At 36.8% G+C, this 72,089-nt stretch overlaps 1 protein-coding gene and 2 long non-coding RNA genes across 3 annotated transcripts; 1 reads left to right on the top strand and 2 right to left on the bottom strand.

Moving 5' to 3' along the window:
* Positions 1–12,414: 12,414 nt before the first annotated feature.
* On the bottom strand, positions 12,415–17,589 carry LOC139149893 (uncharacterized). Its single transcript, XM_070721914.1, has 6 exons — positions 17,532–17,589; positions 16,771–17,040; positions 14,164–14,775; positions 13,630–13,698; positions 12,855–13,193; positions 12,415–12,534 (listed from the first exon to the last, which is right to left on the bottom strand). Exons 1-6 carry the CDS (start codon positions 17,587–17,589, stop codon positions 12,431–12,433), a joined length of 1,452 nt encoding a protein of 483 aa, XP_070578015.1. The 3' UTR covers positions 12,415–12,430.
* Positions 17,590–17,847: 258 nt separating this feature from the next.
* On the bottom strand, positions 17,848–43,050 carry LOC139148094 (uncharacterized). Its single transcript, XR_011555869.1, has 3 exons — positions 42,856–43,050; positions 19,624–19,761; positions 17,848–18,050 (listed from the first exon to the last, which is right to left on the bottom strand). It is a non-coding gene; the product is annotated as an uncharacterized lncRNA (long non-coding RNA).
* A 22,742-nt stretch (positions 43,051–65,792) lies between these two features.
* Positions 65,793–70,897, top strand: LOC139148088 (uncharacterized). The gene is made up of 5 exons (XR_011555868.1): positions 65,793–65,896; positions 68,024–68,100; positions 68,322–68,443; positions 68,960–69,059; positions 70,405–70,897. It is a non-coding gene; the product is annotated as an uncharacterized lncRNA (long non-coding RNA).
* The last annotated feature ends 1,192 nt before the right edge of the window (positions 70,898–72,089 follow it).

Raw genomic sequence — 72,089 nt, 5'->3', positions numbered from 1 at the left:
CATCATGCCAAATAAATTCTTATTGAGAAGTGAGACATTGGGCAGTATCATGTTAATAACAAGCTAATTTGCATATTTAATCAATTTAACAAATTAGCACTGTAAATCAGGAACTTGTACTCTAAACTCCACGAAACTTGCTGGTGCTATTGTTTGTGTACATTTCATAGTTTATAATTAACCTCAAGCTAATTTTCATATTTAATGGGATTATGTAATTAGCACTCAAAATCAAAACCTCTGAACTCCATGAAGTTTGTTAGAGATATTATTTGTGTAAATATTAAACTGTAGCTAGAGACTTTGTTACAGGTTTTTATCAACTACAAGCTAATTTGCATATTAAATGGGTTTAAGCAATTACCACTTAAAACCAAGAACCTTTACTCCGAACTCCATTTAACTTGTTTGAGATATTATTTGTGTACTTATTAAACTGTATCAATAGACTTTTCACAGTTTTAATCAAAACCCTTGCTTCTGACGCCATGAACTTCCTGTCGATATTGTTTGTGTACATAGTTAACTATATGAGAGACCTTTCACATTGCAAATCAAGAAAACGCCAGAATATTGTTTGTACCTATCTAAAACTGTATGAAGAGACTCTCCAAAGTTTCCTATCAACAAATTTGATATTTTGTATTTGTGATCAAACGTGAGCATTTTCAGTTCATATCTGGTTGAAAGATGTCAAGGATGAAACACCTTTTTTTCTGCCAAAGATAACATATCAACTGATATCAAAAATAAGACCAACAAATCATTCATCATGTGTGTAGTTGGTTGCTGTCTAAGGTTGAAGTTACATTTTATTCTTAATCTGGTATGTTCTTGTTAAAACACACAACAAGATCTTACTTTGTACTATAAATACCATGAGTGTATAAATGGCCCCACCTTTCCTCTTACAGATACACACACATGGTCTTACTGTGTACTATAAATACCATGAGTGTATAAATGGCCCCACCTTTCCTCTTACAGATACACACACATGGTCTTACTGTGTACTATAAATACCATGAGTGTATAAATGGCCCCACCTTTCCTCTTACAGATACACACACATGGTCTTACTGTGTACTATAAATACCATGAGTGTATAAATGGCCCCACCTTTCCTCTTACAGATACACACACATGGTCTTACTGTGTACTATAAATACCATGAGTGTATAAATGGCCCTACTTTTCCTCTTCCAATACACACATATGGTCTTACTGCGTACTATAAATACCATGAGTGTATAAATGTCCCCACTTTTCCTCTTAAATTCGTTGCATATCACATTCAATTTTGAAATTATAAACTTTTCCTTTTTGTCAACCAATATACCATCATCTCCAGCTTATGATATATATATTTCATAACATCTTAGATACAGTAGAGCATTCAATGCATATGAAGACTTTTGAGTGAGACACGGACTGTTAGCACAAAAGTTAGTGAGGCAAGGATTCTCAGAAAGTAGATTGGTGAAATTGGTGATGTACATTGACTAGTCATTGCTGCAGTGCTTTCTTTTCATCTACGTCCCTATGTTCACTCTTCTGACTATATATAGAGAAAGGCGGTACTAAGAGACTCCAGGAAAATGATAAAGTAAGAGAGTGGATGACCACCAATCAAGTTCCTAAATATTTTGCCAAGGAAATAGCAACAACAATGGAAGTTGATGTGGTTCTTGTCAAATTTGACATATGCAGAAAAATAACTCTCAAAGGCCTTACTATGTACTATATTGTAAATGGCCACACTTTTACTGCTTATGGGGTGCATATAAATCACACCCATCGGATCCATAATTCAGGTCAGCCCAGGATGGCTTCATAAGTCTACACTGCTACAGAAATGTCATTTATGCTTATTTCTAAAAACTTTTATGATTTATGTGTAGTCTGACTGGAATACTTTAGAATTATTTTGTTTTTGTGGTTGTAACACTAAAGCAACATAGGGTCCCATAGGTGTCATTATAACTGGCGTCTCACAAGTCATAGTACACGTGTATGTGTGTGTGTGTGTGTGTGTGTGTGTGTGTGTGTGTGTGTTCAGAAATAGCGATGATATCTCATCATGCTACTTCCGGGTTGCAATTAGGATTACCCAGTTAAAATATTCGAAATCGCCAATGTATCAGTGAATTTGAGCATAGATACACACACCTCTATATTTACCGGTATCACATTAGCAGGCACTAATAATAGCGGTTTAACGGCTTATTTCGACTTCAAGAACCTAATTGTTCCTGTGCTAGATTCCAATGTTAATTGCTAGTATGTAAGAGGATCTCACCATGTATGTGACTGTGACCTTCACATGGACATGACATTGAAGATAAACGTGATACGTATATTACTGTATGGTTTGTAATGCATTTCTAGTAATGGATCATTTACATACTATGTAATTTTTTTTTATTTTGCATTCAAAGTAATTTTTGACAGCTATCAAACTTCAGTTCGTTTCCCAATAGATAAACATAAATGTTGTTTTGCACATACGTAGCTAAGGAGAGATACAATGACAACTTGTAGTTGAAAAATGTTTCCCCAAATAGTTCTCCAAAAGTGTCAACCAAGGCAACAGTGGTCTCGTTATTTTGCGATTTGGAGAGAGCAAGGTACAGTTAGTGCAGCAAAATTAACTTCGGGATAACAGTATAATTCCTGTAATGGAATTAATTGCGCAAAAAAAGTACAAAAGTACAAAAGTATTCCTCGGGAGAATTCTGCAGTGATTGGTGGTCAAATTTTGGAATGTCGAACAAGCCGAGAAAGGGTCACATTTTAGACAAGAGGATGGGTGAAGGGTCACAGTTTACAGTACACGTAAGCACGAAATTCCACCTGCCCACCCCCTCGTAATGACTGGAGGCTCCTTCATGTTTTGATTGGCGTAAAGCAGTGTTTCGGCCCTGTGAGCACCGCTCAGTAAACATGATTGCGACAGGCAACCAGTGATACCAATGACTTGTCAAAATCACAATCACGATTTAATAGATCGGTTTTGTTCCCTCTTTGCCCCGAGGTAAATTCTAGGCACATCTGGTGTTTGTTTTCTTGCAAGTCAAAAATGTTTTATTAACGTCTGAAAATAAAAGTAATCATTCTTTTCTGTCGGCATGACATAAGTTCCCAGTTCGTCTACAACTTGATATCTACAACTTCTCATTGCTTTCTTCCGAAAGGACAGATCAATATCACTGTAAAAGCTACTGTCTGAAAGTTCGTCAATTTCGAGTTCATCTTCAAGCTCGTTACGAAAAAAAGGAGGCCTTGCTGACTGACGCACTCATCTGTGTTTGTTTGTGTTTGTAACAAAATAGGGTTGTGGGAAATCTCGTCCTACTTTTCGCATAATCCCATGTAATTATCAATGATGCACGAAGTCTCGAAATAGTCTAACACTTGTGAATCTCATTTTAATATGAAAAGGCCATATGTAGGTTTATCTAGACGATCATGCCATCAAACGTTTCTTGTAGGTTTTTACTTCTTATCTGTGTTCTGGATGGCGAGATCAACTAGCTCCGGTGAAGATTACAGACTACATAACGAACCCTACTAATACAGGGTTATTGATAAGAAAGTAGCTTATACTTACAGTACATGCAAATGATTGTGCAAACGGAAAAGAGCTTTGGCCAATATAACTGATGGACCGTATGCAAGCGCATTTTTGTATAATTATAACAATTGGAATTATGTCCCTCTTCCATTCACTTCAACCGGATGGCTTGCGTTTACAGAAATTGTGACAGAATCTTTCCTTCCTTGACGCTTCAAACTCTGAATCTGCACATCACTCTTTCCTTAGTCCATATCATTTTGCCATCGTATTTATTTGCAAATTCTGTAATATGCTTGAAGTATGCTTAATGAGTTTAATATTATATAGGGCTCAGCCCTTGGTGTCGCGCCAGGGTTAACACTGGGAATGTTTTTGTATTGATTCATGATAAAATAGATATTGTTACTTCATATACGTTTATATGACAACTATGCCAGTTCCCCTCTGATGAAAGCAGTTAACGTACGTACACGACGTCAAACCCTGCAGCATCATGCAGGTATAGATTTTCTGTAATGCGTAAAAATGTTGGACAAAAATTGACAATTTTTACCATGATAACAGCCTATTGTGTCAAACAAGGGACGTACAATATGCCGTCATTATCATAGCAATGGTAGCGGCACTGCCCACCTTCCACTTGCAAGCTGAAAACTATAGCGTTCTGTCTAAAACCTGGCAATTTTTGAATCTAGTTATTGACACAGGGGCGCTTTTCTAAAATTCAATCCAAGCATTCTTTGTGTATGCCTCGTTCATATGCACAAGTTTTCTCCCTTTTTCTACTTTTATGCGTGATATTAACGATATTTTGCATCAGTGACAAGGTGGATAATAATACTCACTGGCTAATAAGAGATATTTATTTTATAAATGGCATGTTATAAGAATAATTTGCACGTTTCGTATTTGTTTGTTTACGAGTATTCAAAAAAACCATGGCGGCGCCCATGAAAGTAGCGTACACTTCCGGTTACTCGCATAGTATATTATGAATATGCGCATGCGTAGTCAGTAAGCCGCTGGCGCGACTATTAAAAGTATGTGTAGGTAATGTTATGTAAATGTACAAGCTACGAGGAACCAGAATAAGCATATTCTGTTTAATAACTATTCGTCTACAGGACGATAAGATTTATTGAAGTAAACCTTACTCGAAAGTCGAAATTTATCTAACATTTAGACATCTAAAATATCATGTTACGAAGTTCTATCTATTAGTGCCATAGCCAAACTGAATCATGAAGCATAGCAAAGTTGTGAAGGTTTGTTTAATAAGGAAGCGAAGAACTGTTGTTAACTCTTAAATCAACAGAAAATGGACGTTCACCAGTTACAGACGGTATTCCCGTTGATTTCTATAAAGTGTTTTGGGATTCGACAAATGCCGATTATAAACTTGCTTCGAATTAATTTCTTTCCGTACTCGTAAGGTCGTTCCGTCTGTTATCAATACTGATCAAACTTGTTTTGTAAACTCTCGGTATATTGGAGAGAATATCCGCAATCCATGGCAATAATTAACTTTGCGGACAAGGAAAAAATTCCGGGATTAGTATTTTCTGTTGATTACGAGAAAGCCTCTGATTCTCTTGACTGGTCTTTCATTTCTTACACTCTTGAATATTTCAACTTCGGCGATTCTTTAATTTACATGATAAAACTTTTATATTGTAACCCAATGTCATCTGTAATCAACAATGGATGGATTTCCGATTTTTTTCTTATTGAAAGAGGAGTTCGCCAGGGCTGTCCCCTATCCCCATACTTGTTTATTATTTGTGTTGAATTTTTTGCTGCAAAAATAAGGTCAAACTTGTCAATTCAGGGTATTGTGATAGGTGATCGCGAACATAAGATTTCACAGTATGCAAATGATACAATTCTTTACTTGAATGGCACTGAACAGTTTCTTAATGAAGCGTTATTAATTTGAATAAGTTTGAAAAGATGTCTGGCTTGAAAGTCAATTTGACAAGTCTAAAGTTTATAAAATTGGTACCTTGCGTCAAAAAAATCAAACAAACAAAACTATCAATTACAAGACAACATACCCTGCCACTTGGTCACATGGCCCTATCGAATGTTTAGGTGTCCTTATTCCTCTTAGTGTAAAAGAAAATATCTTTGCCTTGAATTTTGAACAAAAAATCCAGTAAATGAAGATTCTCCTAAACATATGGTCAGCAAGAAAACTTTCTTTGAATGGCAAAATTACAATTTGAAAAGTCTTGCATTGTCAAAACTTACCTATCTTGCTTCGGTGTTACACAATCCTCCAGGCAATATTGTTTAAGATTTAGATCGTATTATTTTCAGATTGATTTGGAATAAAACGTTATGAAGTTCTATCCATCATTTCATCGTGTTCCTGTAAATGTCTTAATACCAGGCAAACATTAGCATGGAGCGACGACACTTTATGTTTTACTTTCAGGTAAATGCAATGAAGTAAATTTTTGCCTACATATGAAGAAATTTACAAACGAAGTTCATAGAACAAATGACACATTAAATGTCTAGCGTTAATCCTTGATATAAGACGAAATCAAGCGATAACATAAGCTGATGATCCTTCAATTCGTCATCATGGCGACGAAAATGTTATATATTTTAATTTCTTCAAAACGTCCTCTTAATCACCACATTATTTTAAATGAGGAATAGAGCCAATGGACATTTATGAATCGTCGCTTGACAGGCCCTTCTAAATGGCGATTACTGATCTACCCTTGTCCACTCTTGATTGTTAGGAATTGCTCAGCAGGAAACACATTAAATCGGTGTTTGTAGTCCAACTAACCACGTGGGAGCCATATCCGTCACTTGTTTAATTTGGTACGCTGTGAAAATAACATGAACTCCCTGATTTCAAAGAGTATTCCCTTGCAATATTCGAACACGAAATTGTCATATCTTAACCAACGTTAAATTTGGTATATATACCCAAGAGTTGGTCAAGTTCTGCTCACCGTAATTTTCGCTTTATCGGTTTTCACAGACTATTAGTTGAAATAGTTTATCTATAAGGGGCTGGTTGCTCAATTCCTAACACTGGCAACTCACTTTTTATTAGAGCAAAATAAACTCTGTCTACCTTTGTTTGTGTCTTATTAATTTCTTAGCCCACTGCATTGAAGGATTCACATTTCATTAAAAATCCATCGTGCTTTCATAATCATAATCATAATCTTTATTTCTTATACAGTGCATTACATATTTAAGTATCTCAATGCGCTTTACATAACAAAAAAGTGACAAATGATAACAGTAATTTTAAAATGTTCAATAAAGTAACAGCTTTTAAAACTAAAAAAATGGTTAAAATAGATCAACAAATAAACTCAGGTATAAAATGACTTAAAAGGGTAAAAAGTCATGTATAAAATGTCTTTGAAAGGTAAGTTTAAACCTGACTTTATAATTATCAATGATTGAACTGCACAAAGGTGCGACGGCAAAGAATTCCACAAACGAGGTGCACATATTGAAAACACCCTATCACCATAGTACGCCGTGCGACCAATGGGTTGATGTAACTTCATTTCCCCATTTGAAAATCAACGCAAAGTATGACTCGTACTACGTCTAATCAAAAGCTCATCAAGGTAAGATGGTAAATGGCAGAGAAGTTTGAAAGTAATGGAAAGAATTTTGAATTGGATAAAATAATGAACAGGGAGCCAATGAAGGTCACGAAGAATGGAGTAATGTGATCACTTTTTCTCTTCTCGGCAACAAGTCGAGCTGCCGAATTTTGAATTGTTTGTTGTTTGCGTATTTCAAATGAAGGGAGGCCATAAAGTAAACTGTTGCAATAACCAAGCGAGATGTAATAAACGCATGATAAGTTTCTCAGTTGAAGGCTGATCAAGTATATTACGGATTTTACCAATCTTCCAAAGAGCATGAGAGGCCGATTTACACACACTGACAACATGTGCTGACATACTACCACTAGAATCCATCGTTACACTAAGATTGCGAATAGTGTCAGATGGGTGACCAATGACATCACCTTTTCTTATATCACATCGAGAAACCGGGCCTGCGCCTTTAAATTTAGAAGGAAAATGAATGACCTCGGTTTTACCATCATTTAGAGCGAGCATATTGTCTCGCATCTATCCCCTGATTTCATGAACACATAGCTCAATTGAAGTTGTCGAAACTTGATCTGCCTCGCAAGTGATAAACGATTTTGTGTCATCGTCATACATCATGTAATCTAACTTATGCTTGAAAATGATATCCTCAAAGGGTGCTGTGTACAGATTTAATAAGATTGGTCCGAGAACGGAAGCTTCAGGTACACCACAATCGAGAGATTGTGCCTCAGACACGACTGACCCAACGCACACTGACCGCGTTCGCCCCCGCAGGGAGGATTTTAACCAATCCAACACTGTTCCCGTGATACCAAATCTGTGACACACCCTGTGTAATAAAATATAGTGGTCAATCGTGTTGAAGGCAGCAGATAAATCGAGTAAAATCAATATAACATCTTTGTGTCTATCAAGAGCACGTAGTATATCGTTCTGGACTCTAAAAAGATCTGTTTCTGTACTATAGCCTGTTCGATATGCTGATTGACATTTTGCAAACTAATTGTGATGGCATAAATACGCATTCAATTGACAGATTACAATGCGGTCAATAAGTTTTGAAAGGAAAGGCAAAGTCGACGCAGGGCGATAGTTTTTTAGAACGTTGGAGTCTAAGTTAGATTTCTTGAGAAGAGGACGAACAATGGCAGATTTACAAGACTGTGGGAACTCTCCAGAAAAAAGAGACTTTCATCAAACGCCAATACTACAAATTCAAAAACAAGGAAGACGATACAGAAATTACTTCATTGTCACGGCTTTATTTACTCCACGATCGCATTTGTATAAGATTAAACAACATTGAAAAAAGGCAATATTCAACAGCATCGCATTTGCAGTATTTATTGTTGATATTGATGCATGGTCGACCTGGTTTTTCTGCCAGTAAAATATAAGGATTGAAAAGAAGCAAACAGAACCGGCAAGGTGAACTAACAAACAGTCCATCGAAAAAACACTCAGCTGATATTGAACTTGCTTGCATGATTTCATCTTATTATAACAAGATAATCTGTTAAAACTGACGGCATAAAATAGTCATAATTGTTGCACTCAATTTCAATAAACCAAGTATTACTGACAATACTTAGTCTAAGGTCCAGTGACACAGAGAGTTTGCTTAGCAAACTATGCTATCATGAGCTCCGTTAGATTAAGAAAAAAATAAAATTAACTGTATATGAAGGATATGGCGTTATGCCATTTCGAGAATAATTGAGGCGATACCAAAGGATTCAAAGCGCGTGTTGGTTGCTATCACTGGCAACGTTCCAAACGCGCACTTGTGCACAGCAAAATTTTACCGTTCCGTTGTTTTCTGTGGATTTTCGACTCCTGGTATTTTGAAAATGCTAAATATTTTTCAACTTTCTCAATTGTAAACCAATTTAGCTGATTTTTGGTAGGATTATTGAAGTCATAGATGAGAATATAGATAAGCATGCGTTTCTAAAATTCCGGACCGTTTATGAGATATTGCCGTAAAACCCTTCAAAATTTCACAAAATGACACAGTAGATATTTTCCTGCTCAAAAATCGTTTGTACTAAAACAAATAACCTAATCCATGCTAAGGGCTCTGAACAGGTATCTCATGTGTTACATTCTGGAATTTTGAAAGATTTGGTGCAAATTTGTAGGAGCTGAAACGTTTAAAATAGAGCTGTGAAAATGTGTATATGTGTGACGTCACTGACCAATCGCGACAAACCTGCGTCTTTTGGAATTGCATGGTTCTGTAAATCTTTACTATGCAAAAATCCATGAAAACTTTTTGATTCATTTAGGAAATTACCCTTAACAACGGTTGCTTAGCAATTTGAATCCTTCGGTATCGCCTTAAACACTTCTGAAAACTACTTCATGCGATAGGTCACATGCAATGGTATTCTAAGAATGTACATAAAATAAATTACTAAATAACTTTACAATATGTCCCAGAATGTTTTGAAAGTTGCAATGTGACATAAAGTACCATCGTCTGGTATCATTCGACTACCTTGAACTGCAGCCACACATTTGCAATGAAGCTTTATCATCATAGTAAAACGCCCATTACATTGATTCACTGATTACTGAACCATTTAAAATTATAATAGTATAGATCACATAAAAAAGAGTAAGTGTACTTTTCATTTGGTTACGTTTGTAATTTTGATAGTGATATGCTATGCTTAATTGTAAGAGATTTGCCAATCATGCCTCCTTACGTTTATTGTACTTGTACCTTAGAAAAATGTAACAATAGCTTTGTAAGGGTTTTATGAAGCTTATATTTCTGCTACTTTTAGGATAAAAATGACAGTACGACTGCAATCAACGGTAGGTGGAGCCCAGACTGGCAGGGGACTTTTTACCGTGAACCCATTCCTGATGAGAGCCAGTCTCTCCAGCCACTGGCATTAAGTCGGCTCCCTTAACATTAGCAGCCTGGCGCAACCATTCAGATGAATGAGAGAGAGAGAGAGAGAGAGAGAGAGAGAGAGAGAGAGAGAGAGAGAGAGAGAGAGAGAGAGAGAGAGAGAGAGAGAGAGAGAGAGAGAGAGGGAGGGAGAGAGAGGGAGGGAGAGAGAGAGAGAGATCAGCTCAGTATGTTAGTGTAAAGTTGTACTAGCATATGTTAATTTTGGAACATATCAATTCTTCAAGAAACAAGACCCAGGAGAACAAATATCAACAAAGGAGAAAGGTATATCACAAAAGTTTGAACATGATTTACTGAGTTTTATTGTGCAGGGTAGTGACGAAACTTTCGAAAAATTGATTTGCTTGTTACTGGTACGCCAAGGAGATCGCTGTTTCAATTTTCAGCAACATGTCACATGACTAGACATGAACGTAGCGAGAACGATTGCTAGATACATCTCTGTCGAATTGATCTGGATAAGGTCTATGCAATCATCAATGAAACGTGTGGAGGGTGTCAGGAAAAAAAACCTAGTCGTAGAGGAATGGCAAGTGCCTGTCCCATACTGAAACCCCTGCTGGTCAAACGGAAGTGTTCGCAAAGTACACATTAAACAAGTGGACGGTACATTCGCGTCACTACGTGTTTAAAACTGCTGTAGATGTCGGCGTTCATATTTGAACTAGTGTTCATATTGCTAACACCCTATTAAATATTATAAACATTCGTGTTCTAAACCTGAACACGGTGTGTTAACAGCCATCTCCTTCAAGATAACAAAATGATGCAGAGAATCATTTGTATTTCCAAGAATCTTTTTTGAATACTGAATGTGCTTTTTTGGCGGGATGGATATTTATGAAAATCAAGTGACCCCACCTCGCCTCTTTGCTGTTTGAAAAATACATGACCCACCCCTTTGCAGTTTAAAGTATGGATCAACCATCGAGAACAATAAACTTTTGTGTGCGCTAAATAGGTCATATGAAGCGCCCAATCCCTAACATTTTACCCTTTCTGTGCATCTCCAAAGCATCATGCGGCTGCCTGTGTGGACTATTGAGAGAATATGTACTACATGTAATTGACAAGCCATCCAGGATAAATGCATGATGATATATTTTAAGCTGATGTTTTCAAACTTAAACAAAACACCTAAAATACTATGTCTGTAACCTGTGAATGATCATAGGGGATCACTAATGTAGCAGTGTAATATTGTATGCTTTGGTTCTTCGCGTTTTGTACAAGAAGTACAGTGGGTGATGAATAAACACATTACTAGATCTTATTGATTTCATTGACAAACATATACATCTAATTTTCTCGAACGACATTCAGGTAAATTATAAGCATTCCTATGGGCTCAAACTGTGCGTGTTTTTGCATTGGTAATCGTGAAGCTGAGTTGACACATTCTCTTCACGTTTCTGGATGTAAAAGGGTTGCTTAATGTTTCAATATCAATCATAGGTATATTGATGATCTCGAAAGTTTATACAATCCGAACACCAAATATCACTTACCACATCTATTAATTGAAAGAAAAAAGAATGTATGAGCTCAGCATAATGTCTCATAACCCTATGTATTTCTAAAAATCAGAGCAAATACATACTATACCAAAGCTGTAGGACAAAAGGGACAATTTCAATTTTGGCTTCAAAAACTTTCAAGTACTATATATACCATCAGTCCAAGCTTGCGGTGTATACATTTTACATCGGAAACACGGGCGGTAGAGTGTCACCAGTCTATGTTGGAGGTAACATAAATTAACATCACAATGCCAGGTATATGTTGTGTAAGGACTATCTCAGGAGGCAAGATAGCTTGTTTGAGAAAACTTCGATCGAGATATTATTAGCGTGCTAATGGACCTTTGATTACAAAAAGTTCATATACATCAAGCCTGCCAGACTCTAGCTAAGGAGCACACTTTCCATTAAAAGTCCTGAAATACGGTAGTGAGATACAGCTTACTATCACTAAAGTGTTTTCCCTTTAGTAAGACAGGGTTTTTCAGAAATTAGATTTACTCGACCTTTCAAGGCGTTTTAAGGTAGATACGGAGATGTACAGAGATATGATATGTATGTTTCTCAAATGATAAGTGACAGTATAACTGGTAATAACAGTAATTTTGTTGATTCACCTAATTTCACTACATTTGTCACTTTGGGTCAATCTTGACAGAATGTGCGATGCTAAAAAGAGAATGCATACCCATTCCGGACACGTTAAATCACCACTAAGCAGTTCTTAAAGATTACACTAAGGGTTTTGTCATAATCTGTTTATTAGACCCGTTTAATTACTTACTTTGCATAATCTGTTTTAAGTCTGGTTACCACCGTTACTACCATTTTCCACTTTGTTATCAGGTTCGGTTTTCACAGGGTCTCTGACAGAACCATTACCATTGTTGCCATTGTTACCTCCTCGAAAGCAATAAAACAATATAAGTGAACATCGTGCTTGAAACCACAGGGATCACTTTAATACAGAAGAAATGCCAATCATAAATATAATGAGGCCTTCTTTCCATAAATATGTTTGATGACAGGCGCCGCCAATTTAGAAAGTATTTTTTGCCAATCTGTTGATTACTTTAGCCCAAGTCAAAATGTCTAGCCACTGATAGGTGACGATTTGTGAAACACATCTCTAGATACGACATGTTGAGTAGCTTGGTCCAGATTACTTAAACATGTCACGCATTCAGAATTACATATCTATTGTTATATATCTCTAAAATTACCTTCATACAGATAATTCAATTCTAGTTTTGCTTTCTTATATCGCCAACTCTCGATAATTACTTTGTCGCAGATACCATCTCGATCTTTCGGTAAAACATCCAAGCAGATAACTTGGAGGAGAAAATCACTTTTGTAGCTATCCCAGAGGCCCTCGACCGATTGCATTGTCGGGCAAGACACACTTATTGCCAGTGGGCTGTTCCGCTTTACACGCTGACATCTACTTCCAATAGCTTCCAAGAATTTATTAAGGCTTCGTAGGTTTTCACAAGATTCAAGCATTGGTAGAGTGTCTATTTTTGCTGGTTTAGTAACTTTCACGTCGATCTGAATAAGAACTGAAAACAAATAAAGAAACGTATTCGGCTTTATCAATGCCTTTAATTTATCAGATTTATTGATTCGTTAAAGATAACGCCACATAATACAAGACACTGTTTCAAGATTTGTTAGAAACGAATAAATGAAATAGTCAAATTTCATCGATCATTTGGACAATAGGATTTTTTTCTGCCAATAAACCTGTACAATCCGTCTCATCTTTGTACGTAAACAAGCCTTGCAAGATCGATATTATGAGAACATATCATGCACTCTTTCATTGACGTAACAAACACAGAACATAGTCTATCTTCATCGAGCCTTTATCTATTAGAAGCAAACAGATTTTCATTTTGTACGAGTACATACATGCTGTTTATGATATTGTGTTTAGTTCTCATTAGGTAATACAAAGTAATGTAGAAAATATTCCCTTAAAGACTTTCTGCTCACCTCCTGTAAATGCATTGGTTGAATTGTGATTGTTTTCCCTTTCGGTTGGTTCCTTTGTAGGTGAATTGCCTGAAGGATAAATGCATAAGAGTCAGAGATGAACTTTGTGGAGGAAATTTAACATTATACGCATTTGCTTAGCCCGCGGTCACTTGTTCAGTATTTCGCTCACCCTATGCCTTTTACCCACTTACCAGTTTAAATTTGTCTTCCTTTTGTCAGCATGTCTTCGTTTTTGCGCTGACTAAATGACACAACACATCAAATCTCAAGGTTTAAAAGGTATACAGCATTACATAACTAAAATGAGTCCGACGTTCACCTGTTCATTTATCGCCAACCCTAAGCCTTTGATCCTCATGTCTATCAGTCTGTAAACCATCCTATTTCTAGCTTTGCATCCCTTTGTCAGTCTGTTTGTATGATCCGTTTCCCCTCTTACTCCGTCTCTGTAATTCGGATTTTTAATGTCTGTTCCACAAGTTATGTACTATTTTCTTCAAGGTGTCATACCTCTCTGGTCTAGTTTCTTACCTTGTTTACTCTTTGAGATGACTTCGTCAAACACGTGTAACAATGTGTTGTACGATTTATTAATAGCTCCATTTTCTATACTCTTCTTCAAGTGTCGTTGTAGAACCTTCGCCTTCTTCAAAAATGTTTTATATAATTTGGGTTCTACCAACGTTTCGATACATTTATTTTTCAATATCTCTGCCGAGTCATCATTGTTCTGATTAATTCCAAGTTCTTTAATAATAACAGTGTCATAATGATACGTTAAATTCCTTTTGATGAACTGTGCAAATCCTGAAAGTGCCGTGCTAAGGGATGGTACTCCAGCCGCACTGGCTAATAAGCTAGATACGCCAAAAGGTTCTGTTTTAGGGGCAGTCAGATGAAGATGACATTGTTTCAAATCTCGCACGATGGTTCTAAGAAAATTACCAGTTGTTGGGGAAGATGGATAATTAACAATACTTAGGTAAGGGGAAGCTGAAATATGGAGTAACTTTTCTTGACACTCTTTTCCAATCTGTTCAGGAAGACCTCTTATTTTTAAGTTTGTTTTTATTCGATTTGTAAAATAATTTGCGACTTTACCACTGGCCAGGGCTATAGTTTCTAACTTTTTTGTGCATTGATCTATTGTTGTGGAAGAGAAATCAAATGTCAGTAAATTGATTGGTCGGTAATACTAAGATTAGTCATGTTAATAGTAAGTATTTCGTCATATACGCTGGCAAATATTCAATATGCTGTGGTTTGTTTTCAAGAGCGTTTAATTTAGTTGTAAAATGGGAATGTACTTTTGGTCCGATTGAGATTGTAAACGTAGCTTTCTCAACGTATTCTATTATTTCATATTCTAGTTCTTGTACTTTGCTCGGTTCCTGATCAAGGTCTTCTGGTATGTATGACAAGATTGGAACAAAATGTGCATGTGTAAGAACTTCGTCGTGAATGCTCCTGGCAGCTCCTGCCATCCCGTCTACCGTAACATATCCTATTATAAATGTGACATTCTTGAAATGTTCAAGATTAGGAAAGTAGAATTTATGCCGAAGAAGTCGCTCGGTTAATGACAGTTTATCTGGAGTAATCTCTTGTGCCTCTATAAGATGAATTCCATGTTGCTTTGCGTCAATTTTTTCTGCCTCTGAAGGATCGAAGACGGTCATATAAACCTCGTATTTTTGGCTTTGAAGTATCTTTACCAACGATTTCTTTATGATATATCCAGGGATATCTCCAGTTTTTGGCCACCACTCTGTGCCAACAATGAGTACCCACCACCTATAAAGGTAAAGGATGGAATGTTCTTTACATATGTGAAATATCAAAATGTTGCTGTCATTTCAGGCATATAAAACCTATAATTTTCTTTGAAGTTGACACGTTTGAAACTCGAAATTTAAATTAAAAGTTTAAGAAACGGAACAAGTTGCCTTTAGGAGGAAATAAAATTACATTGTCTCATCAACATGTATATCCGAGTATTCGCCTGTCTGCCATCATGTGATAATTTACCCGAAGTCTGTGGAATATACCTGTAGCCGAGACATGTGGTGTAACTTATCATCTCAACTTGGAATTTATAATAAGTTTTGTATTAATCACCTTTTTAGATATCCTATCCGATCTTTTTAGATCACATGTTCACTCATTAGGTATTTTAATACCAATTTCCCACTGTTTGTCTTTTGTGCCATTGATATTTTAAAACGGTTTACGGAAGGGAGTTTTAAAATGTTGTAGACTGTCGCTACATACTGTTACATAATTTATGAATGAAGTTTGTTGGAACTGCTCTGGAATTAATGTGTTTATCTTGTATAATGATACAATTGTCTATATTAGAAAATTACGCCAAATTGTGCCAAATTGTGACAGATAAAAGCAACGATCGCAGAAATAGCTCATCGAATCAAGGAAATATTTTGGCGCATAATTTTGTCTGCTGATGGCAAAAAAAACTAGAAAGTGCTTATATAGGATACCTCATTTCTGCAAAATAGTGGACCAACTTAGATATCCCAACTTTTTCCGTAGTATGGGGTACTGCCCAGTTACGATAAACTAAAGTCTAACATTTCCATGAAAATATTATAATCTACGTAAGAAATATTTTAGCTGTATTATGAACTAAACAGAACCCTCAATTTTTCTGCGAGCTATGGGCATATTAATCATCTTCTGCATTTTGGAAGAAACAATATAAAGCATTTTGAAAAGGTTAGCGCGTGACACTCTTTGACAAAGACAGCAATAGTATTTTTAAGCGTATATTCACATAGACTCCAATTTCGTCATTTGACAAACTTAGTTATTCCTCTGCCAACTGCATAACTCAAAGCTTCGTTTTCCATTCATAAATCGTTTCCTCTTCTTCCAGATACGTATCCCGTTTTTCTTTAAATTGTGCTTATGTTTCCCAATATTTTTGTTTAATTATCTTTCCTGTTTCAAGCTTTCCCAGAAAGAGCTAATAAAGGATGCACCATTTCTGCAAAATCATGCACTGTATATCTCAATGAATATTACAAACAGACAATAAACACTTACAAAACAAACTAAAATAGGTTTGTCCCTGTAAATGTGAAAACCGAAAGCCTGTTCAAATGATTTTGTGACACTTACATATCCTCTGGGTTACATTGTTACTCTTTGCACTGACTTGATTCCCCATGACACTTATCATGTAGATATCATAAACCTCTCCAGGAACTAAACCTGTCAGACTGGCATTCCTTGCATCTGTATCAATCACTTGTAATGTTCTATTTGTTGATCCAAAGCTGTACAATATCTCAAATCTATCTACTGCAATTTTTTCATCTATTGACCAAAAGACAAGAATAACTGTGCAATTGTAACTTGTGACATCATCGAGGTTAGGGGATGCCGGAACTGTGGATAAAGTTAGAGACAAAAGTCTTATGATAGATATCGTTTCCCATTCATAAATCGTTTTCCTCTTTTTCCCGATACTTATCCCGTTTTTTTCTTTAAATTTTGTTTAGGCTCATTAATATCTTTGTTCTCGGCTCTTTGCAGTTTCAACCTTTCCTGGAAAGTGCTAATATAGGATACACATTTCTGCAAAATCATGCACTGTATATCACAATGAATTACGAACAGACAATGAGCACTTGCCAAACAAGCCAAAATACAGTGCGTTTCACCTTGATACCGCAACTCAGCGTATGAGACGGACACAATCCACGTACAAAACAAACGATAAGCTTGGGTATCGACGCATATATACGTCTCCGACTCATTGATTAATTACAGTAAACCAGCATGGGGCAGCCGCTCTGTCTACACTGATAGATACACTTGATCTGCAATATACCTTCACCTCTTGAACTCTTAGCTGAAATTGTAAAAGAAACAGTTACATTGTAGATCAAGTCTAGTCACCTGTTTATCTCTCAGTCGAGACAGCGGCTGCCACATGCTGGTTTACTGTACTTAATCGACGAGTAAGTGGCTTTGAAATGTGTCCGTGATACCCAAGCAAGTGTGTTTTGTACGTGGATTTTGTCCGTCTCATACGCTGAGTTGCGGTACCTAGGTGAAACGCAGTGTAGGTCTGTCCTTTTCAAAGTGAAAACTGAAAGTCTGTTCAAATGATTTTGTGACACTTACTTGTTCTCTGGCTTACATTGTTACTCTCTGCACTGACTTCATCCCTATGACACTTATCATGTAGATAACATACAACTCTCCAGGAACTAAACCTGTCAGATTGGCATTCCTTGCATTTGTATCATTCACTTGGAATGTACTATTTGTTGATCCAAAGCTGTATAATATCTCAAACCTATCTACTGCAATATTTTCATCCATTGACCAAGAGACAGAGATAGCTGTGGCATTGTACGTTGTAATGTCGTTGAGGACAAGAGATACCGGAACTGTGATAAAGTGAGGGGGAAGAATATTATGATAGATATTATTTCAATCTTCAACGGTATGAGGAGCAGTTTTTTAGGTGCATGTGCCTCGAAAGTGAAGACTTAGACTCCGGCTAAAACTTTAAATAAGAAATCGTTCAACTATGCTTTTATAAGATTAAGAATAAAAATTAGGGGATTAGGGGTCACTGTGAATTGAAATTTGGAACTAGAGAAACGGATAACAAAAGTTCTACTTATTTCTGATATTCCAAATTGTCGCCATCGCTATTTTAACAAAATGGCAGAAAAAAAAAATTAAATTTTATCTTGCCATCAGCCTCACCGGGCATATGTGGATATCCACATAGACTCGAATGTCATTATCTGTCAGACTTACTTATTCCTTTGCCAACTGCATAACTCAAAGCATCGTTTTCAATCCATAAATCATTTCCTTTTCTCCCTGACACTTATCCCGATTTTCTTTAAATTGTGCTTACGTTTGTCAATAGGTTTGTTTAATTCTCTTTCTTGTTTTAACCTTTCTTTTTGACTTGTCAACCATTTATCTACAATCGAACCTCCTATAAATGCTGTTGCAATTAACATCTTATAGTATACCAACTGCTGCCATTGTTTCGCGTATTCAATTTCTTAAATTCGTTTCGAATATAATTTTTCTGCTGAAGAGGTGACTGCCAAGCTGAAGATGTCATTAATGCGGCCAAAGTCTGAACATGAGTCATTACGAACAGGGTTTACTGAGGCCTCACCGATAACGCATTTAAAATGCGCTCTTCGGCAATAACATGTATTCCTTCCTTAATAAGAAATATGAGAACAGCACTGAATCATTGAAATTGTTTGCCTTCTTAAGAACAATGAAAGAGGCTTTGATCTGTTCTTCTCGATTCTGGAAAGAGCATGGAGCTACTCTGACATCAACAACGGATGTTATTTTGTGTATTAGAAATGCTGCAAAGAAGTCATGCTAATAAATCTACTCTGTTGTATCAACGTTCTGAGTTGGTCATAAAATTTTGTCACGTCAACAAATATTATTCACTGACCATCTTCACAACCTTTGAGGGAGGCATAAAAGTACATGCTAATCATATAAATGAGAAAAAGACATACAGAAAAAACGAGATCTGTCTTAAGATTCCAAAATGTATAAATTTAAAGGGCGGTGGTCGCCAGAACTGCTCTCAAAGGCCGCTAGGGACCCCTGCGACCAATGTAAACACTGTATCCAAGCTACGTTGGGATTGGTGAAAGTTAACCCTTTCACCCCCAGTTCCCTGTATACAGGTCCAACTTTACCATAGAAAACAATGGGATTTGGGACAAACCATGGTGGTGAAAGGGTTAAAACATGTTTGCGTTAATGTACATCGTAAAATTTAAAGATTGCAACTATTTTGACATGCTGCATCTATATGTAGTGCATGAAATACATGGTTTGTAAACAAGGAAGGCGCACATGCGCAGTTCCATCGACCACTTTCCTTTAACTAACAATTATTGTATAACCTGTACAAAGATACATACACAAAAATAGCTGAATAGCTGAGATGATCGTAATATTCACCTTTACTTGACCCTGAATCAGCGTATACATCTTCCGTTGAGATCATGTTGATGCAGCATAGTAGAAGACAAAATAATGGTAAGGCGGATGTGTGCATGGTTTGTTTTCACCCGTGTCTTCACAAATATTCGTAAAATCCTGAAAATGCAAGAACATTATACTTAAATGAACGGTACAAGGACAGTTACCCCTACATTTCGTCCCTGGACTTTTTCCACCTACCATCTAACCCCTGCTATTTACTGTCGTACACTTACTACACAAGACATATACCACCCGGACATTACGCACTCTCTTAACAATAATTTTAAAGGACGTCTGATTCATTATATTTATTTTCAAACAGTTTGAACTTTGTTTTGACAAAGCATAGACACTGTCTATGATTCAAACAGCCTTATGGAGTGTATTTTATATGTTGGTTATATTTTATGAAACATCTAACACACATTCTACCCGTAAAGCATGAAGGTGAAGGAATGTGTAACTTTACACGCATACTGGTTTTGACTAAAAAGAGAAAAATGGAAAAAGAGACAAATATTATTAGTTGATTAGTGTTAGGGTCTAGGTAAAGTTTAGGGTAAGCCAATGAAATGATACGTATAGAGACATTATTTTAGTCTTTTAACACCCTATATTTATTATTTTAAGTATAGGATAAAGCCCGAGTACGAGGGCTCTTCTGGTATATAAAGTCCAACCCTACGATAAAATGTCTCGCAGGCCGAGACATTTTATCGTAGGGTTGGACTTTATATACCAGAAGAGCCCTCGTACTCGGGCTTTATCCGACTTAAAAACTATCGCCCCTAACTGATATATTTTTGTTTTCAATGTGTTTACGTCAACCGTCCCCTTTGTCAATGTAACATGTTTAGGATATGAATTAAAACTTGTATTTGTGAAATAGCCTTCCAATGTAATGGAACATCCTATAAATGCCCTAGGGCACATTATATAAATGTCCTAGGGCACAGCAGATTTTGTGTTGCAGCTGGTTTCCGCTGTGTTACCAAATTTGAATATTAAAACGTACCAGATATCTACAGAATATGACATGTTCACTTTTGATTGGACAGTACTTTACTACGGCGCTGTCATTCGTTTCTGGAATTTGGTGACCAAGGCTTTACGAGCAGATAAAACACCCTGAATTGAGCGCTCTGATTGGTCAATCAACAGTAGATAGTTTTTAATATCATTTATAGTATCCATTATATGGGGCAGAGCCCTTTGTGTCGTGCCAAGGGTTAAGATTAGAAATTCTATTTGTATTGAATGATGATTAGTAATAGTAAAAGATAAAATACAATTATTATTACTTGCTATTTACGTTTGTACGACCACTATGCCCAGTTTACCCTCGGATGAAAAAGTTCACACACGTACAAAATGTCAGACCCATCAGGTATAGATTTTCTGTTTAATATGTAAAACTGTTGGACACAAAGTGGCAATTTTTACCATGATAACAATCTATTGTGTTTACCAAAGGACGCATTGTGCCATCAATAGCCTTCCAATAGTAACCGCACTGCCAAACTTCCAATTGCAAGCTGAAAACAAGCGTTCCGATTAAAAATGGCAATTTTTGTATCTTTTTATTGACACAAAGGGCCCTTTTCTAAATTTTAATCCATGTGTTCTTTGCGTAGGTCCTCGTTTATTTCAGAAAATAGTATTGACTTTTTTATCGAAATTAATTTTCATCATTTATACCAAAATTGAGGTTCTCTACCCAACATATACCCTTCATCCTTCAGTTAACTATCGCTACCATACTCAACTTTAGATTCTCTGCTTTTGGAAATTACATAGTATGAGGGGGTTTTCTTTTCATCTTAGATGGGAAATATTTCTTTGAGAGAACTATGTTTTCAACACGCAGCTCCACCATAAAGTAGAGGTTCCTGATTAAATGGCGGGCCCAGGTAGGACCCTTAACAAAGCCAATGATCCATTTTGCAGTCGTCATACCAGATTTTAATTCGATGCCAATTTTTCTTCAACCTTAAAAGCAAATGGTTTATCCATAAATTTCGGGCATTTTATCTTTGTATATATAATATTATCACAAAGAATGTTCGAACGCCAAACTGAATTATTTAATCGCAGTATATAAATGTTTTTGGTTTTTTTTCTTGAATTTTTACATATCAGTAAGGTTATAAAGCGATAGAGCAAATGACTTTCCGATCAACGTTATGCCCTCACTGCCGCAATAGATATTGCTGAAATTTAAATAATAGCTAGGTCGTAAATATTAAAACCAGTGATGAAAACAGTTTCGCCTGCCGCCTCTCTAGCTTTGCAAAAAAACATCATTGGAAGCAATTCTGCCTCACTACTTAAAAAACTACTGCTTGTAATATTGAGTATGCTTGATATTTTCACTGCATGAAACCCCAATAATACTTACTGTATTAGCATGGAATATTGCCGTTTTTAAGCTGAATAGTGGAAAGACAGGTACATACAGTCCAGACTCTTTTGCTTGTATTCAGCAAGCCTGTATTCATGTGGACTCATGTGAATTCAGGTGTATTATTACAAAATACAGGCAACTCAATAGTGTCAAATTTTTTGTTTCTTGTTCTTGTTTCTTTGATTTTTTCTTTTGATTGAATGAAACATTCATTTAATTTAAATTTAATTTGATTTAATTTATTATCGTATTGTATTATTGTATTGTTTATTATTGTTGTAATTGATTTTTACGTCCATAATATCCTCTCTCGCAAAACAAAAGACAGTAGAAGATACCTGCACATTCATTATTAGAATATTAGAATTACTACATGAGTTTTGTGTCTTTCATGGCCCGACTTAAAAAATGAAGTAATGAAAATCGCTCGCACTTATTGACATCACATATAATGGGTGTATTTTCAATTTATCATGTCGGGGAAAATGGTGGCAGTGTTTCATGATACCAGGACTAATAGGCTATGCCAATGCCATATGCATGTTGACGGGGCGTATGTTTTCAAATTTCAGAATTCAGTAAAATGATTGATACAGTCAAAGTCATTTTAATGAACCATTTAAAAGATAAATTGCCTTCTTGATATGAAAAGTGATACATGGGTACATGCCTTCCGACGAATTTTCCACCGGTCACTACCGTTATTTACGATAACTGGAGGATGATAGCACAGGCAAAGCCAATCACTGATCAAGCTCAAGTTCGCAATTAGCAGAGATTTTTAAATAACGATAAATGTGGAGGATAGTTAAAACTCTATTTCATTTGACCATGATTTCCGCTTCCAATGCTATAATATGACTCACCAAAATCGCCAGCTGCTGTCTGAGTAATCTTGGAATGTCATTGATGTGACTGAGCTACAGCCAGGGCGGCATACACTGCGAAATCGTTAGAATCGTCAATTTACATAGAGCCAACTTAACTTGATTCTGTTATTAACTTTTCGTCATTCCAATTGTTTTTTGTGATAAGCGTCTATCGGTCATGGGGATTGTTTCTGAAGTGTTCATAACAACGTGCACACAGTGCTAACCAAGGAATAGAATGCAATTACTTGGTAGTATAAATAGCAAAGTAGGGTAATTTATAGCTCCACTAATTAGGTTTCCAACATTAAAACGAACTAGTATTACTAGTTTGTTAATGAAGGGTTGAATTAAAGAAAAATTATAAAGACTATATCAAGACGTCACAAAAAGAAATATACAGAGGATATTCAATAAATCAGTCAAAACGATGAGAAGAACATACCATATATTCCTACGCATGTACTCAATTGCTACATTGCTACAGACATGGCAGGTTTAAGGATGCCTTTGCGAACTAACTATCGAGGGCATCTATGTTTACGCTTTCGAATCTTACCGAATCTTGCTTTTATGGTCGCACTTCACTAAGAAGAACAGTGTAGTTCACGATCAACTTAAAATATCTTCTTTACGAATATAATGGGAAAATGTACATTTTAAGCCTTTGTTTTGTCAAGCAGTACACTTCTCCGAGGATGAAGGCTACAACCACTATACAGAGTAGTATTCTCTAGATACGGCAGCATATTACTGTGATATTCCCGCAGTTCCTAAACAAATTGTATATATACGTGTACCGTGTTTTAGTTCTATAACATATTGAAAAATCATCATTTTGTATTTCAACAGTGGGTGGCGTATTAGGATCCCCATGCCATACTCCACAACTAATAAAGTGTCAACTATCCTTACATTGATAACACACATGAAGTAAATGTGTACGTATCGTTAGTTAAGTGCTATAAATGTCGCATAAATGGTGATAACTTCTTAAAAACTCAGACTGGGTGACCATTTGATAGACAAGCACCATCTCTAGTCCGGTCCCCTGCCCTATTTCTACCGCTGGCTGCGCTGCTCATGAAAAAAAAGAACCTTATTTTCGTGAGCAGCGCAGCCAGCGGAAAAAATGCGACAGAGGACCAGACTGCACTTTATTGGGCAGCAGCTCGATGCCAACGCATGCGTGAAAGATAGATATAGATGCAAATACCCAAAGGTATCACACATGACAATGCGGAAATTAAGGAACGAAAGCAAAAATAAACCCAAGGAAAGAATAATTTTGCAAGTTGACCTCTCCCTACGATCTTCCTCAACAGCTTAATTCAAGAAGAGTCTGGTGAAAAAAGTGAAGTAGATTTATTGTTTCAATCAAAGTTACGTTAATTATCATGAGTTACATCGTTAACCACCACGCAAAGTATGTCAATGTGGTTTAAATGACCTTTTTTCGGTTTATCAAATAAATTTCTGGGTGACCAACTAACAGGAAAGAAGCAGAACCTCCATACTACATTTGGAATCAACACAAAATTTAGACACCTAGTAAATTACACGACACATTTCCCCGTCCAAACATATTCATATAATTCCCCCGTTGAAATCATTTACTTTGTTGAAAAACATGGGATCTTATAAGACGCAACACATCTTTTAATGGTCGATGATCCACTATAGATTTTGATTACAGGACACTCATTTGAGTTGATATAATTTTTACGGCCCTGGTACGGCTTTTGCGGCCCGAGGTCGTACGATGTATATTCAACATTGTTTAGGAGATACAAATGCGTGCGATATCAAAAATTCATCACCATTTGTGTTAGTTTTTCATAAATAAGATGACCGCTTCCATGTCGCCGATGACATACATAGTGACGTCATTTGTTAACCTGCAGAATTCTAGAACTCGCAAAGCGACATCCGTACTATTACGTGACCAATAATAGAGATCAAGGCTAAAATCGGGGTGTAAGAAGGACAAAAGCGTGATGTCAGTATTTGTAATGTGTATTGAACAGGCACGCACTTAGTGTACACAGGATTTCACTAGAATTTAAAAATATATACCCGATGTCACCAGTGCGGCTCCACTGTCGCCACGCGCAACGATCTGAGCGAGCGGACGTTTTTCTAACCTCGCGCCGGCTTTGTGTACGAAAAGAACGTTTACGAATGAAATGTTTGCGGATGGCAACGCGCGTAGTAACCAGAATCGAGATAGTTCAGAAATGCACGCGATTCCTTATTTGGGCACGGATCTGAGGGCGCTTTCTTTCATAGCTTCATACAGGCACGTGAATGTAGGTATATGATAAAAGTTATTATGAACTTATAATATTTTATTCCTGAAAATTGAAAGAGATATCATGGCATGTGATCAATACTTTGTTTACTATCAAAAGAGAGCTAATTTGAATGATACAATTTGAGTAAAGTGAATGGATATTTGTACGATTTATATGTAATTTTAGAAGACTGGGAAATATCACGACAGCAGCCATCACACATTTACTGTTCATTATTTCCACATTAATCCCAGTCGAAATTAGGTTAGCTTCACTTTCTAAATCGTGTTAAGCTTGTTACGGCTATAATGTCATCCATATTTCCAGCAGACGGATGGAAATCTAGTAAAGTAGGCCAGGGAATAGCTAATATTGAGTGCCAAAAAAACGTTTATGAGAGAGAGAGAGAGAGAGAGAGAGAGAGAGAGAGAGAGAGAGAGAGAGAGAGAGAATTAGAGACAGAGACAGAGAGACAGAGAGAGACTGGCAGACTGACAGACAGACAGATAGACAGACAAAGACAGAGACGGATGTAACTTATACAATGAATCTCGTTCGCAATAGAGGTGAATGTAAACTTCTCATTTTGTGTGTTTATTTGCCTACTTGTAGTAGGGAGAATCATGATGTATTCACAGAGTATTTGGCAAAAATCCATTCAATAGTTCAATCCAGTGATTGCCATAACACTATGGTAATTGGTGATTGGAACGCTGATCACAATACTCTTTTCGGTAAAACTCTTGAAAGTTTTTGTTGTGATTACAATTATGTCACCTCTGACAAGGTTTTGTTAAATGAAAACTCCTTCACTTTCGTCAGTGATGTTCATGGTACTACATCTTGGTTAGACCACTGTATCTCTACTTATGGAGCTCATCAGTGTATTACATCTATGTCTATTTTATATGACGCAATGTCATCAGATCACTTTCCACTCAGTATAAATTGCGATTTTACTGTACTTCCATCATTTGATTGTAATAGTGGTCTTGATGATAAAGCTGAAAGCACGGTGAAATGGTCAAAGGTTAATGATCACCAGCGCAAGGTTTATTCCGATATCTCTGAAAGGCTTCTCTGTAACATATCCGTTCCTACAAATGCTTTAAGTTGTAAGAATGTACATTGCAGTGATAAATCACACGTTGAAAGTATTTCAAAGTTCTATAATGATATTATTGACAGTCTGTATTCCGCTAGTAAAAACGTAATTCCCAATGTGCATAAAAGTAACAATAATGAGGTGCCAGGTTGGAATGATCACTTGAAAGAAATCCACTCTATTGCTCGCGATGCTTTCACTTTGTGGCGTGATTGTTGAAAACCTAGAAATGGTCCACTTTTTGAATTCAAACGTCGTACTCAAGCGCAATTTAAGTGTGCACTGCGAGTATGTCGACGTAATGAAGATCAAATTAAAGCCGATGCTGCGGCTAAAAGTCTTCACTCTGGTAACAATTATAGTAATTTTTGGTGTTCAGTTCATAAAATAAATGCAAAGATTTCGTCCAAGCCAAATAACATAAGTGGCTGTAGTGGCGATGCAAATATTGCAGAAATGTGGCGTGAGCATTACAGTAATCTTTTTAATGTTGTCCATACTAAAAGTGACAAGAATTTGGTTTTAGACATGATTGATAATTGCGAAGGTGATGTGGATATCATTATTTTACCCAATGATGTTAGTAATGCAATAAGTAATCTACAAACAGGTAAATCTGCTGGTCCAGACTCACTTTCTGCAGAGCATTTTGTGTACGCCAGTGACAAGGTGTCAGTTTTGCTTAGCATGTTTATTACTTCGATGCTTGTTCATGCTGTTTGTTTGTTCTAATAGACTTTCGGATACCATCTTAGTCCCCATTGTTAAAGATCAGAATAAGAATACAAATGACAAAAATAACTACCGGCCTATTGCATTATCGACTGTTGCATCGAAAGTTATGGAAAATTAATAGTTTTAATGAACAGAATTGAGTCCTTTCTTGTAACTTCACATTACCAATTTGGGGTTAAAAAGGATCATTCAACTGATATGTGCATTTTCATTCTGAAAGAAATCATTCACTATTATAAGAAACATGGTAGCAACGTAATTGTAAACTTTCATGGATGCTTCCAAAGCATTTGATCGTGTTAATCACTGGACATTGTTTAAAAAGTTCATTTTTCGTAAAGTGCCTATTTGCTTTGTTAGGTTTCTCTTTGTTTGGTATAGGTCGCAATATATTTTTATCCGTTGGGGTTGTTGCATTCAGAGGGTTTCAACGTGAAAAATGGCGTTAAGCAAGACGGAATATTGTCACCGAAACTATTTAATATTTATATTGATGATTTAAGATATAACTTTAAACTTCATGAACAGGTTGTAATATTGGTGGCATGTTCATCAATCACCTCTTTTATGCTGATGATATTTGTCTGATAAGTCCCTCTGTGAAAGGGACACAGAAATTAGTCATCATTTGCAGCATTTATAGTAATACTCATGACATTGTCTTCAATACGAAAAAGACCGAATGTTTGTGTATCACATCAGATAGTTCTAAAGTTAAGCATATTCCCGCTGTTTACCTTAATGGTGTCAAAATTGTTTTTGTCGAAAGAAAGAAATATCTTGGGTTTTTGTTAACACATAACTTTAGAGACGATAGCGATATTGAGCGACAAAGGAGAGCATTCAATGTCTCAGCAAATATGCTGCTAAGGAAATTTTCCTTGTTCTCTTTTCAAGTGCTCTCAATTGTACGGATGGCCACCTCTGGTTCAAATATTCTGCTGATGCCATGAGAAAACTGAAAGTTGCCTACAACAATGCCGCCCGTATTTTCGGGGTTATGAGAGACGAAGTAGTGCCAGCTCAATGTTTGTCACAAATGGGCTGTGCAACTTTGATGCTCTTCTTAGAAAAAAAAAGTATGGTTTATAATACGTTTATCACGCAGTGGAAATACGAGTGTACGTCAAGTTTATGATTGCATGTATTTTATTTCTGATCTCCGCAAAATGTGGATAAAATCACTTTTCCATTGAGCGGTTGTGGTGTTTTTGTTTTGTTTTTTGCATGATAATGCACCACTAAAATCACTTCTTCAGTGTGTATTATGATATTTATTTATCTGTACCTTAATTCATTATTGTACTGAGATTTCTATGGACATATTTAGTCCGAAATAAAGTGAAATAATAATAGATGCAGGTGGCGTCTTTTTCTATCACCAGAAATGTTTTTCTTATCACCCAAGTACATCGTAGTTCAAAGCTATTTTGAAATTAACCATAAATATTATCATACTTCGTTGACACTTTAAACTACATTATCCAAATTCCACTCACATTTTGCATATTCGTTCCAATTTTACCGTAAATATCAGCATGTACATTTACTAGTAAACATTGAGAAAAACGAGTGAAATATTGTTAGTTTTTGGTGTCCCCGAACTAGAATTAAAAAAATAAGATATGACCAAATTGATATCGCCCTTCGCCTACGATGTTGCTGAACATGTCTGTTGGGAATAAGGCTATCTTGAGTACCATGATGGTAAACTGTTTTTACGTGTTGGACCAAGTGCACGCGTGACGTTATTACAGTGACGACATTTCATATTTTTATTGATGACGTCACTTCACATGAACATTTCTGTATCAATGGGTATTGAATTTGAGACAACCGATTTCATTGTTTTTCATCTTTAATATTAACTTGGGGCATGGACATATAATGAAACAATTATTATGAAATTATTACCATCAGTCCGAATTCGAAAAACTGTTCCCCTGAATAGAGTAGTTATTGCAGTTCAGTTATTGCAGTTTAAGTTAACATATAACATTAGCTCTACCTATACTAACATACCTGAGTGGTAAAGTGACCATGATACAATGCAGTCAGCCTACACAATATTAAGATAGAATCATCCTCGATGACAGATATTCTGATCCTTAAGCGTTTTTAATAATATTGGCGTACCACTTGTGGGGCTCATTCGGAGCTTATGGAGTACATAAAATTTTCAACGGCCTAGATTTTGAAAATCGGAAATTCTATTTCCGCAAACAGAAATAGCACGGGGATGGTGCCATTTTGAATTTTAAATATTGGTCATATTGGGCAGTTTGTTTCTTCAGTACTAAAATTTTCACTGTGACCCTCAACCGCTGTTCTTGATTTTGAAAGAGAATGATTGAAATGTCTTCTTTCGTTCTGATATTATTTTTCATAACATAGTGACACTCTGGAAACGAAACAGAAACTGTAAAAGAATGGCAGTAGATATATCCGGCCTTTTCAGAAAGAGAAGTCATTATCGGAATGGGAAGGAAAACATATCATGTCAAATCAAGGTTTAATAATTTACCATGGGATGAGATTCCTCCTAGATTGAGCATTCAAAATGTATATAAAAGTATACGTTTTAATTTTTCATTGGCAGATCCTTGGACTGTCTTAGTAAGTGTCGGAAACGATGCCTCGACCTGTACATGGCTATCCACTATAAAAATTCACAGGTGATTGAAGGGCAACCACTTTTGGTTTGGCGCTACTGAAGAAACGTTTGATGCATCATAGTGCATGAAATGCCACGTTTGTCCAATGAAATATAATAAAACCTGTTTCCCCGAGGTTGCGGAATTACGAGTCAAATTTGATAAGACATTCCCGTTTGGTAAGCACTAAAGTGGGGAATGGCCCTGTCAATATAAATCACCGTCTTTTTGATTTCTTTGTATAACACGTAATGGTACCCTTTGACAACTACCCTTTGATGGGGTAAATATGATTTGGTCTAGTGAGTATCGGTAGCTTTTAACAGATACTGACTTAAAGTCAGCAGTTTGATTTCCTCGGTATATTTCACTGCAATGCCAGGCCCTACACTTAATAAGACACGAAGGTCAAAATATGCCGTAGTGCACAACATTCACGGAACTGGTAAACAGCAACAAAGCACTTAAAAATCTGAAACCGGTCTTCGTTTACTGTGGTAATATTTTCTTTGTATGCAACACTCTGGAAACGAACAGAAACTTGATACCAGGTATGGCGACCTTCCGCAAAGCGAGGTTACTAAAGATAGGTGAGATAAAATATAACATGTATAATAGCAACGCGGTACATGTCAATTTTGACTAATGAGGTAACACTCCCGCTCGCTTGAACGATTACCATTGTACGATTTGACAAATTTATCTTATGGTTCCGTCATGCCTAAAAAAACATACATACACGTATACAGTTTAGTATTTGATCAGGCTATCTACGGAATGTCTAAATAGTTGCGGTCAACTCATTTCTTGCAAAGTATTTCTGGTATGTCGATAGCCAGGCTCATACCATTTGAGTAGTGTGGTTCCCTGTCCCATTTCCGTGGCTAGCTGAGCTGTGCTCATGAAGAAGCCAATTTGAAGATTCCATTTATTTGGTACCTCACTGTGTATTGAATCAAAATATAAACATGGCTGTCCTCGAGAGATCATCGCCGATAAAGTCTACCAGAGCAGTGTGTTTTATGTTTTTGGAGAGTGTAAACAAAAATATCCCTTGGGTAGGCAAACATTGTATCACAGCAACTGATGCCTAAAACAGATTATTCTCATACATTAAAGAGGGTATTCTTCACGGACCATTATTTGAGCTAAAACAGGTCAAGATTGCGATTTTATCCTGATAAAACGTTTGTCATAGGTTTCAATCCTTGAGCCACAAGTGCGCAAAATAAACAGTTGAATCGGAATGCAATTATCAATCTTGATCTGCGATATAAAACTATTTAAATTATTTTGTGTGTGATGTAGTATACCAGAGAAATAAACGATAAACTTTTTGACCTTTTTAGTTCATGTGTTAATGTTTTAGCTCCTTTACGTTGGTGATCATTCAAAAGGTAACGTCACATATCGTATAGGACAGCATTATTAGTTAATACAGGCATGGCGCTTTTAGCTCACGTGTTCACGCACGTGAGTTAATGTCGCACCGATGTATGTCTGACTGTGTGTCTGTGTCTCTGTATGTCGGTCTGTGTGTTTGTCCGTCTCTCTGTGCGTTGGATATCTAAAAACGACTTATCAGATCAGAATCAATTCTTGTACATATATTCAGTTTTCAAATGGCAAGAACTGATTAGTTTTTGATAGGTGTGGCTTGCTCACCTTATGCTCATTTGCATAATTAATGTTTAGAAAAAACGAAATACATTGAGAATGACTACACAAAATTAATTTGATGACATTTGCTACAGATGTTGATCACATCAAGATATATCAGCTATGAAAGATATTAAGGATGATATTAAAGATAATTGCTAATTTGCATATTTAATGAACATTCTTAATGAGGGATATATCTGAATTGACCAGATTAAAATTGACAAAACTGAATATATATATTGAAGATACTATTATTTAACATTATTGCTTCACCCAATTCCAAATTTGCATATTTAATGAACATTCCTAATTTTGGATACATATCTGAACTGACTTGACAAAAGTACATGAAACTTGCTAAGTAGATATAGTGGCGACTATGATACAACATTTTTGAAAGTAATTATAAGCAGTTTAACTTCACCAAATTCCTAATTTGCATATTTAATGAACTTTCCTAATAAGGGATATATATGAATTGACTAGACCAAAGATGACGAAACTTTCTATGCACATTTTAAATACTATGATACACTATTGTTGAAAGTCATTTAACATTTTTTGCGTCAGTCAATTCCTAATTTGCATATTCAATGAATTTTCCTCATTAGGATATTTGCTTGGATTTAGTTGATCAAAGTTGGCAAAACATACTAATGACATTGGATTATAATACCAGGTTATAACAATATTGAAGCCCTTTCGCATTTTCATGACAGCTTATTTGTAATTTGCATATCTAATGAGCATTCACAGTGCGGCATATATAGCTTGAAGGACTTGACCAATGGCAATTACACTTGCTAAATAAAGTGGTGATACAGTGAGAGATGTCAAAGAAATTAATACTTAATGTTCATTTTGTTGATCAAACACTTTCTATGAAGTTGCAAACATGTGGCAAGGCATTTCCATTTCATATCTGGTGAATTTGTGTTAGTGGTGTCTAATAGCTTAAACTGTTGTATTTGATCGTCTTTGATTTCAACTTCTAGTGTAGAATGAATTGCCTAAGACTCCATTTAAAATACCAAGAACAACATGATGCTGATTGCCCAAGGCAACATTGTGAATTCTGAGGACAACATTGTAAGTAATTTAAACGCAATGTTACATGCAGATCGCAACATGATAATACTCATGACAACAGGATGTTAGACCACTTAGGTCAGCCAAGGATTTCCCTAGACATGGGTAGATATATATAATAATATGAAGATCAAGTACACAGGAGGTATAGCATTAACGTATCACAATGTCTTGTGTACATAAATCTGATTTACTGAGGTCGGTAATGCCGTTGACTGTCATTAATTCGTAATTTATTACATATCACCGAAACTGTATGTGATTGTTGACCAGATTATCGGATAACGTTAGTATTTGTGTTCCATAATAAGGAACGGGTTATCACACGTGCATTTACCAAAAGCAGAAGGAATTGATTGAATATTCTATCGTCCCATTCCCCTAACATAAAACAAAAATACTATTTATCGTGGTGGCTTGATAAATTATCAAAACTAAAAAAAACTTAAAACAATTATATAGAAGTTTATATTGGATCTATTGATTGATTAAATTTTTTTGTAAGATTTTTTTTTCATCCGCGGTAAGACGTATATTTTAAAACCGAACCCTATTAACATGACTACGATTTCTACATGAATTCCAATCAGTATCACAAGCAATTGTTTAGCTTGTACAAACCTATGAACCCGAAAAATAAAATTTTCAACTCTATTACATTTGTCATGTCTTCAAAAACTGCAGACGTCTCGTACGGCGGTACATTTGCATCATACTTCGAACCAAATTTTTCAGCATTTTATCTTTTTAATTTAAAGCCAAAATGCTCTGGTGAGAGCTTGAAGATTTAGCTGTTAGAATGTACAGAAAATTCGAAATATCCGCTAATACCTCATGATACTTATGAAATGGACATAATCAAGGAAATGCTCCCAAATATGAAAATTAAAATATACTTTATGTATTGCTTTCTGAAATGGATGATCTGTGACTAAGTTCAATTAACTATGAAATGTCACATAGAACACAATCACTTACATGATCAAGCATGGCTTTCATTTCCTCTTCACTTTCAGAGATCAAGATTATGTCATCCGCATATTATAGTGCAGAAATCATTGCCAACAATAAATACATTTTTTTTATTTTAGCAGAACTGCTAGTCGTTATTAAAGAATACCGATAAGAACGGTGACAAGTTGTCTCCCTGGTGACTCGTAATATTTGAAGCAAACTATACTTACTGTTTACATACCATAAATTTTAACACAACGCACGACAATGTGTCAGAATGCATCGCCTCTATACTCCTATACATTTTGTCATCAACACCTCGAGTTCAATAATGTGTAGAGAAGAGCTGGGCTATATGCACAGACAAATGTTGTTTGTTTTTGAATCATTAGAAGTAGCAAAAGTAGAAAGACAATTTGACAATCAACTGCCGATGATGAAAGCGTTATGGTGTGAGCTTTACAGGATTTGTCACTTCAAAACACGCTCCGTTCATCTAACTATGTTTTCTTTATCGAAGTGAGAAGTGCAGCGCCTTTATCGCATTGCTTTGAAACTGTTTAGTCCTTCGATTCCATTTTCGTGTTCTGGAAAGGAATGTCCAGAGTTATCTTAAAGGAGACTTTCAAACACTTGGCTTTTATAATTCAATACATAATACTTCCATGATAGTCAGATAAAGCTTTTTTGGTGAAGCCAATTGTTCAAACAATTCTTTGGTTTCATCAAGTATAGATCCCAAGATTTCAACCAGTACACGAACGAAATAAAAACATAAATGTCGAGGATAATTAAAAATCTGCAACATTTAACCACACTCTCTGTGGAGGGACTGTGATTGAACAATGAATTTTCGTTCTTTATCCCGGTGGACTATATCGTTTTTTTCACTCACCTAAAAGGTATGTTGATCTAGTGGTAGAGGAATGTAGAAGCGACTGCCTAGTGTCACGGACAGCATATGGGGAAAATTGAATAAAGCCTTGCTTTATACATTTTATATTGTGCAAGCCTATATTCTATTATTAAGTACTTGTCATATATTCTCCATTGTTTTTCCAGTCAGAGTTCAAAGGTCACTAGACTCGTGTTCAAGCTCTTCACAATCACCTGAATTAGTATCAAGGAAAACCAGAACCGTGTCATTACACTTTGATATCACTTGTGGTAACGGAGATCGATAATAACGTGGCAACGCCATTGTTTGTCAGATTACTATTCCTCAGCGCTAGGTCCTGCAATTTTGAATTCCAGTCTGAGAATTAATTAACACAGGAATAAGGAATTAAATAAACGTGATACTAAAACCTTATTATAAAATCAAGCTATGTTAACGTTTCTTTTAGCAGGTTACCGAATTGCAAGATATTTCTAGTGGGCTTTAGAGCGCAGTTGACTGGCAAACCATCAAGGACGTCGATGCTTATGGTCACTGACCGGACCGTCCCTACAATTTCGATTATTAAGGAAAATACCAACAATCTTATGGTCAAATTACATTCGAGTTGAAGACGACCAACGGCTCGATGCCTAGGCATGTGTGAAAAAGAGATACCTACCAAGGAACCTGTACACACGCAAAAGAAACTTAACATCGCAACGTCTAGCAGAAGGAAAGATTGAAATAAAACTCGCTCTGTAGCAATCAAAGTCACCACAAGCCCTTCCCAAAAAAAATTGCCAAGTAGTTTTATATCGTGTCGGTAAAAATTATCATGAATCTATTATTAACCATCACATACAGGTAGTCGGTGTAAGTTCAATGTCCACATATTTTTTTTATAGATCAATCGTTAATTGATTTGCTGACTTTTCAAACTTAGAGAAAATATGTCAATAATATGTTACTAGCACTCAAAATAAACTGTTAGCGAACCATGGGACATGGTATCTCTCTTTTCAAATAAAGTAATGTGATTGAAAACAATCATCTTGGAGTGACGTTTGCATAGCGATTAGTCATTAGTTAAAATACCTTTTATCCCTTGCTTCTTATATCTTTGTAATAAATGTAAAATATTTTTATTGATCGTGAGAAAATCGAACGTGTTTGAACAGATATCATATCATAAGGAAAACACAAGCAACCTAATTTGCGTAATGAAATAGAAGTAGAGTTCATTGGTCACAAGATTCCTATACCAGCTCTATATATTATATTAGATAAGTGTGATAATTGTATGATAAATAGTATCATTTATGTCAAAGGAACTGATAAAGTATCACGAGGATGATCATCTAGATTATTACTCTTTTCTATGTTCAAATGATTCTTGGCTTGATTGTTAAAACAATGCCAAATCGCACATTTCAAGAAGATTCGGCTGGTCTTTACAGTACAGTAAAGTTACCTACGTTTACCTCAACAGAGATGATATGTAGTTAATAAAGATGAAGAACAGCTAATTGAATATACAAGCTTAAGGGAGCTTTCAGTAATTACAGGGGGGTGGGCCGGGGGAATTTCGCGAACACCTGTACCGTAAAATGTGACCCTCCCCCTATCCTCCAGTCTAAAATGTGACCCTCCCCCTTGTCCGACATTCTAAAACTTGACCCTCCCCCCCAACCACTGCGGTATTCTCCCCAGGAATAACTAAAACAGTATCAGCTAATTTACATAACAATTGGTTCAATTGTTATGTTAGGGACAAATTACAGAGGGGAGGGCTGGTGTTTTTGGAGGGAAAGTCGCAATTTATCACGCAAGAATTTTTGAAGAGATATGGTATTTCATACATTTTAGGGAGGGTCACCATATTTTGTGCAACTATAAGAAGGCAAGATGTAGCTGATTTAGTGCTTCATCCAAAAATATCAAATCATAATACATGTAGTCTTTAATCAGGCAAATTATTGACAATTTACCCCCACAAAACATGCTATATCTGTATTTTATATATGTTTGATAATGTATTTAAATGTATTTTGCTTGAATAGGGAAGTAAAATGTGCATTGTGTACAAGAAATTGATTTCTGAATTTCATCTTAAAAGTTGGTTCACTATCCATGGTGTCTATGATGAAATTATGAATAGTTTTTTCCAATAACAAAATAGCTAAATTTTTGCATTTGTGTACTCTTGATTATTCATATCAATTTTTTTATTAGACTAGAATGGTTACAAGTCTATGGTTGTGTAAGAAATTTGATTTTGGAATTTCACTGAAATGTCAATTCACTATGCATTGCGGTCTATGGTGAAACTATGAATAATTGTTTTTCAGTACAAAATTAGATAAATCCGTGCATTAATGTATACTTGATTATTTAGATTATTGTTCTTGATTAGACTAGAGTGGTTACAAGTCCATGGTTGTGCAAGAAATATGATTTTGGAATTTCACCAAAATGTCAATACACTATGCATTGGGGTCTATGATGAAACTATGAATAATTTTTTTTCAGTACAAAATTAGATAAATCTGTGCATTTATGTATGCTTGATTATTTAGATTATTGTTCTTGATTAGACTAGAGTGGTTACAAGTCCATGGTTGTGCAAGAAATATGATTTTGGAATTTCACCAAAATGTCAATACACTATGCATTGGGGTCTATGATGAAACTATGAATAATTTTTTTTCAGTACAAAATTAGATAAATGTGTGCATTTATGTATGCTTGATTATTTAGATTATTGTTCTTGATTAGACTAGAGTGGTTACAAGTCCATGGTTGTGCAAGAAATATGATTTGGAATTTCACCAAAATGTCAATACACTATGCATTGGGGTCTATGATGAAACTATGAATAATTGTTTTTCAGTACAAAATTAGATAAATCCGGCATTAATGTATACTTGATTATTTAGATTATTGTTCTTGATTAGACTAGAGTGGTTACAAGTCCATGGTTGTGCAAGAAATATGATTTTGGAATTTCACCAAAATGTCAATACACTATGCATTGGGGTCTATGATGAAACTATGAATAATTGTTTTTCAGTACAAAATTAGATAAATCCGTGCATTTATGTATGTCAATTCACTCTGCATGGCGGTCTATAAGTGTGTGCGTATTTTGTTGGTGATTTCCTATTCAGGAAATATCACATGGACAATCAAAGTTTTGGCCATAAAATCAGCTTCTGTCAAAAGTGACCCTCCCCCCAAGATAGGTTTATAAAAAGTGACCCTCCCCCTTGAACTGTTTTCTAAAAAGTGACCCTCCCCCAATTCCCCCGGCCCCACCCCCTGTAATTACCGAAGGCTCCCTAAATTAGATGATTGAAGCGGTCAGAGAGAGAGAGAGAGAGAGAGAGAGAGAGAGAGAGAGAGAGAGAGAGAGAGAGAGAGAGAGAGAGAGAGAGAGAGAGAGAGAGCGTTTGATATAAAGTTTAATATTTGATCGATACTTTTAATATATCATTATACATCCACGCAATTTGTTATCAGAGATTTACCGCAAAATATTAGTAGGTTGATCTTACACTCGCCGCTATTGTAAACAGCCAGTGAAATGCACATACTCTTCAAAGGTGTGGCAAATTTATTGTTGGCTATACATGAGGCGAAGAGCATCACCAATTTTGTGTGTTTTCTGTACATTGCAATTATGGTTCGGAAACATCTAAAACCACAACATTAATTTACAGGTGATTTCTCGTTTTTCATTCTTTAAAATCTTTTAAATTAAGTTCTAATTTCAGAAAAAATATAGAGGCCACACAAAATGATTGACGTTCGTAACAGATGCAGCCGCCTGGAAGGGCTCCAGGATTCGTAACCGTGATTATAGATATTGTAAATTCATATTATTTTTGAGGCGTGTTCCTGTTAACACACTCATGGCGAACTACTTGGCGCTGGTGTCATTGCACTAACCAATTATGTTGAGCATTTATAAATAACCTTGCGTTAACTCTTTCCATGATATTTACAGCCTTAAAGAGGCACTCCCACTTGGTACCATTTTTAAAGCACATTTTTAATGCCAACGGTCGATATTTGACGTGGCGACTGCGCGCGGATCATGAGATATTAATAAAAACATGTCCTCAAAAAGTAAAAGTTTGAATTCCGGTGGCCCATCTAAATTCAGCTTCCGAACATCGAACGTTTGGCACTGGAGCCATTGTCAACTAAGTTATGGAGTACGAGTCTACGCTAACGCTCCTGTCCGCCACAGTACCACTCGCGTCGGTGATCGGTTATGCTCCCCGGGGGAAAGTCGAGTCTTACTGACTCCGAGGAAAAACGGAAAACAAAGTTTGATTCCACCAGAATTCGCATAGGTGACTAGCATAGTTACGTGCGGTTGATACAAAGCAGCCGCCGAGTGTATGCATAGACGCATACCACGCGCGCGGCGTACTGTGTGGCAGACGACAAAATGTAGTCATCAGAGGCGGCTAATATTTGACACGTAAAAACTGATGTTTATGTGGTATTGGTTAAAAATATGGTACAACTGATTTAGAACAATGGAAACGACAAAAACTAAGGAGAAGTTTTACAAAACTTACCTGAGGTAATGGCATAATGCTGTATATAAAGTCTTTGCAGTGGGAAGTAAATTCATTGCCTCGTTCGAATTTATTGTAGGCTCCCTAGAATATCGTCAATCAGCACAACAACAAACCTTCGGGGAATTTCGGGTCAAATTCAGAAACGATCGTAATATTTCGGGACGTGAAAATACGCTCAGGAAATGACGTTTTTATCGATATCTCGCGCTCCGCGCGCAGTCGCCATGTCAAATATCGACCGTTGGCATTAAAAAATGTGTTTTAAAAATGTTACCAAGAGGGAGTGCCTCTTTAAGATTGAATTATATCACAATTCTTGTAAAAAATTGGGCATTGGCATACAACAGATCTGTTGTCACCAGTGTGACCTGTTCCCTTACTAGGTGATACGCCTATACAATACTTAGAGGTTATTACCAAATATTGCCTGTTCCTGTTTCGTATCAGCATGAGTTTCATTTTCATTTGAAGTCGAGTATCTGACGCAGCATAAATGACACGAATGCTGATACGACACAAGGAATAGGCAATATTAGGTAATAACCGATTTATCATATACCCATGCCCATAATTTTTCTAATAGTACGAAAAACCTCAAATTTTGAGGCTTTACTTTAATACGTCTTGCGCATAAATGTCGGAATACTTAATATGTGAACAGGCTTTATTCATAAAGTAAACGACGAAGTAAACATCACGCGCGACATCGCTGCAAGTCCTCCATATTTCAATGAATCAAAAGAAGAAAGAAATCGGGATACAAAAATCGCCATACAGGAAGAAGCTTTTAAGGTGCAATGTCCTATTATACTGAAACTGATCAAAAAATGTCTTCAACTTCGATCGCGCTCGATCGTCGTAAGGCACGGAGCTCGCGTGGAGAGGGGCCGCCATTTTGTTTGTTTACCCTGACAATTGCCATGTCAACAGTCGTCGCGCGCGTGATATTACTGTCACGCCATGCGCTCACTACCTGTTCAGGGTAGACCGTGCACAGTGCCGGCGCCATGCAAACGGCAGAATGTTTGGTAGACCTTGGCCAACAAATACGGGAACTTTAAGGTATTTTGCGCCTCGAAAGTGAAAGATTTAAACTTTTGCTTAAACTTTCCTCAAGAAATCTTTCAACCATTTTCTTTCAAAATTAAGATTAAAAATCGGTCACCGTGCAAATTTAATTACTAGAGTAAAAAATAACCAAAGATTTATCGAATATTTAAAATTCAAATTGGCCGCCATTCCTGTGTTAACTCTATGGACAAAATAAAAATTTTGAATTTCGAAAAACTAAGCCGGTGAAAAGCTTTCTTACATGAAGAGCTTTAAAATGAATCCTCACAAGTTGTAAAGCAGCAAGGAATGGTAAAAGTCTGAGAGTCCGAATATCTGTCCCCGAGGCGCATTCTACCTTAACAGAATTACCATTGGAAAACATTGCAAGGCCCAACATGTTATTTCCGTTACGTATTTGGCAACAAGAAATACCCGAGTTCCTCAAAGCCCTTCGATTTTTAACGTCGGCGACATCGCTTCGCAGGCGTGGAGCGGCAGCCATTTTGTTTGTTTAAGTTGTTTACCAACAAACTGCTAATGTAGTTCGGGAAAACTACAAAACCGATGACGTTTATCGTGCATATCTCGACGTTACCGTGAAACATGAAGTGCTATAGTCGGCCTGAAAAAGTGCGGATTTTTTTGCGTTGTTTTTTTTAGATAACGTCTTGTTCTGGATTGCCAAAAAATTAATGAAACCAGGTGTCGAATTATCGGTAACATAAATTATTAAAACTTTATTGCATTGGTTTTGATTGGTTTGAAGTGACTCGTTCTGTCCATATTTCCCATTCTGCTCGAATTTCGTACTTTGCCCGACACGTTATCGCGTTAGGGCAATACACGCCATTCATCAACGTAGTTATCAGTTTACACTGACTTGTGTTCTAAACTTAGAAACGTGTCACCCATTGTAACCGGTAAACACACCGTATTCCATCAGGATCGTGACTTGCTTTCTTGAAGGCTTTCTATCTCTCGCTCTTTTAAATCACCACCGTCGTACTAACATTACGACACCTGGCAGGTTAAAGACTTTACACTGAAAATATTGTAAGTATCAATAATTTAATAATTGTATTATGGAATTTAAGATTTCGATTCATAAATATTTTGAAAATTATAGTTGGTTCAGAGGATTAACTTACAAATCAAAAGGTCAAAGACACTGAAACATGTAGAGAGAAATTCTACGTTGAAACCACGCCGAGAACTGTATTAGCGCGATACAAATGCAAAAATATACGAGTCTCTTAGAGTTTGGTTTGGTTCATTTGCCGAATATTTAATAACGTTCCTCTTTTAAGCACACTGACCTTGAAGGCTGTTGTACAAGGTCAAACTTGTTATTTTGATACTTGGTATGACATTTGCATATTAAAGACATACATCTTTCGAAATGGGACAGTGTCAATTGAATGAACTTAGTCTGATCTACATTGAACAAGTCAATGTCATTGTCCCCGCATGGTTAATGAATTTGGAAAGCATTGGCGTATATGATGATGAAGTGATATGGTCAGCGGATATTCAGGAATGACGGATAATACGTTGTGATGATATATTTGTGCTGTTGATGCCGGATGTATGAATGCAGTTACTTTGCTAAATTTGAGAGTCTGGCGTGTGATCGATAGTTGCAATATATTTTTTTAAAGTCTTAGTGCTGGTTTGTGATAATGGCTCATTCTTGACTAATATTACACAGATGACCTGATATTTTTTTTCATTCGTAAGCGGGCAAAAAACTAAATAGTTGCAGTCGTGTATCTATGTCAACAACCGGGCAAAGTCTGCAAATGTAGTCTGGTTACCGCCTCATTTCAACCGCTTGCTGTGCAATGTTCAATGTGTGCGGCAGCCATTTTGTCAAAATTCAGTTATTTGACATCACATTTATTTTGAATAGTGGACCATACACAGTGTCTTTCTTCCAGACAACGTCACCGGATAAGTCAACAGCAGTACGATAAACGAGAAAAACGTCCAGTGTCGATGTAGGAAAACGCCGAAATTACAAAATGCAGCCACTTGTACGCTAATACGGAGAATGCATATCACAGAAGATGTTATCTTGCAGTAACTGTGAGCAGCGCCAATCAGATTGTTCGATAAAGCTTGCCAATAACAGCCATGGATAAAAGAGCACACTCCTTAACTATTTTGTGAGCAATGAGCAGTCATCGGCAGAATTAGTGCACCGGATCAGACCACTGTCTGCCAAATATCTCTCCTTGTTGGGAATAAAATGGGATGATATCTAATCATGCTACTTCAAGAAATCTGTGCAGTACCTTTGCTTAAGCCCATTGACAACCAGGTAGCAATGTAACAAATCCAATTCAACAACTCTTGAAGAATGTTAACAATTGGCATTTTAAATGATTTTATTTCTGTTTATGGAAAAATACCTGCAAACAGAGTTTTCTGAACGTAATCCAGAAACTAATTGAAATGAACAGTGTAAAAACCACTTTTTGAGATTTCGTAAAAGTCCAAGGTGAATTATTGTAATTACAATCGGAAATCTTCAAATGATAATGTTCTGCTTATTGGGCGGTGGCATGTTACTTAAATTGGTATATTTTTTATTGAAACGTTTATACTAAACATGTGATTTAATCACAATTTAGTTTCATGCAATGAAAAATGAATTGACATGCCTCAATAGGTTAATATTCCACGTTCATTACTGTGCGAAGTCAACATTAAATCCACCAAAATCATTTGAGTGAAAGACGAGGAGTATCTCTACCAGCCCCTCGCTGCAGAAACATGCGTGAAAGAGAGACACACAGGCAGGTATTTGTACACATGACGAAGCGAAAAATCGATAAAAATCGAGGACAGAATACACACGCAAAAGTAACTTAACCCAGCAATATTCAGCAGAAACAAACACTGAAATAACACTCACCATGCAACAAGCGCAGTCAGCGACAACCATTTCCTGAAAAAGGAGCAACGCGGGGTTTTTGTACGAGTATGAAAATCGTTATGAACACGATTATAACCCTCACGTCAAGCTCGTCTGTGTAAGTTCAATGTCCACTTATTGTTTTCTACGTTCAGCTATTCCAATAATACCGAATGATTTGCTAATGTGACAAAGTGAATGAAAAGGCAGATAGCATCTTAAAAAACTATGACTCAAGCACCAAAATTAGACTGCTAGTGAACCATGTACCATGGTGTCTCTCCGTCTAAATAAATATTATATGACAGAAAACAATGCGCCCTATCAGTTACAAGTGGCGTTATCACGGTTGCGGCGATTTATGATTTGTCATTGGTCGAACTGAGACACGCATTTAGAGCTTACCATTGTACAGTGGTTTGCGTTGACTCATTGGCATTTAGAGGAAGTAGACATATTGTCTCAACCAAGGTGTTGCAAACACTGTCAGGTGCAATTATCAGCTAGGCGGTAACATGGGTCAATCGTAGAAGAACCAACTAAGCAAAAGTTGAAATATTGTCTTGCAGGAAGTCAAACATAGTGACAAAACACCACCACACAAATCCACGCACTGTCCAAGTCATATCGATTGCTTTCATGTGTAGTTGTTTTGACTATGTCTGACCTCCTGCTAGACGATGTTTCAACTTTGGCAGAGTTGATTACTTTGTTCACATTTGCAATCCAACTTGAATTAGGGCCGACGCAAGAAAATTGTCCTCTTGAGAATAGATTTGTTCCGCGTCCGCACTTATCCACCCTAACCGGTACCAGGGCCGACGTAATTTACCGTCCATTGTGACCTCTGACATGTCAAAGTTCAAAATGGCGCATTTGAATAATGGCACGCTTTTTCTACTGTTCATGATTTTCCTGCGTTTGTTACCCACAAGAAGGGCATATATGACAACCGCTCGCCCTTTTAATCATCGGAGAGATCTTCACTATTTATTGGATGAACTTAGGGTATATGTACGACGCCGGTGGAGAAATAACCAGTGTGCGGCATTTTTGACATCAATGTTAACCAATGCGTCTCTTACGTGCACTGTGAATCAAATGAAATGGTCTCGCTTGCGGAGCAAACGTTGATGGGAGGATATAGTTTTGTGTACATGGGATGATAAAGACTGGATTGAAAACCTTCGAAAAGTGTAAACTTTAGTTTCAGATGCCGTTTGTTTTGTGTGAATAGTGTGACTTGTTCCACTTCTATCCATGGCGGATGCCTGATCAACTGGGACTAGGGCCGAAACGACATGTTCACCCACTTGAATTTGAGTCCGCCCAAATTTTGCGTCGTCCCTACCCCCCCCCCCCCCTTGCCGGGACCAAACTGCGTCGGCATTGGTTATTTTACGTCGGCCCGGGCCAAGCACCGGTGTTACACCGACGCAAAGTGGTCAACGTGAACGACACAGATATCGCTGTGATCGGCTTTGATTACAGCTCAGCTGATAATTACACCTGACAGTGTTGGCAACACCTCAATTTAGACAATATGTCTAGTTCGCAAAATGCCAATACGTCAAAGCAAACCTTAGTATATGTTTTAATTATTCCTGGATTAATCGCTAAAAACACGTCAAATTTCATGTTTGAAGTAATTTTCACTGGTCTACGTTTATCGACATGACCATTATCTCATCGACTTCATTCTCAACAGAGGAGAGGGTTTGTACTTAATTAGACCGAGGAATAGATAAGTGAAAAAAAAACGGTTTACATTTTGTGTGTCATTTTTTTGAAATTTGATTCCCAAGGCGTTCAGAGAGAGAGAGAGAGAGAGAGAGAGAGAGAGAGAGAGAGAGAGAGAGAGAGAGGAGAGAGAGAGAGAAAGAGAGAGAGAGAGAGAGAGAAGAGAGAGCAGACAGAGAGCCTGAGAGAGAGACAGACAGACAGACAGACAGAGACAGACAGACAGAAGCAGACAAAGACAAAAAGACAAAAAGAGAGACAGAGAGACAGAGACACAGAGACACAGAGGGACACAGAGAGAGACAGAGAGAGTTTTCATATAGACCATGTTGATTTTATGAATTTAACTGATCTCCTTTTTGAATTTGCTGTTGTTACAGTATATATCGAGCAACGTCTTTTTTACCAGTATTTTAAAATAACAATGAATTAAGCGCCAGCTTGTCTTCAAGAAGCAATCCTTCCACTCAGAAATATTCTGCAGCCTCCAAATTGGATTTCCTTTTTCCGAAAGTCCATACAGCAAATGGTCAGAAAAAGTTTGCTATGCATGCTACATTAACACTAGATTTAAAAGGTCTGATGAAACGCCCATGTTGCAAAATCACAGAAATACAGTTGATGGTCTATAAAACAGATATGTTCATTTCTTTTTTCGTTAAGCGCGCGTCATTATAAAATTAGGCAAAATGAAAATGCAATGTGGTTGTGTCCCCAAGCCTCGCCAGTCGACTTTTTCGGCTTTCCGAAGTTGGCCCGACGCCGTATCTCATAACGGGAAGTAACTATTTCACACCTCCGTAAGCTCCCCACGGGGGTAACTTCTAGGGTTTCCGCTTACATGATCAGTACAGTGTCCTCCACTATTGGAAGACGTTGTCGGTTGCATGCACAAGAATAAATTACAAACACATCAAACCTGTATCCACTTGTCTTTATTTTAACACTGAAAATTGCATGATTCTGGATCGCGATGCAAATCGACAGCAACATGGAACGTAAATGGGACCGCAATTAAAATGCACTACAACATTGAAGGTTTGGACCGCGATGCAAATAAAGTGTATGAACAGCTGCAACACAGAACGTTGGGACTGCCATTAAAATGCACTGGTCTACAACATGGATTAAACTGAACAACGGGGAATACTCGACCATGAGGCCTTCGATGAAAATCGACCGCAACATAGAATGTTTAAGACAGCGATTAAAATGCACAACAAGGAACATCTAGACCGCAATGCAAATTAACTGCAACACCGAACGTTGTGGCTGCGATTAAAATGCGTACGTCTGCTATGTATAGCAAAAGTTTCAATTCTCGCTAGCGAGCGTTCCTATGCCTGCTGAACACTAGACAAAATGACGTCAAATTTATCGCGAGGGCTCGATTGCGTGTGTTTCAATTCTAGCGAGAGTTATTTATGCATGCTGTACACTAGACTAAATGACGTCAAATCTCTCGCGAGACTTGGCTCGATTGCAAATGCGCACGATAGTCTGGTTCCCTGACCGTTTTCCCCGGTAGAGGGCGTGGGGAAATATAGGGTCAGGTACCGGGTAGCCATCTTGAACAGAATTTTGTTCAAGATGGCGGAGGTTAGTCACCTGACAGAACATGCCACAACAAATATGGCTGCTACCATGAAAATGCCGGTCAAAATTTGACTGGATCAGAATTATGTTCGAACACTGGTATCCGAACCAAAAACATTGGCACACGAGACGGGAAACATTAACTGAAAGGATTAAGAAGTACGGGGAAATAGAGGTGATTGAAGGCTGGCTGTGATATCGCAGCATGCAGCAGTACTTGTGGCGTGTATCGAACGCGGTAGGGTCATTGAGGTCATCGCCGACTGTGGCGTGACCCAAATGACCCGAGCACGTTCGGGACACGCCACAAGTACTGCTGCGATATCACAGCTAATTGAAAGCAAACTTTGTTGGAACTGCGAACGACGGTTGATTTCGATGGATAGAATGGTGTCCGAATTTCGTGAAAAATGCCAGGCATCATGTCGACGTTCTAAAAGTATTAAGAGGTGTGCTAAATCACAGTGGCTAAATCATGGAGGTAGAAAGTCTTTCTTTCTACCTCCACGGCTTTGTGGTACAAACAAGAAGTTGGTGTCAAGTGAGCCTGAAAGTACGAAACCCAAGAAAGATGGGAAAAAGTTACAAGTGTTACATTCCAGCTTTTGGCCATACAAATTTTGACGTGGGCACTATTTGGTTCAGGCCCCAAGAACCGGATAGTGCCCACGTCTATGAATATTCAGCGTGAACGAGGGCGATAAAACTACAAAGAATGCTTCGGATAAGGCTGGCAGGAACGCAAACAAAATATCTCCTCTCAGTCCCAAATTCTATACTTGGCTCTTCTAAGTATTTCTCTGCACTCCCACCTGGTCAGTCCACTAGGATTGGATTTTCGATAGTTGAGAACGGCGACACCAAACGATGTGTCCATCGTCCATTAAGTTGAAACGGATAGTAGCAAACTATTAAAAGTGCATTTTATGTTGTAAAATGCCAAAGTCACCATTTTTGGTCGAAAATGAAAAGAAATGCGTTGCGACACACGATAATTTCACAGTCCCTCAAACCACGGCCATACATGAATGCGCTCGCTTATGCCCGTACGCTCTATTAAGCTGACATTGAATGGTATGCATTACACGTCAGCGACGAGTGCTACGCTTGCGATCGTGTCGATCGGTACGACGGTATGACATGTATCAATGGTCCAGTTCAATTGACTTGAATGACCATATACAAAACTGTTTTGATGTTTTCTGCTCAGTTATGGACAAGGGTCCGGCATTCACAGGTGCAGAACGTTTCGGCCAAGGGGACATAACACTAAAACAAAACTGACCAACTTCGCCTTTTGTAAGCGCTATGCGTTCCCGGGACAAGGATTCGTTCACCCGGACCCGTACCTCGATCCCAGCTTTGTACTTATTAGCCGGCGGTTAACTGTTTTCATCTATTATCTAATGTAAGCCTAGTGTAGCCATGTGAAATATCTATATTTGCTGTTATTGGAAACAATGGGAGAATACAACATTATTTGGCCATTTCTCCGGATTTTGTGCTTGTACATGGGAAACCTTTAATTCGTTGTGAATAAAAAAATAAATAAATAAATAAATAAATAAATAAATAAATAAATAAATAAATTAATAAATAGATATATAGAGAAATAAAAAAATAAAAAAATAACCGGATGCATTATGTAATAAGACGATTTTCGTAAAATACAATTGGATCGATATCTTACACTCGCCATCATGTTATACAGTCACTTAAATGTCCCATTTTCCTTACAGGCGTTCCAAATTTGATGTCGGAAAACCTCATCAAGCGACGATTGTCATCCATTTTCTTGACTGTTCACTGTAAATTGGAATGTTCATTCGTTGATTTGATTATGTCATTCTAGTTCTTTAAAATCGTTTTACCTTTCAGTGCAAATTTCAGGAAACATTACGAAGGCCACACAACATGATTGACGTATGCAACAGATGAGGCGCCTGGCTGGACGCTATGATTCGTAACTATGGTTACGTTTGAAGTACAGGGACGTGTAGCATAAATATATAGATACTGTAAATTCATATCTAAGCAACACGATTGGAACTAATTTGGGATAATTGGATAGGCGCAATTTCTCAGGAATTTTAGAAATTTGTCTAATATTATGAGGTTATTACGAAAATACCGCAAAGGATGCACTCGGACATTGGCGCAGCGTATCGCCCGACGCGAAGCGGAGGGCGATGCGCGGCGCCAATGTCCGAGTGCATCCTTTGCGGTATTTTCGTTATAACCTTATTATTATACATCTTACATTCCTGATCGGGGCATCAAAATATCGGAGTAGTGACCGTTTTCGTGCAATTTCAACAATTTTTCTTCCGATTTTATCGCGCCAGTGTGGAACGCTACCTCGGACACGATTCTGCAAGTTTAAGAGTGTGTGCACTACACACATACATGAGTCATTCCACAGTAAAGTGCAACCATTTTGTGACAATAAGGTCAAAAATTAAATTTATTAATCTGAATCTAAAAGTTGAGTGGGTGGACAGTACTACAGTGTGTCATCTAAAAATATTTTTTTTAAGATAAATAATTTCTTTGTTTAAGAAGGAGGGCAAATTGTCGCGGCAACAGTAACGCGTGTAACATGGACAGACATGACATTGTATTGTATTTGATCACATGTATCCCATTATCATCCCTGTGCCAAGTTTGAAAGAAACCCATTAGTCTACAAGAACTAGAAACACACTTCAGAAGATGTTTTAATCTTAATATTATCAGAAGAGGAGGATATCTGATGCAACGTTATGGCAACTGGCAACGTATGTAACATGGACAGACACTGGATTGGCTTTATACACAAATTGTGTGTGTTCCATTCTGAATAAATGTACTTGATTGATTTATATATGTATATGTCATGAAGAAGTTAAATACCTCAGAATTATGATGTGAATTGTTATAAATTGGCTCTGTGGATAACCATATAGACAACAGAGGGAAGACCCCTGTATTGTCTATGGGATAACGTATGTAACATTGGACAGACATCATCAGTTCTGTCCAATTCGTTCATAAACGATATGGGCATCTAAGGTGCATCAATAGTTGTAAAGAAAGCTTTCAGTAACTTTCTGATACAGATAGAATTGTCACACTAAAAAACAAATTAACATTATTCTATCCAGTATTTAATTAAACCACAATTACTTCCACGCGTGTAACACCGGTAACGCGTGTAACAAAGAGGACACACATCCTGCCATTCAGGTGCTCTCTGTAATGGTGGCCATCGGTTTATATTCAATTGCGCCATAAAACATGAACTTTAGGGCACCCTCAAATGACAAAATTTCAGCAATGTATACCAAAAGAATTTTTTTTAAATCTTGATTTTGGAAATGAGTTAACACGTGTAACATGTGGACACACGCCTTCCAGAAATATTTTTAACTGCAAGAGAACCCAAGCTTCAATAAAGACAGAATAAAGAATGTTACATAGTGGAAGATTTCATTGTTAGTCAAATGTATGAGTGGTTTGTTGCAGCTTACAGCCTTCACTATATTTATTGTTCTCATATTATCAATTCGCATAGAGTTGGACAGACATTGTTACACGCGTTAGCAATATTTTTGGGCATAATATTTGGCCCTTTCCCTAGTGCTTTTTTTTCTAAGAATAGAATTAGTTTGTAATTGCTTATAATACATTACTACTTTGCATTTGAAATCAATTCAAATGGTATAAATATTGTAAATATCCCTTCCTAATGTTACAGGGGTACAAAATGTCACAAAATGGTGAGCAAATAGAGGCCATATTTACAAAGATAAAAATCTATAATTTTTGTTGAGCTGGACATACAGCTTTAATATTATTTTTTATATATGTTCATATGTAGTACTTACTAAAAATAATATCATTCTGTGTGAATGCTGTTATCGTTGAAAAAGCTAGAGCTCCAAAAATTGGGAATGTCAAATGTTGCGCTTTACTGTGGAAGACTCACATACGTACTGAGCGCGCGCGAGACTTGTTCTGGCACTCGTCCAAGGGGTCCCTTGAAACCGTTCTACAGTGAACGCGCAGACACAGCCGCAGGGAATGGGGCGCCTTGAAACCGTACGTGTTACGGAACGGGCGCGAGTTCCGTACGGCTTTTTTAGCGCACGCTAAATTTTATCGTTCTCGATGGTAGATGTATAATAATACCCCGTATTTGCTTATCATCTTTAAAATTTTATTCAAAATTTATGATGCTGTTGAAATGTCATGGGTAAGAATCAGGGCATGATAGTATCTAATGCAATATTGTTCAAAACATAGGAACAATATTAATATTTGAATGAAAATGTGCGAGCTTATCTATGGTTTCTTCATTACTGTTATACTAGTACTAATCTCAGTTTGTCACTTTGCCTCGAACAAAATGAAGTCTTTTGATTGCTGTACAGTTAAGTCAGTCAGGGTCATTTAAAATGTGCCCTGACTCAATTTAATGTTTATGAAGCCTTAAATTCACGAAAAAGTCAGGGGCATTTCAAAAGTGCCCTGACTCAAAAGTCGTCAATTAGATAAATTTTAAGCATTTTGTCTCGTTTCTTCGGTACATTTACACAAAAATCAACATATTTTCATCAAAATGAATCCGATGAAAGAGGTATGCAATAATCATTGTGTTTTCGTTGTTTTTTTAGATGAGAATAATATTTAAAATTTTACACTATTCTATCATTTTGTAAAATATCGGCTGTAAAAATTTCGATTTCGTTTCATTTTCCTAATAATTACTCTAATCCAATTTTCCCAAAATAGTTCCAATCGTGTTAAGCGTACATATTCTTTTTGAAGCGTGTTCCTGTTGACATTACTCATGGCGTACTGCTGGGCGCCGGGGGTGGGATTATGTACGTTAGTTATAGCAGTGACGACATTAAGCATTATAAAGTAAGTTCCATTACTTATGGCCATGATATGTAGCGTTAAAATGAAAGTTCTGAAATCGATTTATGTCACAGTTCTTCTAAGTTTTAGGCATTGATAAATCGGTTATCACCAATATGACGTGTTCCTTGTTTCGTATCAACAATCACTTCATGTGTATTGAGTAAGACCTAAAACTTTTCTTTAGCACGTGCCTGACACAGTAAATAAACCATTAACAATATGACGCAGGAACAGGTGATATACATGCGTACTACCATCTCGTAAGGCATGAAAATAGGATGTGCGAAAGATTATGATGTTTGCAATCCAAGTGACGCCTAGAAGTAGCTGGAGACAACAGGTCCAATGACAATTTCCTTTTACCACGGTGACAATAATTCATGTTTTTCTGAAGAAACTAATCATATTTCGCTTTTGTGACACTTTGTTTCGGCTACTAAGATATCAAACCATTCATCTTTGTCGGTATATTCTGCTTACGTAAAGATTAATCCCTGTCGAAATTTTATAATGTCAACTTGACATTATTATGACTGTCCCACTAGGCCATCATAAAGTTCAATGATAAAGATATTGCTTTTATGACACATAAACAAATTAAGAAGAATGTCTGCGAAGTGAAAATGAACATATAAATATTGCTTTGTGGCTGATTTTGATCATAGGGAATTAAGTGTTTGGTGAGTACATCATTGCATTATTCGTTTAAGAATTTATCTTGCAATGACTTTGTTAAACTATGAATTTGAAATTATATCGCATAACTGTAAAAGCAATGTGACAATTGAAAAGCAGAAGCATTAGACTTTAAAAGGAATAAATTATTTTGAAATATTAGGGTTCGCCGAAATTTTGACGTCAGTCTCGAGATATGGTTCAAACATTGGCCTGCTCTTTGCCCAAGCTGGTACGACATGTGGCTGTCGGCGTACATAAAGTGTTATAGTGACTCTGCCTGACAAACTGAGGCTCTTTCCTTTTTCAGATAATTCTTTTTCTTGATTACCATAATATGAGACCTGCAGTCAGTAAAATTATCTGTAACATAAAAAACATTGAATTTATTTTGACTAGGTGAAGTGATTCGTTTTTTCTCTATTTACATTCTACTCGAAATTCGTACTTTACCCTGCATTTTATCGCATTATGGCAATACACGTGATTCAACAACGCAGTTATCAGTTGACATGGGCTAGAGTGTGTTCTAAACATAGAATCATGTCAGCCACCGTAACCCGTACATACACCGTATTCCATGCAGGATCAAGAATTGTTCATTTGTATGCTTTATATTTCCCTTATGTTAAATCACCACTGTCGTACTAATTAATTATTACATTGCAAACGTGGCGGATTTAAAAGGTTAAAATGAAGAAAATATTGAATCTAATATTTGGGTCCATACATTGCAGAATTTCCGCTTGAAACATCGGTCTATCAACAGCGCCGACTTTGTTAAAGACCAGACATTTCGTGCGTACGTTATCAGTGCATGCAGTGATAAAAAGTTTGGAAGATTAAATTGATTCCATGAGTTTGTTAAGAGAATTTATTTACAGAAATACGTCACAAAGTCAAATAAAAGGTCAAAAAGACACTGAAACATGCAGAGAGAAACTGTACGTTAAAACTACGCCGAGAACGATATTAATCTAACCAGTACAGTGAAACTTGTATATAGAAAGATGCACATTTTCAAAAATGTAAGAGTCTGTGAGGGTTGGTTCATTTTACCAATATTGATTCACGTTCCTCTTTCACGTACATTAACCTTGAGGGCTGATTTACAAGGTCAAGCTTGCTGCTTTGATGCTTGATATGACATTTTCCACTTGACCAATGCGCCAGTGTCAGTTAAATGAACTCTGATCTACATTCAACAAGTCAGTGTCAATGCCATTGTCCCCGCATGGTTAATGAATTTGGAAACCATTGACGTATATGATGAAGTTATATGGTCACCGCTAACCAGAAAATGGCGGATAATGTATTTGTGCTGCTGATGTATTTTTCATGGTTGTAATTACTTTGCTAAATTTGGGAGATAGTCTCGCGTGTGATCAATAGTTGCAATGTATTATTTTAAAGTCTGAGTATATATTAAAGTATATTTAATTGGTCCGGGGCCTATATATATATATATATATATATATATATATATATATATATATATATATATATATATATATTATATATATATATATATATATATATATATATATATATATATATATATATATTTATATAGGTATAAATGTGTTAGGATCGTCAACTTAGCAACTGAACGTTTGTTATGAGCGAACTAAAAGCGGTCGGCGACCGAGCATAGCTCGTACCGGCTGCTTCCATTTATACCACGGGTTTTGGTATTATAAGTGTATTTAAATCGAGGACTTTGTAATACGTCGATCGTCTGTCGATGAATCAGTCAGAGTAGGGCGGTTAAAGGGAATATTGCCATAGTGTGATTGTGTCGACTCTGAACCATGATTTACAGAGAGAAACAAATCTATTCTCTAAAGAGTGTGATTTCAGCCCTAGCAAAGTACTTGTTGGATTTCTCTGTGAGCAAAACTGATGTCTGGTAACTTCTGGGCTATTATGGTAATAAACGGGGCCCTACACCTTACAAGTAGGTCCAGAGCAGGATTGGCCAAAATATTAGTATAGGTTTAAACTGGACAAAAGTTCAAAAGGGATGATGTATTTGGATATAGTGTGAATACAGAGAGACAAAAAGTATATTTAATTGGTTCGGGGCCTATATTAGCAAAGAAATAGGAAAATATAACAGTAAACACCTTAACTTAAACTTAATATTATATTTACTGACTTCTGTTCCGTGTCAAAAGTTCGCTTTTGGGTGACTGCATCGATGCAAGGATGTATTTACAACACAAGCTGTCGACAGCTATCATAAAATAGACTGATGGTATATGAGAGCAAATAAAGAGTACCCCAACATTTGAAGAATTTGTTTAGAAACTTGTTACAGGTGCAGTAGACCTGATATATCACCGACAAAACTTACTTGCCACAGAGATAATAACATAGTGATAAGACAATTGCCAATATGGCCACAGTCACAGCGTTGAAATCAGTGCCAGCTACAGCAGAGACTGATCTTCGTATGTCAGCAGAAGACTTTACAGCAACTCTCTTGCTGTGAAGCAGATCACAGATTTCTCTTCACTCAAACGTGCGACACCGGTTTAGACCACGTTGTCTTACAAAAGAAGCCGCCAAAATGACATGCTGAACTAGAATTCTGACACGCGACATAGACCATGTTATCAAATATTATACCCGGTATCCCAATATCCTGTTTCTATACTTTAAAGGTGAACACTTTCAAACAAAAATACAAGGACAAAATACGGAAACATTCCGATCCCCGACAGCCCCTATCAGCGGCCAGAGGACCATGGGGCTCAAAGGTACCTTCTCTTCTATCAAAATTTTTGAAATCGTTGAATGTTTATTACAAAAAGCTATTGTCATATCCTGATTTTGCCAGAGCATGCAACCAGTCTGTTAAGCCGGTTCGCTTTTCTGTAACTCCAATGTTTTTATCAAATGTCACACGAAAACGAAACCGAAACTTTAATAGTAGGCATTTTAGTGGTGACGAATTTCCACAAACTTTGAGAAAGGTCATTATCTGTAGGCGTGACAAAATTTAACACGTATCAAAGGAACAGGTTAAAGATCAATCATTCACTCTTGAAATAACACTGCGTTGCACATTGTAATGATCTTATAATAGCTATAATGGGTCATCCATGATGAGTATTACACAGATGACCTGACATTTTTAATTCGTACTAGTAAGCGGGCAAAAAGCTAAATAGCTGCAGTCGTGTATGCATGTCAATAACCGGGCAAAGTCTGCCAATGTAGTCTGGTTTCAACCTCATTTCAACCGCTTGCAGTGCAATGCTCAATGTGTGCGGCAGCCATTTTGTCACGATTCTAGTTATTTGACGTCACATTGTCTTTTGAACAGTGGGACTATACAAAGTGGCTTCTTTCCACACAATGTCACTGGTTAAGACGACACTGGTACCATAAACGAGCAAAACGTCAGTGTCGACGTAGGAAAACGCCGAAATTACGAAATGCAGCCACTGGTACGCTAATACGGAGAATGAATATCACAGAAGATTTATCTTGCAGACACTGTACGCAGCGCCAATACCCGAACTATTTTGTGAGCAAAGAGAAGCCATCAACAGAATTAGGGCACCTTACACTAGACCACTGTATTATATATATATATATATATATATATATATATATATATATATATATATATATATATATATATATATATATATATATATATATATATATATATATATATATATATATATATATATATATATATATATATATATATCTGGATGAATAAAATTGCACACGTCTACTGATCTGCTTGTATATTTTCTGTTTATTCGTTGGTAATTTTGATACAACGTTCGTCCTAAAAGCAGGACTTCATCAGGTTGAAGACGTCTACCAGGGAGAATACAGACAAATACAGAACAGTGTAAGGATAGTGTTGATCCTAATTAAATGCTAAACGGACTTTATAGGCTGAGTAAATATATATTATATATATATATATATATATATATATATATATATATATATTATATATATATATATCACTCTCTCTCTCTGTATATATATATATATATATATATATATATATATATATATATATATATATATATATATATATATATAATATATATATATATATATATATATATATATATATATATATATATATTATCATTATTTCACATTATTTCGGACTAAATATGTCCATAGAAATCTCAGTACAATAATGAATTAAGGTACAGATAAATGAATATAATAATACACACTGAAGTAGTGATTTTAGTGGCGCATTATCATGCCAAATAATCCACAACCGCTCAATAGAAAAGTGATTTTATCCACATTTTGCGGAGATTAGAAAAAAAAAACATGCCATCAAAAACTTGACGTACACTCGTATTTCCACTGCGTAATAAACGTTCCATGAAACCATACAATTGTTTTCTAAGAAGAGCATCAAAGTTGCACAGCCCATTAGTGACAAACATGGAGCTGACACTACTTCGTCTCTCATAACCCCCCAAAATACGGGCGGCATTGTTGTAGACAACTTTCAGTTTACTCATGGCATCAGCTAATTATTTGAGCCAGAGGTGGCCACCTTACAACTGAGAGCAATACACATTAAAAATTATACATTTCACTTGAAAAGAGCACAAGGAAAATTTCCTTAGCAGCATATTTGCTGAGACATAGAATGCTCTCCTTTGTCGCTCAATATCGCTATCGTCTCTAAAGTTATGTGTTAACAAAAACCCAAGATATTTCTTTCTTTCGACAAAACAATTTTGACACCATTAAGGTAAACACACACACACACACACACAAACACACACACACACACATATATATATATATATATATATATATATATATATATATATATATATATTATATATATATATATATATATATATATATATAATTTCAGAAAATGGGATGATGTCTCATCATGCTACTTCTGGGTTGCAATTATGATTACTTTAGGAGTACAGGGACGTCTATTAAACATTCATATTTAGACGTACATACTGTCTTTTGAAGCATGTTCCTGTTTACACTACTCATGGCGTACTGCTTAACATGGTGGGATTTTGCGCGCGTAGTGATAGGTAACGACATTTAGAATGTATTAAGTAAGTTCCATTACTTATTTCCGTTATATGTAGAGTCAAAATTAAAGTCCTTGAATTGATTTATGTTACAGTTCTTGTAAATTTTGGGCAGTGACATATAATAAACCTGCTATCACCAATATGACCTGTTCCTTGTTTCATATCAGCAATCACGTCCCGTGTACTGGGTAAGACCTGAAATTTCGTTTAGTACGTGCCTTACGCTGTAAATAAACTAACATCATATAGGCCTCAGCTCTTGGTGTCGCGCCTGGGGTTAACATTAGAAATTCCATTAGTATTGATTCATGATAAGTAATAGTAAAGGACTAAATAGAATTGATGTTACTTCTATATACGTTCGTACGACACTGTGCCCAGTTTATCCTCTGGTGAAAATAGTTCACTCACGTGTTGCAGACCTTCCAGGTATAGCTTTTCTGTTTGAAGTGTGAAATTGTTGGACATAAATTGGCAATTTTTACCGTGATAACAACGTTTCGTGCTTAACAACGGACGTATTGTGCCATCAATATATATTCGCAATAGTAATAGACATCAAATCAGGTCCAATAATCGTTATCATTCAAGGTAACTAAGAAAGTTACCAGTCCAAGGAACATACTGAAAATGACAAAGGCAATGAGGTCATCTTGAACCACAAAATAGTGGTGGTACCCGGTGTCCGGAATGGGTAAGCGTACCCTGCCAGCTAGACGCACCGGCAAGATTGACCCAAGCTACAAATCCATTGTTCTTGGTGAATTCACCAAATACTTTCGTGAGTCAAAAATTTGGTATGCTGTCACTCATCATTTGAGTAACAGACAGGTCATATGTTGATACAACATCTCCGTATCTACCGTAGAACTTCTTAAATGATTTCACTTATCTTCTTTCTGCAGTGCACTGCCTCACTTTCAATAACAAACTGAAAACTACGTTCCGTCTAATAACAGGCAATTTTTATATAAGATTGTTGACACAGAGGGCGTTCTCTAAATTCAATCCTAGTATTCGTTACGTATGTCCTCGTTCATACGCACGACAGTTTTCTCTCTTTTTCTACTTTTTAGGCGTCACAGTAACGATATTTTGTATCAGTGACAAGGTGGATGATAATACTTACTGACTAAAAAAGACAACATATTCTATTAATGGCATGTTATAAAGTAATACTTTGCACGTTTTGTATTTGTTTTTTTACGATCACTAAAAAAACATGGCGGCGCCCAAGAATTTTGTCGAGTACACTTCCGGTTAATCGCATAGTATATTATGAACCTGCTCATACGTAGTCAGTAAGAAGCTGGCCCGACTATTACAAATATGACAGGAACAGATGATATATATGTACAGTATGCTTATCACCTCGTAAGGAATGAAAATAGAACATGCGATACACACATATCACGCCAAAAATGCACCTATAATATTTGCAAACTGAGTGACACCTAGGGGTACCTGGAGACAACGGGTTCAATTGGAATTTCCTTTCACCCTTGTGACAATAGAGGGGTTATTTACCGAGAATGGTTATGTTTTTCTGAAGAAACTAATCGTGTTTTGTTCATGTGACACATTTTCTCTGCTACTAAGACATCAAACCGTTTACTCTTTCGTTGCCTCAGTGCAGACAGTTCATCACTGCCAATTTCAAAGTTTAGGGTGTTACAGAAAAGTCATCTTCAGAACTTTTTATAACGAAATTATGTGTTCTTTTGTTGTGCAATTAATTGCATTGTAATGTCCCGAGTTAATTTTGCAACACTAGTTGTGCCTTGCGCTCTCAAAATCGCAAAATAACGGGCCCACTGTTACCTTGGGTGGCACTTTTGGAGATATATTTGGGGAACATTTTTCAAAAAACAGGTGTCATTGTATGTCTCCTTATCCGCGTGCGTGCAAAACAATTTATGTTTATCATATTGGGAAACAATCTGAAGTTGAATAACTGTTAAAATTTACTTTGAATGCAAAAGACATAACATTTTTGGTAGCATGTTCGTTTTAAATGATGCATTGATAGAAATGCATTACAAACCATAAAGTAATGTACGCGTCACCTGTTTGTTCAGTGTCGTGTCGATGTTGGACGTCAAAGCCTCTTACAGTGAAGTGAAATAATACATAGTGAGATCCCTTCACGTACTAGCAATTGATATCGGAATATAGCACTGAGAAAAATTGGGTTCTTGAAGTCGAAATGTGCCGTTATACCGCTATTATTGTCATTTGCAGAGGTGATACTGGTAAATGAATAAATAAATAAATAAATAAATAAATAAATAAATAAATAAATAAATAAATAAATAAATAAATAAATAAATAAATAAATAAACAATAAATAAATCAATGTGTATCTATGCGCAAATACACTAACTCAATGGCGATTTCGAATATTTTAATAGGGTAAGTATTGTTTCAGTTGAAAGCCATGGTGCAATCTCTATACAGCGTTTTATTTTTGATCGCAATATGCCTTTGTTTTCCAGGATGAGAGCCTACCGTGTCCATTTGAACAAATTTTCGTTGTCCTCTCTTAAGGTCATTCCCATAAAATTGTTTCAGAATTTTAGAGCGCCCCCACTGTATGAGCAATGTTAACAATTTCGAGGTTTTTCAGACCTATTTGACATGCAACTATCTACATACAATAGAATGTCGGAAACATAAAAATAAACATAAGATGTCCTCAGGCGTCGTGGGTCATATCGCAAAGCACCGTGGGTAACTTTTTCAACAGACAGCGCGCATTTTGAATCAGACATACAAGCTGTTCACTTCCAGTAAACGTTCGTGCCCGATCAGTATTATGTATTCCGCGTTTGTGTTCCTTATTCTTGCATCTCTGAAGGTAAATTATCCATTCGTAATATCTTTAAGCTTTGCGTCATATTTATCTATATGAGGCTAGGTCTATTTAAATCGGATTTTGCTGTGCGTTGTTGACCTAGTCTGGTTCCCTGACCCATTTCCCCGGTAGAGGGCGTGGGGAAATATAGGGTCAGGTACCGGGTAGCCATCTTGAACAGAATTTTGTTCAAAATGGCGGAGGTTAGTCACCTGACAGAACATGCTACAACAAATATGGCTACTACCATGAAAACGCCGGTCAAAATTCGACTGGATCAGAATTATTTTCGAACACTGGTATCCGAACCAAAAACATTGGCACACGAGACGGGAAACATAAACTGAAAGGATTTATCCAGAAGTACGGGGAAATAGAGGTGATTGAAGGCTGGCTGTGCGCAGCAGTACTTGTGGCGTGTATCGAACGAACTAGGGTCATTGAGGTCATCGCCAACTGTGGTGTGACCCCAATGACCCTAGCACGTTCGATACACGCCACAAGTACCGCTGCGATATCACAGCTAATTGAAAGCAAACTTTGTTGGAACTGTGAACGACGATTGATTTTGATGGATAGAATGGTGTCCGAATTTCGTGAAAAATGCCAGGCATCATGTCGACGTTCTAAAAGTATCAAGAGGTGTGCTAAATCACAGTGGCTAAATCATGGAGGTAGAAAGTCTTTCTTTCTAACTCCACGGCTTTGTGGTACAAACAGGAAGTTGGTGTCAAGTGAGCCTGAAAGTGCGAAACCCAAGAAACATGAGAAAAACTGACAAGTGTTACTTTCATCCAATCACAGCTTGTTTTATTTTAACCAATAGCGTCCATGTTTACATTAGCCGGTACCTGACCCTATATTTCCCCACGCCCTCTACCGGGGAAATGGGTCAGGGAACCAGACTATTGTTGACCAACGTGAATGGCATGATCGTGAATGGGAACGCAAACAGCTTACCGGGGCAAGTTGTTGTGGACCCGTGCGTTCAGATATGCAACCCGTGCTCTGGATCTCATGCGCCACTATCCGGCGTGCAGGTTCATGCCTGCCTAAATAACAATTTAAACAAACGCCGGCTGGAGGGTTAGTTTTGCAAACCTAACACTCAGGCAGCGTAGTTGCCGTTGATGCTTCAATGCTTGTCAGCACAAAAAGGGGCATCCAGTTGCGCTGCAGACATTTGTTGTGGAAATGCCACATACAGGTAAGGCTCTATCTAATATTGACGGTAGAGAGGGTAAACGAGGGTGAGCCTTCAAAATGTTTCAGTCATATCGATTGTACTGAAAGGCACACAATTTACTGAAAAACTGCAAAAGCGACAATTCAAAAACAGTGAAAACGTATCATCGGAGAAACATAACATGAAACGAGAAGACAGCAACTAGAACAAAAGCAATCAATACCACGGACAATACCCTAGTTTTAATAACAAACTAAGGCCATACATCAGAACTAAGAGAATTAAACAAACCCTTACAGAAACTGGTATGAACCATAGAGAAACATAGACAGAGTGGCAACACTTGCATGCCTTTTGTTCCATGGTCGTCTCGGTAGACTATTTGCTTTTCATATTAAAATAAGCTTCAAAGATGTTACACTTTTTGGAGGCTTTGTTTGTGGTTGATAATACACGAGATTATGCGAAACATACGACGAGATGGCATCGTACTGCCAGTCGCGTAGCAACCATAGTTACTTTGTGAGCTCTCAGGCCAGAAACACTGCTTCACGCTAATCATAACACGCCAGCAGTTTCTAAACATGTCCTTCCTTGACGCACGTGTAAGAGGGTATGACTGACCGTGAACCATTGAGTAAAACCAGACAGTATGGATAAAAGACTTTCAAATTTGGTTCAAACACACTCATTATATATTCATAAAAATATGAGAGGAATTTTTGAAATGGTAAAACTCATTTTCCTGAAGCTCAAAACATTCCCGTTTTCGCCAGCACGTCAATTCTGCTCAGCACCACACGACAACAACACAAACTTTGCCGAACATACTTTCGCTTAACAATTGGCGAAAATCCGAAAATTACCGAAAGATTCAAGGTCGGCACTCTTCGGAAAAGAGAGGCGAGAGCAACCTGAGGCGAGGCGATCATGGGTGGGTTACGTAACCACTTCACGCCTTAACAATACCCGTTGCCACTCTATCTATGTTTCTCTATGTATGAACTGAAAAAAGGAGGAACGCTAAAACCTCTGATGCAAAAGCAACTAATCAGCATACAAAGAAACAAATCTACGTATGTAACAACAGCTTGAACTCCGAATCATATGAGCATACACAAACAATCAGACAGAGTCGTACAGACAGTCAGCTTCCCTTCGTGAAGAACAAACTTCAGTGGAACAACATACACTGTACAAATACAGTCAATCAATCATCCCTTACGATTACCCAACCAACAGTGAATTTGAAGCGACAGGTGAAGAAAGATCGCATGTCACATTAGTCTCTCCACAGTGCGGGTTCAGAGCATGACATGTACATTATGGGTACGTATGTCTGGCCATTGCTAGCTAAACATACACTTACAGTATACACAGTCATACACAAAACGCAAACAACTATGAACGTATGTGGAGTTACTTTCCCTTTATTACATTATAAATGAAAAATTCTTAATTTTTCAAAATAAACCATTGTGCATAAAATAACAGAAGCTTCCTATAATTCTTGTAAATTTAAGTAATTTTTCAAGAAAAACACATATATTCTCTGACATTATGTACAAAAACGACAGAAGTTTGACAGTACTTGGCAAGTGTTTTTTTATTAGCCATATCATATCTCTATCAATATTCACTGAGTTTTTCTAGTGTACTTGATGGTATGTGAACATAAGGAATAGTGGGTTGCCACGGAAAGGCATTTGTAATAATAAAGTTTGGTAGAAAATTTTGGAGTAAATATGTACTACATCTTAGGCCTTCTAAATTTAGTAAATTCAAACATGTATCGGCAAGTTGAAATCTTGACAAAAATGACAGGCTCCAGAGCACCCCTATCGTAACTGAGCCACATGGTAGCACATGTTGCGCACGGAAGTTCATTGTGAAGAACCAAATTCACTACTGCAGTACAATGCCACATAGTCGACGAGCGCAGCATCCTCCTGCGATGTCAAAGGTCGTTGTTTAGAATGAACAATGACATAAAAAGCAATAAATTCGTAAATAAGTCTATCCCAAAGTCAATCAATAAACGCAGCTTGCTTTCAAAGAAGCATACACTCTACTGTCTACTTGGACCGGGTCCATAATAGTTAATTAGTTATTTACAGACCACTGTATGGTGTCATGCTACTATATTATACTCCAAAAATCTTGATTTTGAAAGAGAGATCTACAACTGGTTGACTGACGATCATGTTCAGTATGTTTTTCAGGGAGGGGGGGGGGCGGTCCTAGTCTCTTGGATGAATGTTGCTATACATTTAAACAAAAGTTAAGCTTTTTAGTAAAAGGCCAATCAGATCCATTCTACCGAAAATAAATAGGAACACATATATTTTAGAAGTGCGAAATTAGAATGTTCTTGTTACTCATTAGCCATTAGCAGCAATAACGAATTCAGCCCACACAGGTATGAATTCACTCAATGTTTTGCACTTCTGTGCAAGCTCAGTGAAACAACCTAGCAATTACTCACGGCTGAGAAACAAAACCAACACATGACACAAGGAGACAATATATTAGCACAGTATCCACACACGGCGATGCTCCGTGCAGAGCATCCGAACCACATGCATCAGAGTGTGTCTACTACACGAGTACGAGACAGTCATCTATTTACACGCATGGACGTGACACTCCGATACGTACATACTCCGGTACGTCCATGATACACGTAAACAAATTAAAGCTCACTGACACGTCCAGTTTAAACGCCAACTATTATAAATTTTAAGTTGTTATGAACATTAAAAGCACTGAAGTACTTTCCCAAAAGATATCGCCTTCACCGTTTTTGTGCTGGCGGCGGTGTCCGAACGTAGCTGATTAATTTCCTCGATGGACAAGTTTTCAACCATCGTTTTCAGGCGGTAGTGCAATGTCGACTCGGTGTATAGCTTTAACTCAGTCGTCAAAAGGGATCGATAACGTGTCTCAACTAACTATATTACCTGGCGTTTTGAATATAAATTGAATTTTTACAAAATTAGGGAAAAACTGACATTGCTCTTACGTTTCTCGCTGCCAAATTTCCATGTTGGTGTTTTTCACCATGACTTTTTACCTCGCTATGATTGGTTAATCAACCGACCGCGCGAGGGCGTGTCATGACCCACACTACCTGAGATGTCGTTGTAAAAATCATATTTTAAAGCTAGATACGGATAGATTGCAGCTCAAAGCGTTCAAAAACAAAAAAAAACTATAGTTGCTTAAACATAGTATGGACACTTCAACTCCTTGTTGTCTCAATGTCAGAGGGAAACAGTCAATGTTAGTTAAATATGTATAAAATCACGCAACTCTGATATGTTCATTGTGAAGCGAGTTTTTCTTAAACTATAAAATCAATAAACATATTATCAGCGTGGATTAATAAACAAGCAGTTTAGCAATTATTGAGTGCTGAATTCTAACCGTGACTAGAAAGAATTCACTGTTCAACAAAATAATTTTCATTGATTATCGTACACAAAGTATCTTAATTTCAAGGCTTATACTCTGGATTTCAACTTACTTGGCGGAGAAGAAGTTTCTAGTTTAAATAATGGAGAATTTAGAAGTCATCGCTTTTATTTTCTACATCACCAGGAACAAGTGACGGTAGAACTAGTAGAACTCCAAGGAACTGACTCGGAGGGACATCAGAATCTATGGAAAGCCGTTCGGGACCCCGGACATCAAACGTCGAAGAAATGTAAAATTACATTTGAATGTGGCAACTATTACACGCGACGACAACAAGATTATAGGCGGCAACGACAACTCAAGAGCCGAAAATTGTAAAATTTCACCCGATACCTACAACTTAAAAGCCGTCACCTACAACTTAACCAGTGTTTTGATCAGGTCAAAACAAGTCAAAGAGAAGCAGCATCTACGGGAGGTAGTTTCAGTGTAGTGGTAATTTAAATTTTGATAGTCAACGTATACGGACAATGGACCCCCCTGACCCCATTAAACGACGCTGTCCAGTATTTTTTTTAAGCTGAAGAGCGTTGTCATTACCTTTGCTACAAGATTTCAAACAAAAATGATAATTCAGGGCAAAAGAAAGTTTGTCGACCTGAACATTCTTTTTGACCGAGTACGGTACAAGCATTGTACGGTGTGGCGCTCAGCGACAATGGTATTTATGATACTTTTCCTGTAATAAACGAGTGACACTTATTACATATAATTTTGATCTTAATCTTTGCTGTAAACCATTCTACTGTTCAGCGTCACGATTCCTTTATGCTTTTATTTAAGGCATGCTCAATTGCGTCATAACCAGAGTCCAATCTCTAGGAGTGGCTAAATTTTGATCACTCGACATCTGCATGAAAGGATTCCGAAGGAAGCTGGTACTTAGTAGAGCGGATACTGTTGCTCGGCATTACATCCACGCTAGTCTTTAATTATATACCCACATGATACTACAGTGATATGTAAATTAAAAACATTCTGCCATTCAATAAGTTTTAATAGTTCCACTGAACTATGAAAGGTATCTGAATAACTTACCCAGAATATTTGAGACTGAAAACATTTGAAATTTTGCAGAAGTAGTTACATGCGTGACAGTAAGATTACTTTCATAAAAAACACTTTAAGTCACCGTTATTCTTCCTTTTGCGCACCTCAATCGTATGTCATTCATCTAGTGGTCATAAACTGCCATCTCGAATGGTTATTACGCTAGGCAAACGAAACCCTGCCGCTGACGTCATAACTGTTGAAAAAGGCAACTGAGACACCAACATACATAACTCTACAGCAGAAAGTAAGTAGGATTTGATAAAAAACTTCCACGTCTTCTTGAATCGTGAATTTAAAAAAATAAAAAATAAAAATGCTTGTACACATTTGATCGTATCGACGATGATATCATAACCTCAGTTCGTGATTTTTCAGGAGTTTAAGGTACGTACCCTTTGAACTCGGCGGCCGGTTGGAGTTTATCCTATATAAGATGGCATAAATGTCCACCTTTCCATAGTAGCAGCACACCAGAAGCCGAGAACTAAGGTAAGACAAACGGTGAGTCGTGTCTCAAAATGTTTGCCAAGCAAGTTGAAATTTTAAAATATCCATAAGTGGTATTCTTTTAATCGTATGGTTAGCTCTTGCTACATATTAGACTAAACTTTTCTACTTTGAATTTTATCCCTTCACTTTGAGGCGCTGCTTCTCTTGTATAGGTTCTGGATAATTTTTAACGCAAAAGTGGAATCAAAATGAAGAAAAAGGCTAACAAATATTGGTATCAAGAGTAGCTTCTAACAATTATCATTTATACGGGGACAAAGTTACATTTGCTGAAGCAGAACCCAAGATTCTAACTGTTTTGTGTCGTATACTGCTAGACTTGAACAATAGAATAATACATAGAAACTTGAGCTCGAAAGGTCTAAACCTGTGAGAAGCAAAGCAAATAATACAATCCGAACTTGCATATATGCCGTGCCAAATCATTCACGTTTTGATTGAGGACGAAGGGAATACACTCTCAACATTCCTCGAGAGATTTATATAAGGAACTTGTTATCGTTGTATGCTGATGATGTTAATTGAAGAGAAGAAACCAACGAGCCTGCCATCATTCATGAACTATCATATACAAGATAGATATATGCCGTTTTGCGCAAGTGTTCTGGTGATCCAACGCTTTTTTCTTCAAATGAAACGACCAGCAAGCCAATGATATTATTATCATGTACTCCAATGTCCCACATACTATAATTTAGGTTACGTGCTTAAACTCTAACACCAGTATCAAAGTCATCTGTCAGACTTGACGGCGACCATGTGGAAATTTTAATCTTTTAACTATAACCTCAAAACTATATATGTCCACCAGTGAAACTGAGGAGAGTACGTTGAGTCGCTCAGTTTTGTCACAGTTTTGACCAAAGTTTCTTCTGTGTCTGAGTGATTTCAAAGTGCTGATATGCTCGTGATCAAAAGCAAATTAGTTTTAACATCACTTGCTTGGGCGGAATTATATATCAACCAAAGGTTTACGCTCACTTCCGAAGCAAACAACACCACTGTGTAGTTGTCGTGGGGACAAAACGATGCCGGGTGCATTTTTTTGCAGGGGGAGGATTGCGTGCGAGTGGGGTGAGACAGTGTCAAAGATTATTTATTGGCTATTGGACCGTGACTTGTTAGACCGACGTAGTGAATAGGCTTCGTAGATGATCTATACCCTAGCCATTCCGAGTGGGGCGGTAATAATTCTCTTAAAGTAGTGTGCGCCTCGAAAGTGAAAAGTCTGAAACTTTTGCTCAACATTCCTTGAGAAATGTTTCAACCGTTCACTATCAAAATCAAGAATAAACATCGGGTTATTTTAGTACTAGAGAAACAAATAACAAAGTACCCAAGATTTACCGAAATTCAAAATAGCTGTCATCCCTGTGTGAAATCTATAGGGTAAAATACAATTTTCGAATGCCAAACAAAACTAAGATGGTAAAAGTTTTTCTTTCTCCAAGGTCTTCAAAATGAGCCTCAACAATGGTTGATCAGAAAAAAATGGGAAAAGTTTGAAAGTCCAAATATCTGTCCCCGAGACGCATCCCACCTTCAACAACACAAACTGTTTTGTTATTCTTCTTTGACACCTTGCCCTTCCGGTATATATATTATATATTATATGTCATCAAAATTGGCATTTTTTTCTTGAAAATAATCATGCCGAAATCCGAAAAATGTTCAGACCCGGTAACAGGTCTTGTAAATTCAACACTGACAAAACTCTGTTTGTACACCAGTATTTCAGCCATGAGGTCACAGCGCTGGATTCACTCAGAAATTACATCACTGTAAAGTTTCCTTTAATACCAGGCCAGATACAGACCTGTTCATATACCCCTGATATCCAACCAATTTTACACGTCCTGTAACAGAGGTTATTTCTTCATGGCTGTTACAGGTACTGATTAGACCCTGTTACAACCATGTACTGAAATTTACCTGTAGTTTTCTCGTTGTGTAGGCAGCCATTGTTTTCTTTGTTTGAAACATAAAAAAAAATAATTTCCTTTAGAATGCCGAAGTAACATATCCACAGAGAGACAGACAGACAGACACAATTAACAGAGAGACAGAGAGGGATTTTATCTCGATTTACTCTGTTTTCTTATTTAGATTATACCATCACATATACTGTAGATCATCCTGCAAGATCGAAATGTCTCGAATAGTTTTAGTCATATTCGTTTTCGGTAAGTAGTGTCCTTGTACTTGTACAACCAATTATCACTGAAAGAACACTTATCTTAAAGTACTTGAATAGGTCTGATGCAGAAGTACAGAGCATGAAGAAGAATTTACATTTTGATGTTTTCCGGGAAGAATGAGAAGCTGTGTTTTTAAAACACCATGTTTCACTTTAAACTATTTATTCAAACACATGAAACCTTGGAATGTTTTTTTTTGATTACAGGATTGTCTAGCAACTTGACTGTAGCTTTGAAATGCTATTCTTGTTATGGGAGTGACTGTCAAACGAACTTTCGTGGCACCGGCATCGAATGTCTTTCTGCTATCAGCTCTCCACGTTGCAGTGTAAGTATGGTCTTTGTCTTTTCAAACTCCACTTTCTATGTCGTTGTATTATATTTTACTAAATGTATCTCCATAGCGTTTTGGCCCATATGATATGATGTGATATTATATGAAATTATATGATATGCATATGACTCGATATGATATGACCTATGGTATGATCTCATCTTATCTTACGTTATCTTGTCTTAGTATGTGTGTATGTATGTATGTATGTATGTATGTGTGTGTGTATGTATGTATGTATGTATGTATGTATGTATGTATGTATGTATGTATGTATGTATGTATGTGTGTATGTATGTATGTATGTATGTATGTATGTATGTATGTATGTATGTATGTATGTATGTATGTATGTATGTCTGTCTGTCTGTCTGTCTGTCTGTATGTATGTATGTATGTATGTATGTATGTATGTATGTATGTATGTATGTATGTATGTATGTATGTATGTATGTGTGTGTGCATTTACACACACTGTTCCATACCCTTATTTATTTTTTTATTACCTAGGTTGGTCGAACTGAAGACAATGGGGTTTTGACACTTTTTGTCAGGAGTTGCTTAGATGCAACACTGTGTTTCAGTGAATGTCAGGAGGGTCCAGTTCGAGGTACTAAAGACGTTTTGCTCCTTTTTTATATAAGAATACTGTCTTCGTCACTGTAATTTAGGGTTACAATGCTAGTCATGAAGATATTTTATCACAGTCAGCCCATTTATTTTTATATAACCCTTGAAAACAATAGGATCACAGCAAGTAGACCCATTTATAAATGAGGATCGCAATATCTGCATTAATTTAAAACATACCTGGTCATCAGATATCGCTAACTAATTAATTAATTAAGATACTCGGTTCATAGTAATATTCCTACTCAGATGTGTTTACTCGAGACTAATTATCCACTGAGTCAGACTGCATGGGGAGTTTTCAGGAAGGCAAATAATAAACGGGTGCTGCACCAAGATATCGCCGCTTTCATACAAGCAAGTACATGATAAACAGGGTAACATGACGGGATGCTTGCATCTAAAAAACTGTGCACTTTTTTGGGCTCTTTCTGCACTGATAAAATGCAATCTAAAGTAGTTATATCAGATATAATCAGACATTACATAACGCTAAGTCAACAACTTCAGATACCAATAGCTTGGCCGGTACTACTTTATGCCAACGTATTGTACAGTGAAGCGGCACAAACTCAGTCTCGTGTAAACCTTGACAACAGTATTATCATTTCAGGTCATAGGAATTTGTTCCTACTTTTATTAATTTGAACTAACATATGGCTTGTAGTATATTTATAGGTCCTATTCTGTGATAATTAGGGTACAATGTTCAAAGAAGTTCAAGGCGAACGATTATCTGTATGAGTGAAGTGTGTAAGGCAGAGATGTCTTCCCTGTACACCCACTTAATCGCTATCTCTAATCACATAATATTATGCAAACAGCTTACGAGATGGCAAATAACTTAAATTAGGAGCTCCATACCCCTTGAAACCCCTATTTCAAGGGGTAAATGTGCATTGAATATGCATTGTTTTTTAGATGGAAACGTCCCCTAATGAATAGTACATGTACACATTTTAACCTTTACAAATACAACATGATGCAACCCACTGAAAGGACGGGAAAGGTATTCACTCGACTTTGACAAAAAACTTTTTTTTTCACATAATATGGCCAGATTTTGAAAATGTAAAATTTCTTGCCTATTCTGCAACTAGCAAATGTTGCTGAGGCATAGTTGATGACTAACATTTTTCAATATATTGCAATGAATTTCTGAGGAAATTGAAAGTACCTTGAATTTGAACAAATTTTGCAGAGGTGCAGCTCATTACGTTGTACATTTTGAATTCGTTGACCCGTTTCTTCCCGGCTCTGTACTTGGCTTTATAACCGTATTATGACAATATTTTGTCTCTGATGTTTTTTCTTGGAATATTTAGGAGTGATAAGGAAAGCTTGTCTGGAATGTTGCGACACAGACCTCTGTAATACAGGGAATGCGAATGCAGGAGTGATGTTCGCACCAATTATGTATCTGCTGATTGGTGGTACAATTATGGCACATGCTGTTCCCGCAATGACATCCACATGACATAAAATACTATTTTCGCTACACTAAATAGTGTCACTTATACTTCTCGACAGGTTTGTTTTCAAAACAAGGTGACGTAAATAGAATTATCTGTCAGTTCCTTACCACAATGATTAAGAAGCAATAGATGATGTAGTCACGATTCAACATGAATTCCGTAACAAATAGAACCAGATGATGAAACAATTTTGAACTATGTCGTTACATGAAGGCAATATAATATTTGTTGCAGTACAAAGGATAATTCTAAGTCGTGTTGTCATTTACACTCATGCGACAATATTTGATGACTTTTTGAACAACAAATTGCACAAAGTTTTATAAATTGAAAATGTAATTTAGAAATCTGTGTCGGTCAGCCAAACATGGGATAGCTCTAGTTGTAACATAGGCCGTTTTTCTGACAGTCAATGGTAATATTAATTTCTGTAATTACAGCATCCGTTGAATAAAATGTTATCAGTTTTCAATTTAAGCAATCTTTAATGTATTTCATATAATCAATGACGATTAAAGAATAATAGCAGACTTTAACGTACTTTGACAGTTATGGTCCTGCTGATCGAGTGTTTTATTGAGAAAATTCTGATGAAGAGCTAACAATGTGTTGAAAGGCCATGTCTGCATTGAACAAGACAACAAAATCTCACGTTGTCGTTATGTTTACAAGAGATCACCTTGTATCATATAACAGTAGAGCAGCTTCAAAAAGAGATACAATTGCACAAAAGTTACCATTTACGTTTTTAAAATTTGGTCACTGTCTTTAAAAAATTCGCTGCCGACTGACGTGTTCACAAAGTGTAACATGATAGAATTAACATGATAAATCATAGATCAATAAGAAAGGAAGACATGTGTTCCCGTAAATGAGTAGTAAATTAAGTGCTTTGAATAAAAAATCTCGCTATATTTATATACTATCGTGAAAGAGTTGCATTGATGCTGTAAAGTGTAGAAGAATCCGAGCATGAGAAATAGAAGAATTGGTTCCTTATTCATTTGAGGAACGTGTCACTCAGAGTTAAGGAAGAGTTAATATGCAAGTGCTGCTTGGTAGAGCCTCAAAGATAATAATAACGGGCGACGCGCTGACAATTAACGTTTATTTATGGGCAAGAGCGAGAGGAAAGCCAAAAATTAACGGGCGAGGCTTTCCGAGCCCGTTAATTTGGCATTCCGCGAGCCCGCGCCCATAAATAAACGTTAATGGTCAGAGTGGAGTCTGTTATTTCCATTATTTTGCGAAAAGTTTTGGAGCGAACAACAACTGGGCCCCAGAACTGAGCAATACGCGACGCACTGTCACGCGCGCTGGAAAATATTGGCAAATCTGGAGATATTTTAAGAAAAAACCTATCTCAACTTGGCCCTGATTATGATTTACGTTTGAGCTGTAAAGCTACGATACTGTGAGTTGTTAATCTTATTATTCATATTCACGGCCATGTAAACAGACCATTACTGTGTATTTGTGGTCAATCACGTGGTTCAGCTCGACTAATCAAAATGCGACAGGCAGGGCATGGTAAT

This window comes from Ptychodera flava, chromosome 2 (assembly GCF_041260155.1).
Source record: "Ptychodera flava strain L36383 chromosome 2, AS_Pfla_20210202, whole genome shotgun sequence".
NCBI lineage: Eukaryota > Metazoa > Hemichordata > Enteropneusta > Ptychoderidae > Ptychodera > Ptychodera flava.
This window is presented reverse-complemented; position numbering and strand designations above follow the sequence as displayed.

Coding starts and splice junctions, on each gene's coding strand:
- LOC139149893 (XM_070721914.1), bottom strand. CDS start 17,589: ATGTGGCAGCCGCTGTCTCGACTGAGAGATAAACAGGTGACTAGACTT. Junction 14,776..16,770: donor CAATGTAACCCAGAGGATAT/GTAAGTGTCACA, acceptor CCACAACAATAG/ATCAATGCACAAAAAAGTTA. Junction 12,535..12,854: donor ATTGAATTATCTGTATGAAG/GTAATTTTAGAG, acceptor ATTGCTTTCGAG/GAGGTAACAATGGCAACAAT.